Below are 72,089 nucleotides of genomic sequence, written 5' to 3' on the forward strand. Positions count from 1 at the left end.
TGAGCTGCCGACAAAATTCCCTAAAAAAGGGTTTCATACTCAACCTACTTGCCACGTGCTCACCTTTTACATTAACAAAACTCGACGCAGTAGTCGCGCGTGGCCTTCCTTTGGGACCATCCATTATGCATTTATGCCTCTGCCAAATACTTGTAATTTTTTTTTATACTGTGGTACTCGTAAAAATACGTATTTTACCATGAAATACGATCCTCTTCTCTTTTCTCATCTTTATATATATATTGGGGAGGGATCCGGTGAGAATAAATTCATATGTGAGAATTCATACTTATATGAGAACTGATGTTAAATTTAAAACATGTGAGTAAAGTTTAGAACATATAAGTAAAAATTTAGAACATGTGTCTGAAATTAAAATTTAGAACATCTGAGTAATAATTTAGAACATCTATGTGAGTAATATGTTTAGAACATTTTATTTAAGAATTAGAACAAGTGATTAAAAATTTATAAAATCTACTTTATGAAATTAAACATATGAGTAAAATTAGAACATCTGATTTAAGATTATGAACATGTGAATAAAAATTTAGAACAAACAGATATAGAATATAGAAAGTGTGAGTAAAAAATTTAGAACATACGCTTTAAAATTTAGAACATATAATTAAAAATCTTAGAACACATTTTAAAATTTAGAACATATAAGTTAAAATTTTGGAACAAGTTATTTAAAATAAAATTTATGATATTAGACTTAATTAGTTTATGGTTTAGAACATTTGATTTATTTTAGAACACTTAAGAAAAAGTTTAGAACATATGAGTAAAAATTTAGAACATAAAGAGTGTTTTCACATAATAAAAATTCTCACGAGAGCCTCCCCTATGTAGTAATTTTATTTCTTTTACAAACACATTCAAGTAATTTTATTCCTTCGGTATCATCTGCATAGTTGCATGTTCAAAGAATTTTAGGAAAATAATTCGCTCTAATATTATATCGTGCATGTGGGATAAGTGGATGATTAATGTATTATGAATTTGTGACAAAAATACATTGTGGACCATGAAAGAGGTACTCTGTGAGGGAAAATATATACAAGTAGTATATAATTTCTCTTTCTTTTCTTTGATTCCACTATCATTTTATAATGTTTCTCTCTCTCACATTATAAATATTATTGTAAGTGAGGTAAATCAATAAGTTTAAAGAAAAAATAAAATATGAAATCAATAAAAATAATTTCAATCTACCAAAATAAATTTAAAAGCAAACTGAAAAGTGAATGAACAAGGACTTAGGGTCTGTTCTCTTACGTTGAAATTCAGTTCAGTTCAGTTCAGTTCAATTCAGTTGAATTCGGTCAATGAGAACATGCCCTTAGTATTCATTTATTTTAGTTTTAATAATGCCATATCCACTCTAGTGTAAGAAATTCAATATCAAATTACCACTAACCGAAGAAATTTATGAATAAATAAAGACATTCCACGATTTATTTTATTTTATTTTATTTTATAAAAAACGAAGTAAAGAAATGACGGAGGTGGGGAGCTGGCGGGTAGGGGATGTAAAAGTCATGTAACACACTACGTATTGAAATAAAGGTTGGGTTGGCCATCAAAATTCAAAAGAGAGAATCGTCAGCGTATCACTTGATTTTATGGAGGTGGGGTTGGGGGATGTACCATTTTCAAAGTGGAGGACCATCCTTATCCTTTACTCAGTAGTATTTCTCTAATTTTAAACATTGGAGTATCTTTCATCACCATATCTAATTGTTTATGGCAAACAAATCAAATAATACCTCTTTTAATTTGGAGAAAACAAATAATACCTCCGGTTCTTATTATTCGCAACAAAGGAATATTTTATGTCTCACAAATAATACCCCTTTGTTGCGAGTAATAAGAACCGAAGGTAGAATTACTCCTTTCTTTCTTATGTATTTCGTACATTTTTTAAGCTAAGCATTGGTCAAAATATGTTTAGTGAATAATACCAAAACAATTTCTAATAGAACACTTGAAAAAAAAAAAAAAAAAAAAGGGAGTTTGGAATTTGGATACACCCCCTTTGTGCTTGTACGTACTTCAAATAAAATATTGCGCCGGCTATATGTCACCATAAAGACATAAACCCCTAAATTTTACTCGTAGCAATTAGCAAAAAGTATCTATAATCTAGAAGACAAAGAAAAGCAAAATGAAGAGGACATTTGTTAATGGGTGAAAAAGTATAAATAAAGATGGAGGCACATGAAAGGTCCCAACAACCATACCATAAAAAGAGAAAACGAAAAATAAAAGGTCCCAAAATTTGACCAATAACTAAAGTCTTGCCACGTTAGTGGGTTACTAGTGACCCAATTTAGGGGTCAATCCATGGACAAATCAAATGCACTACTAGTACTTCTACTAATGTAAAGGAGGGGCCCCTCCATTAGAACTAAGGGTTATCAAATAAGGCTTGATCCGCTCATTAAGTTTCTAAACCTCTGATCTCAAAACTCACACGGATGAAATTCGAGTTTTGTCAAATGATAATGCTTGTGTGAGTGGATGTTGTCGGAGATAATTTTGACGTATTTCGACACTTTTTTTTTTTTTTTTTACGTGAGATCACAGTTTTCTATATTCTCTCACATAAGAATATATTAAAATTAATTAATGATATGTTAAAATCAATTTCCGAAATTATCTTATCAAAATCTCAAACTCTTAATAACTCAATTCATAAACAAAGACATTAAAACCATGAAAACTGATGTCTGATCAACGTCTTTCTCATTCTAAGTGTTAGATTTCGGGAAAACTCCTCAATCTGGAGTGTGTACCATTGATCAAATATATAGAGTTTACAACGCTAGGATAAGGACTCCTAGATACGATAAACATACAAAATATACATTAAATATATCCTATACCTGTGACAAATATTATCCTAAATATAATATCTATCACACCCCCGCAGTCGTAGCGAGAGGAGGACGTACGCTAAGACTGGATCGAAATTCCAGAAATAATTCCCGCGGTAGGCCTTTAGTGAAAATGTCTGCGAACTGATATCTAGTAGGAACATGGAGAACCCGAACTTGTCCCAACGCAACCTTTTCTCGAACAAATTAAAATGAATATCCATCTCCACATGTTTGGTGCGTTGGTGCTGTACGGGGTTGCCTGAAAGGTAGATAGCATTGACATTATCACAATAAACAATAGTAGCCTGCCGTAGAGGACAATGTAACTCTAGGAGAAGATTACGGAGCCAACACGCCTCAGAGACAACATTTGCGACGCCTCGATATTATGCCTCTGCACTCGACTTGGATAATGTATGTTGACGCTTAGATGACCAGGATACGAGGTTGTCCCCAAGGTAACAACAGTAGCCCGATGTGGAACGTCGGGTGTCGGGACAACCTCCCCAGTCAGCGTCAGTGTAAGTAATCAGTCGATGTGAAACAGTAGGATATAAATGTAGACCGTGATCAATGGTACCCTGAACATAACGCAGAATGCGTTTCAATGCCTCATAATGAGGATCCCGAGGATCATGCATAAAAAGACACACCTGTTGCACCGCATAGGAAATATCTGGCCTGGTAAAAGTGAGGTACTGAAGAGCACCTGCTAAACTGCGATACAAAGTAGGATCCCGAAAGGGTGGCCTTGCATCTGCACTAAGTTTGGACTTAGTGTCAACTGGAGTAGCGGCAGGCTTACAAGAGGCCATCCCTGCACGCTCTAAAATCTCCTGTGCATACTTTTCCTGCGAAAGCAGCATGTAAGAAGGTTTTCGGGTTACTGCTATACCCAAAAAATAACTCAGAGACCCCAAATCAGACATGGGAAACTCATTTTGCAACTGAGAAATGATCCATGTGCATAACCTGTCAGAAGAGGTGGCTAAAATAATATCATCAACATATAAGAGCAAATATGCCATATCATCTCCCTGCCGGAAAGTAAAGAGGGAAGTGTCACTTTTAGTAATGACAAATCCCAATTTAATAAGAAAATTTGCAAAGCGTTGGTACCAAGCTCTTGGAGCTTGTTTCAAACCATATAGAGCCTTGCGGAGCCGACAAACATGAGAGGGAGCCCTCCGATCAACAAAACCCGGAGGTTGATGCATGTAAACTGTTTCCTGCAAATCACCATGTAAGAAAGAATTTTTGACATCTAGTTGATGTATCGACCACTTCTTAGCCATAGCTAAGCTCAAAACAGTTCTTATAGTGGCCGGTTTAACTACCGGACTGAATGTCTCATCACAATCTACACCCACCTCCTGCGACCTGCCATCACAAACAAGACGAGCTTTGTGTCTTTCAAGGTCACCATTAGACTTGAATTTATGTTTAAAGAGCCACATACAATTAACCACATTCACCCCCGTAGGCTTAGGCACCAACTCCCATGTCCCCGTTTTAATTAAAGCACTGTACTCATCAAACATCGCCGCATTCCAATTAGGGTCATGTAAGGCCTTTTTATAGCTTTTTGGAAGTGGTGATTTGTGAAGAGAAGGATCCGAAGTGATCAAAGAGGTTTGAGTGTACTTTGGGTTGGGCTTAAATATGCCTCGTTGACTACGAGTAACACGTGGGGATGGCGGTGGTGGGCGTGTGGGTTGAATTGGTGGGACACCACGCTGAGATGGTGGAGTGTATGGAGCAGGGGTAGGCTGCGGGGTTGCCGCGGGTGCAGGAGGTGAGCCGCAGCCTGCCTGTGAAGTTCTCTGATTTGAAGGTGAACTTGGAGAAGGTGGGTTGCGTGAGTTTGGTGGGCTGATGGGTGTAATCCCCCATATTTTAATTTAATTATAATTTATTTATATATTATTCTTACAATTATATTTATGGCAATTTCATTAAATAAATTATTTTTATGAAAGGATTTAAAATAAACTAGTGTATTTTTATTAATTTACAAGTAATTCTAACATAGCCCAAAACCCAAATACTACTCCTAATCTAATTAAGAAACCCAAAGCCCAAATAAAACCCTCAAAAACCCTCACTTTCCTCCTCCTTCTCACGTAAAAAAAAAAAAGAAAAGCTTTCATATTTTTTTTTTCTCCTCCTTTCCTACTGTTTTCACGAAGAGAAGAAAAAAAAAAAAACAAACCTGCTAACTGCTGCCGCCCCTGCCGCCCAGCAGCCACCGCCCCTGCCGCCCAGTAGCCACCGCGCGCCGCCAGCAGCCCAGCAGTTCGACTCCTCCCTTTCTCCTTCCCCTTATTTCTCCTTCTCTTATTCTTGTTATTTTTAATTAAAGCTTCAATTTTTATTCGTTTTCAATTATGAAATTGTTGATATTAGGCTTTGATATTATGTGTAAATTACAAAAGATTATAAATTTATGGGTTTTAACATGTTTAAAGTATTATATTAATTTTCAGATTTGAGTATGTATAAATTTAGGGTTTAAAGTGTTGATTTTTCATGTTTTAAGGCTTAATAACGTACTAAACAAATTACTTAATTATTCTATGTTCAAAGTATGTCAAAATATGATTATTTTGGTGGTATAAATTTTCAGATTTAATAAAGTTTCAATTTTTATGGATTAGTAGTGTTAATTTCATGTTTTTATGCTTCTAAGCCTATAAAATATTTATTGTGGGTATTTTGTGATTGAAAAAGCTTTGAACTTTATATTCTAACCTTAATAAAAATTTTCAGATTTTATACCTTTTATTTTGAAGCCTCTAATTGCATTGAATTGATATATTCTTGGGTTTTTAACACACTAACTTGCTATATAATGACTATTTCAAGTAATTATGCTTATGGGGTTATTTTATATATTTAAAACAAAATTTCAGATTTAATTACCTACTTTAAAGTTGCTGTAATTTGATATAAAACACTATGTTTTCATAATTCTAACATGTAAACTTAAAGTTGGGATGTTATATTACTAACCTTGATTTTTGGGGACAATCTAAAGACTTTGTTTTGGTAATTTAAGAGGTTTTAAAGTAGTTTAGTATTGCTGTAATTTTAATTGCTTTGGTATTGATTTATTCCTAATTGTTTGGTTTAGGAGAGGACTTTGTAGAAGGCGACTTCTAGTTTTAAAGTGGCCAACCGGATTGTTTACACAAGGTACGTACAAGATACGAAACCTTGCTTGTAGGTGCATGTTTAAGGACGGATCGAGAACTTAGTATCATGTATAGGATTGACTGGGTTAAATTGTCTGGTTATACATTGTGAATTTCAAATGATGTGCACTAGTTTATAATGCAAGTATTATGTGTGCTTTATTAATGCAAGGTGCGCTTAAAGGCAAAGGTATGTGATTGGTGTAAAGATCAAATAATTACTCGTTCAGGATTATGTAAACAGGATGAGTAAAGGAGAAATGCAAGTCTTGTAAGACGAGATTAAGGTTTTGGGGTGCCTTATGCACTCAAGGTGTTTATACACCGAGGTAGTAATGGAATAAATAATAAATGTTGCTTACCACTAATAAATCAAGAATTGAAATTGGAAAGTTGTTTTTCTTGATTGAATTGATATTGGATTAATTGTATTGTTATGCATATGAGTCATCACCAAGTTTAAACCTGTAAATCACGTAAAGTGCAAGATGGATGAGCAATAAAACTCTAGATTGGTGCACTTCTGGAGTAATGACAATCAGGGGTTGGGGTACATGGGGTATTAGCCGTGTACTTTTCTCGAGGCCGTCTGATCTACGAGTCTCTTCTTTCAAATATTATTTTTCTAAAACTAGGAGTTAGGTGAGATCTCATACTAACTACGGTCACGGAGTCGCGCCCGTGGTCGTTGGATGTTTATTGATGTTTCCGAAAGGAGGCATGGGGATTTTCTTTATTGATGTTCCAAATGGGACATGGGTTGGACAACCTTGTCTATTGCTAAATCCAATGAAATAAATAAACGAGTCAGTTAATATTAAATAGTGAGGTCTTAATAAATTTGTGAATCGAGTCGTGAATTGAGTCTATATTTAATGATGCTTGTGCTTGAATATTGGTAGCATGTTAGGTATTTTCTCAATTCGTTTTCGCAGCTTGTATGTACTCAGCTTTGCTGACTGCGTGCTTTTGTGTGTGTCTTTCTTTGGTCATGGCCTTCGCCTTTCAATGACCCTGTGACGATCTAATTTTTACACTTGTAATATTGGGGAGCAGAATAACCACAGGTTCTCACACATGCAGCATTCATCAGGGTTGTGGGATCTTGAGTAGAGAGTTGGTGGTTTCCATATTATTTATTTTGCAAAGTTTGAATTTAATTTAATTTGTTTTTAGTTGACGCTAATTCTTTTGAGTTTGAAGTTATTAGGACTCTGAATTTAAACACTTACTACTTTTATTGGGTTTTGAATAAAGGCCTTAATGGTTCCATCTTGTAATACTTATTTTGATTTAATTCCTTTGTTTTGAGGTTTATTTAAAACTGTTTTGGTTTTCCGCTGCTAATTTCTGAGATAGCCTTAACGTTTGAACACGTGGCGGTAGCACACCAGTAATTCTCTTGAAAATTGTTCAGGTTATATACAGGTTTCTCACAGGTTTTTAAGAGAGAATTATTGGGGTGTTACAATGGGAGTTTGTGGGCTATGTTGGTGTGTTGGAGTTTGTGGGCCAGCATATGGTAGTGGACTTTGAGGGGTTGGTTGATGGGCCTGATATGTGGGCTTGGGAAAGTGGCGCATCAAGTAGTGGGTAAGAAGAGGTGAGGCTTCATCATAACCCAGAAAATCATAGTCCGTAATTCGGAATTTACCCAAATTTGAGTACGGGAATGTATGTTCATCAAAGGTCACATGCCTAGACAAAATAATTTTATTTGTTGAAATATCTAGACATCTATAGCCGCGGTGATTCGAAGGGTATCCTAAGAAGACACATGAAGTAGAGCGAGGAGCTAATTTATTTGGAGCGGTGGAGGATAAATTAGGAAAACAAAGGCACCCAAACACCCGTAAGTGATCATATGAAGGTTGTTTTTAAAACAACGCTTGAGTTGGAATTATGTTTTTGAGAGCTTTGGTTGGTAGAATATTTATGAGATAGGTAGCGGTCTCAAGAGAATAAACCCAAAAATTAGGTGGAAGGGAGGCATGAAAGAGAAGTGTGCGTTTGACATTGTTAATGGTTCTAATCATACGTTCAGCTTTTCCATTTTGTGAAGAAGTATGGGGGCAAGAGAACCTAAAAACCATTCCAATATCTAAGCATTGCTTTTTGAAAGGATCATTATCGAATTCTCGGCCATGATCACTTTGAAAAGATTTAATGGGCCGTTCAAATTGAGTTTGCACATAAGTACGGAAATTCACAAAAGTGGGAAAAACTTGAGATTTATAAGCAATAGGAATAGTCCAAACAAAGTGAGTGAAATCATCAATAAGAACTAAATAATATTTATGACCATTAACAGTGCGAATTGGGGAAGTCCACAAATCGGCATGAATAATATCAAAGGCACAAGTAGTATGACTTGTAGAATCATAAAAGGGTTGTCTAACATGTTTTCCTAATTGACAAGAATTGCAAAAATTGGAGGTTAACTCCTTATTACAATTAATTAAATTATTGCTCCTTAAAAAATTAAAAGAACTAGCTTCAGTGTGACCCAAGCGACTATGCCAAGTGGTTGGGGTAGTGACCATAAGAATAGAGGCTAGGCATGAAGTAGGTGGTGTGGTGGTGACTGGATAGAGGTCTCCCAAGCTATTGCATCTCGTTACTATCCTCCCCGTTCGAAGGTCCTTCACAAAAAAGTCATAAGGGTCAAATTCAATAGAAACATTATTATCAAATGTGAATTTTCGGACTGAAATTAAGTTTTTAATGATTTGAGGGGCTAAGAGAACATCACGAAGGATTAATTTGTTATTAGGGAGGGCAGTATGACCATAACCTGTAATAGGAATGCGGTGTCCGTTTCCAACTAAAATATTATTATTAGTGCTTAAATTAAATAGGGGCATGAGAGTACCTGAGTTATGAGTCATATGGAATGTGGCACCCGAATCCATATACCATCCGTTGTCTGGATTAGGCAAAGTCATAGACGAATAGGCCGAACCTAGCTCCGTGGGAGTGTAAAGTTGGCCGTGGGGAGACGGATTTGCCAAATAGGCTTGCTGAGTTGGGCCTGACTGGTGTGAAAACCCATTAGGAGCCCGCTGTCTAGGTTGTCCAATTTGGCCTGGAGTTGTTGGATATGGACACGGTGGGGTGGCCCAAGATCCGTGCCATTGCTGAGCCTGCCACGGGTGGGCCTATGATCCGGGCCAGAATTGTGGCGTGGGCCACTGTTGTGCTTGAGGTTGGCTTTGTAGCTGTTGGGAATTGTTGGGCACTTTGTTGGAATTATTTCCTCTTCCTTTTTCCACGACCCTTTCCCCCACCACCTTTGGCACCTGTGCGGCCCCCACGTCTGCGTCCACCGGAGCCGCGACCGCCATGAGTGGCTGATTGTTGCTGCTGTCCGAAATTGGAGCTGGGTGCAGCGTCTTGCTGGGCCACGAAGGTTGATTGAGCTGATTGGCCATGGTCATTAGCACGACGGGATTCTTCAAGGAGAAGTCGAGACCTGGCCGAATTAAACGACGGTAAAGGGTCAGTTTGCTGAATCAACGTCGCTGACAGGGTAAAGTCGTATCCCCTAATAAAAAATAATTACCTAATTCACTAACTAAAGTAGATAGGGAAGTAGGGTCGATCTCCACAGGGAAACAAGTCTTTTTACTCCTAATTAAATATTATAATCTAAATTATTTAAGTGATCAATATTAAAAGTTGAATATGAAACTAAACTAAAAAGAGTAAGAAAAGGGAGAAAATAATATATAAAAGGATCTAGGGCATAGGTTCACCAATAAATAATATTCCGGGGTAAAATAGGGTAATCAATCATTGACATGGCATAAATAACATGATTAACAGGCTCTCGCAATTTATTAATCAACATAGATCTAACAGGCTCTCGCAATTTACTAGATCTAAGTTCTTATCGAAAATGGCCTTTAATATCAAATTAACATCTGCTCGATTCATCAATTTAATATTGCTATACTTTTACAAGCCGCAATTGTAAAACATTAAAACAATCCAATAAGAAATCATCATGCAATACCAACAATCAATAATAGTCAATCATCAATGCATCAATTAATCAGATTGTAAAGGGCTCTCGCTACTTATTACAATCACACAATTAAATTACCGGTATTAAATCTCATCTCTCGAATCTTGATTTAACCATTTATAAATTAACTTGCCTATTGAAACTAGACCTAAACATTAATTCTCATCTCTCGATTCTTGAATCAATATTGTCAAACTCATGCATAAAAGATAGGCCTAATCTAGTCACAGAGCATTAAATCAATCAATAGGAAATTAATCTAGCATTGATAATCAACAACAATAATTTACCCCTTCATATTATTTATTAGATCCCCATAAACCCTAGAAATTAAACTACTCACACATAATTAGATATAAACTAAGCAAAGCAATAAAATAAATCATGATCAAAGGAATAAAATAAATAACTAAGATTAAGGGAAGAGAAATCGTCACCAAAGTAAATCTGGAATTAATCAAAGAAATAAGAACAAAAGTTTAGAGAGAGAAAACTAAGTAGAGAGAGAAAGTCTAAAAGAGAGGAGATAAGGGAAGAAGAAGAGGAGAAGAAGAGAAAAGAAGATCTCCCCAAAAGAAGAGACGACCTAAAAACGTATTACGGAGGAGTATTTATACTCCGTACAAAAATCCTAAACTAAAACAAATTAATACGACTCTAATTGTTTCCTAAATAAACACGCGCCCGATCGGGCGAGGCACCGCCCGATCGGGCGCGCCTTTTTTCACCTCTAATAACAATCTCGCGCCCGGCCGGGCGCGTCACCGGGCGCCCCTCCCGCCCGGCCGGGCGCGCCTCCGGGCGCCAGCCTTTTTGGCCGGGCGGATCATTTGGGCCAATATTTGGACTTCGATTGGGCTCCAATTCTTCGGGCCAATCTGGGTTTCCTCTTTGGGTCTTGAATACTCGGTCCAAACGCCCCGGTATCACCTCTACCGAGCCCTTAATCACCGGTTCGATGTCTCTAACCGGCCCTGGGCTATAAACTCTGGTCGTGCTTCTCCAATGTTCGTGATTGCTCCAAAATATCTCGGGAAAATACTCCAAAAGCATAAATCCCTGCAAAAGTCAACCAAATCTACGAAAACACTAGAAAACACCAATTAGTAATAAAAGTGGCTCTAAAGAGCCAAAAACACTACTAATTATGACCAAGGGACGGGGGTAAAATACTATATAAAACGGACACATCAAACTCCCCCAAGCCAAACGTTTGCTTGTCCCTAAGCAAAGATCTCATCAATGAATCAATAAATATGCTTCACCCCGAAAGTAAAATCAAGCACAAACGATTCAGGGTAAATCAAATAAACATGCTTCAGAGTCGATCAATCAAGTCCATCCAATTACCTTTCTTCCCTAACAATTGTCAAACAGAGCAAACCACAAGAGCATATAGAATTCAAGACTAGTGCTCACACACTCGACTCTCATTTATGTGGCGAGTAAAAGATGTACTCGATCGCTCTCCAACCACCCCTCTAATGTGAACAATGCCCTCCCAACTCACACTCTCGTGTGTATAAAAACAATGAACGCTCAATCCTACTAGTCGACTCGAAATATGCCAAATCATAACTTGCATTGATAAGCAACACTTTCACATTCATACAATTCTATGCACAAAGGTCGGAAGGTCTTTAAAGCTTGTAATGTAAGGCTAAGGTAAAGGGTAGGATAAATTTGGAAATACGTGAGAGAAAAGCTATGCTTAAGGGAGCAATATCCTAATAAAACTCATGATCAAAAATAAATAATGATCAACATCTCCTACATAACCAACTCTAACATCAACCAAATATACTCCAATCATAATAAATAAACCCAACTCTTACAATTTCACTCATAAGATATAATAATGGAGTAATAGAATGAATAAACAAACTTTATTTTCCAAACTTGAAATTTTTCCATTGAGGCTCAAAATTATTCTTTACAAACCTCCAACTAGAACATTTGAACATTTTTTTCCTTTTGAAGTTCGCTTATTTTTTCACATTTTTTTTTCTTTGAACTTCTCTTTTTTTTTTTTCATAATATCATGCTTTATTTTTTCAAGAAAATATAACTCTCAAATTCATCAAAAATAAACATGAACAATCAACAAAACTACTTCTCAAAATCCCACCCAAATTGTGCAAATAAATAGCACACTACAAACTCCCTCACCTCACTCACTAATAGCTCCCCCAAGCCAAGCTTGGGACTAGTAACCAATGGGGCAAAATAGGCTTGTAATGTGGCTAATAAACAATAAAAAGTCAAGGCAACAACATGGGTAGCAAGAAGGGAACAAATGTATCTACAATATCTGGAGGCTACCTAAAAGAACAAATGCCTTCGTCCTCCACAATGTGCATAATAATGAATCATATAAATATTACTTATAGTTGCAAACCAATACTCAAATTCATTGACATACCAGGAAAAATGGAACTATCACACATTTCCTAACCAAATCAACTAGTCAAGCACTATATTCACAAGTAGTTGGACAAAATTGACGCATGTAAAGGTTTCAAGACAATCAAACATCAAATCATGATCAACTAATCCACAATGCCTATCATCAATTACCAAGGATCAAAACAAATTTCTCAATTAAGGGGAAAAGGGAAGCATAATTTATAATTCATTGGAACAAAACTAACCTAAGAAAGTAATAAAATCTATACTAAGAAAAATAAAAATAAAAAAAAAAAGAGAAAAGAGAGAGTGAAAGATGTACCATACGAACACGAGAACCTCCCCCCAAGCTAAATCAGACAATGTCCTCATTGTCTTAAAGGAAAGCTAGTAGTCAAGGTGACTACTCTTCATCATCACCACATCAATGTCACCAAAGCCTCGAGGATTGCAATGCATCTCTTTGGAACAAAATTGGGCAATAAAGAAACAAAGTGTTAGTGGGAAAAAGTTCAAATTTGAGTCAGGTGCACTATTCTGATCATAAATTTTGATGTATAAATTATAATACAATGATTTTAATTGCATTGGAAACTAGACTTGAAGAGCTTTCCAACGACAGGTCACACGCAAAAATCGGATAAGAAACGCAAAAGTTATGGCCTGTCAAAGTTGACGTAGTTTGCTGACGCGTACGCGCGCCCGATCGGGCGAGCTCTGCCCGATCGGGCCCGTGCTACTGATTTGACGGGGCAGCTTGCTGCTGCTAATTGCCCTGGGATTCCTTTAGCCCTTCGATCTTTTCTCAACTTTTCTAGTATCTGTGCACAAAATCACACTCCCACAAATATAAGATATACTCTCCTCTACCTCTCTAAAACAAAACAAAAAGAAAACACACAAACAAATAAATAAATAAAAAAAAAACTAAATAAAAATCAACAAAATACGGGTTGCCTCCCGCAAAGCGCTAGTTTATCAAGGTCCCGCTCGACCATACTCCTTCTCTCAATCGGAAGAATTCAATGCCTTGAGTAACTTATCAAACGCTCCTGCAAACATTTCATTAAGCACTATATAGGGCTTAATAGCAAGCACATTTATCCCTATAAAGAAAAATTTAGGAGTACATAAAGAGAACTCAAGGTAGAAAGAAAAATGAAAAGAGGGAGATGAAAATATACCACAACCTTCTACTTCCTCCGCTAAAAATTTAGAATTAATAGAACGAACATGGAGGTAGTCATTGTCTTTATCATCCAATAATGACTTTAAAATTTTACCCTCACAAATAACCTCATCATCAACAAAGGAATTATCAACCACCGTTTCTACAACTAATGATTTTTCAATCACTGATTCGTCAACCAATGATTTTTCAACCACAAATTCTATAACCGATGGTTCTTCATCCTCAATAACATTCATATTATTATAGTGTCCATAGACTTTTTCATCAAGATCTTTCCAATAACTTTCATTAGCAACTAATCGTTTCCGAATATGATCATATGTATATGGAAAGACTCTAAAATCATCCGGAGCACGCACAAAAAACTCACTATAAGGGCATTCAGGATTTTCATGACAAAGACGTTGACAACTACAGTAGTTAGGTGCTGCATAAAAATTATATAATTCTTGTAGTGACATAAGCATGGATATTTTCAACTCATAAAAAAAAAATTAAAAATTAAATAATAATAATAATAATAATAAATTAAAAATAATCTAGACTCTAATAATAACTAGAAATAAAAATAAAACCGTTTCCCCGGCAACGGCGCCAAATTTTGACAGGGTAAAGTCGTATCCCCTAATAAAAAATAATTACCTAATTCACTAACTAAAGTAGATAGGGAAGTAGGGTCGATCTCCACAGGGAAACAAGTCTTTTTACTCCTAATTAAATATTATAATCTAAATTATTTAAGTGATCAATATTAAAAGTTGAATATGAAACTAAACTAAAAAGAGTAAGAAAAGGGAGAAAATAATATATAAAAGGATCTAGGGCATAGGTTCACCAATAAATAATATTCCGGGGTAAAATAGGGTAATCAATCATTGACATGGCATAAATAACATGATTAACAGGCTCTCGCAATTTATTAATCAACATAGATCTAACAGGCTCTCGCAATTTACTAGATCTAAGTTCTTATCGAAAATGGCCTTTAATATCAAATTAACATCTGCTCGATTCATCAATTTAATATTGCTATACTTTTACAAGCCGCAATTGTAAAACATTAAAACAATCCAATAAGAAATCATCATGCAATACCAACAATCAATAATAGTCAATCATCAATGCATCAATTAATCAGATTGTAAAGGGCTCTCGCTACTTATTACAATCACACAATTAAATTACCGGTATTAAATCTCATCTCTCGAATCTTGATTTAACCATTTATAAATTAACTTGCCTATTGAAACTAGACCTAAACATTAATTCTCATCTCTCGATTCTTGAATCAATATTGTCAAACTCATGCATAAAAGATAGGCCTAATCTAGTCACAGAGCATTAAATCAATCAATAGGAAATTAATCTAGCATTGATAATCAACAACAATAATTTACCCCTTCATATTATTTATTAGATCCCCATAAACCCTAGAAATTAAACTACTCACACATAATTAGATATAAACTAAGCAAAGCAATAAAATAAATCATGATCAAAGGAATAAAATAAATAACTAAGATTAAGGGAAGAGAAATCGTCACCAAAGTAAATCTGGAATTAATCAAAGAAATAAGAACAAAAGTTTAGAGAGAGAAAACTAAGTAGAGAGAGAAAGTCTAAAAGAGAGGAGATAAGGGAAGAAGAAGAGGAGAAGAAGAGAAAAGAAGATCTCCCCAAAAGAAGAGACGACCTAAAAACGTATTACGGAGGAGTATTTATACTCCGTACAAAAATCCTAAACTAAAACAAATTAATACGACTCTAATTGTTTCCTAAATAAACACGCGCCCGATCGGGCGAGGCACCGCCCGATCGGGCGCGCCTTTTTTCACCTCTAATAACAATCTCGCGCCCGGCCGGGCGCGTCACCGGGCGCCCCTCCCGCCCGGCCGGGCGCGCCTCCGGGCGCCAGCCTTTTTGGCCGGGCGGATCATTTGGGCCAATATTTGGACTTCGATTGGGCTCCAATTCTTCGGGCCAATCTGGGTTTCCTCTTTGGGTCTTGAATACTCGGTCCAAACGCCCCGGTATCACCTCTACCGAGCCCTTAATCACCGGTTCGATGTCTCTAACCGGCCCTGGGCTATAAACTCTGGTCGTGCTTCTCCAATGTTCGTGATTGCTCCAAAATATCTCGGGAAAATACTCCAAAAGCATAAATCCCTGCAAAAGTCAACCAAATCTACGAAAACACTAGAAAACACCAATTAGTAATAAAAGTGGCTCTAAAGAGCCAAAAACACTACTAATTATGACCAAGGGACGGGGGTAAAATACTATATAAAACGGACACATCAAACTCCCCCAAGCCAAACGTTTGCTTGTCCCTAAGCAAAGATCTCATCAATGAATCAATAAATATGCTTCACCCCGAAAGTAAAATCAAGCACAAACGATTCAGGGTAAATCAAATAAACATGCTTCAGAGTCGATCAATCAAGTCCATCCAATTACCTTTCTTCCCTAACAATTGTCAAACAGAGCAAACCACAAGAGCATATAGAATTCAAGACTAGTGCTCACACACTCGACTCTCATTTATGTGGCGAGTAAAAGATGTACTCGATCGCTCTCCAACCACCCCTCTAATGTGAACAATGCCCTCCCAACTCACACTCTCGTGTGTATAAAAACAATGAACGCTCAATCCTACTAGTCGACTCGAAATATGCCAAATCATAACTTGCATTGATAAGCAACACTTTCACATTCATACAATTCTATGCACAAAGGTCGGAAGGTCTTTAAAGCTTGTAATGTAAGGCTAAGGTAAAGGGTAGGATAAATTTGGAAATACGTGAGAGAAAAGCTATGCTTAAGGGAGCAATATCCTAATAAAACTCATGATCAAAAATAAATAATGATCAACATCTCCTACATAACCAACTCTAACATCAACCAAATATACTCCAATCATAATAAATAAACCCAACTCTTACAATTTCACTCATAAGATATAATAATGGAGTAATAGAATGAATAAACAAACTTTATTTTCCAAACTTGAAATTTTTCCATTGAGGCTCAAAATTATTCTTTACAAACCTCCAACTAGAACATTTGAACATTTTTTTCCTTTTGAAGTTCGCTTATTTTTTCACATTTTTTTTTCTTTGAACTTCTCTTTTTTTTTTTTCATAATATCATGCTTTATTTTTTCAAGAAAATATAACTCTCAAATTCATCAAAAATAAACATGAACAATCAACAAAACTACTTCTCAAAATCCCACCCAAATTGTGCAAATAAATAGCACACTACAAACTCCCTCACCTCACTCACTAATAGCTCCCCCAAGCCAAGCTTGGGACTAGTAACCAATGGGGCAAAATAGGCTTGTAATGTGGCTAATAAACAATAAAAAGTCAAGGCAACAACATGGGTAGCAAGAAGGGAACAAATGTATCTACAATATCTGGAGGCTACCTAAAAGAACAAATGCCTTCGTCCTCCACAATGTGCATAATAATGAATCATATAAATATTACTTATAGTTGCAAACCAATACTCAAATTCATTGACATACCAGGAAAAATGGAACTATCACACATTTCCTAACCAAATCAACTAGTCAAGCACTATATTCACAAGTAGTTGGACAAAATTGACGCATGTAAAGGTTTCAAGACAATCAAACATCAAATCATGATCAACTAATCCACAATGCCTATCATCAATTACCAAGGATCAAAACAAATTTCTCAATTAAGGGGAAAAGGGAAGCATAATTTATAATTCATTGGAACAAAACTAACCTAAGAAAGTAATAAAATCTATACTAAGAAAAATAAAAATAAAAAAAAAAAGAGAAAAGAGAGAGTGAAAGATGTACCATACGAACACGAGAACCTCCCCCCAAGCTAAATCAGACAATGTCCTCATTGTCTTAAAGGAAAGCTAGTAGTCAAGGTGACTACTCTTCATCATCACCACATCAATGTCACCAAAGCCTCGAGGATTGCAATGCATCTCTTTGGAACAAAATTGGGCAATAAAGAAACAAAGTGTTAGTGGGAAAAAGTTCAAATTTGAGTCAGGTGCACTATTCTGATCATAAATTTTGATGTATAAATTATAATACAATGATTTTAATTGCATTGGAAACTAGACTTGAAGAGCTTTCCAACGACAGGTCACACGCAAAAATCGGATAAGAAACGCAAAAGTTATGGCCTGTCAAAGTTGACGTAGTTTGCTGACGCGTACGCGCGCCCGATCGGGCGAGCTCTGCCCGATCGGGCCCGTGCTACTGATTTGACGGGGCAGCTTGCTGCTGCTAATTGCCCTGGGATTCCTTTAGCCCTTCGATCTTTTCTCAACTTTTCTAGTATCTGTGCACAAAATCACACTCCCACAAATATAAGATATACTCTCCTCTACCTCTCTAAAACAAAACAAAAAGAAAACACACAAACAAATAAATAAATAAAAAAAAAACTAAATAAAAATCAACAAAATACGGGTTGCCTCCCGCAAAGCGCTAGTTTATCAAGGTCCCGCTCGACCATACTCCTTCTCTCAATCGGAAGAATTCAATGCCTTGAGTAACTTATCAAACGCTCCTGCAAACATTTCATTAAGCACTATATAGGGCTTAATAGCAAGCACATTTATCCCTATAAAGAAAAATTTAGGAGTACATAAAGAGAACTCAAGGTAGAAAGAAAAATGAAAAGAGGGAGATGAAAATATACCACAACCTTCTACTTCCTCCGCTAAAAATTTAGAATTAATAGAACGAACATGGAGGTAGTCATTGTCTTTATCATCCAATAATGACTTTAAAATTTTACCCTCACAAATAACCTCATCATCAACAAAGGAATTATCAACCACCGTTTCTACAACTAATGATTTTTCAATCACTGATTCGTCAACCAATGATTTTTCAACCACAAATTCTATAACCGATGGTTCTTCATCCTCAATAACATTCATATTATTATAGTGTCCATAGACTTTTTCATCAAGATCTTTCCAATAACTTTCATTAGCAACTAATCGTTTCCGAATATGATCATATGTATATGGAAAGACTCTAAAATCATCCGGAGCACGCACAAAAAACTCACTATAAGGGCATTCAGGATTTTCATGACAAAGACGTTGACAACTACAGTAGTTAGGTGCTGCATAAAAATTATATAATTCTTGTAGTGACATAAGCATGGATATTTTCAACTCATAAAAAAAAAATTAAAAATTAAATAATAATAATAATAATAATAAATTAAAAATAATCTAGACTCTAATAATAACTAGAAATAAAAATAAAACCGTTTCCCCGGCAACGGCGCCAAATTTTGACAGGGTAAAGTCGTATCCCCTAATAAAAAATAATTACCTAATTCACTAACTAAAGTAGATAGGGAAGTAGGGTCGATCTCCACAGGGAAACAAGTCTTTTTACTCCTAATTAAATATTATAATCTAAATTATTTAAGTGATCAATATTAAAAGTTGAATATGAAACTAAACTAAAAAGAGTAAGAAAAGGGAGAAAATAATATATAAAAGGATCTAGGGCATAGGTTCACCAATAAATAATATTCCGGGGTAAAATAGGGTAATCAATCATTGACATGGCATAAATAACATGATTAACAGGCTCTCGCAATTTATTAATCAACATAGATCTAACAGGCTCTCGCAATTTACTAGATCTAAGTTCTTATCGAAAATGGCCTTTAATATCAAATTAACATCTGCTCGATTCATCAATTTAATATTGCTATACTTTTACAAGCCGCAATTGTAAAACATTAAAACAATCCAATAAGAAATCATCATGCAATACCAACAATCAATAATAGTCAATCATCAATGCATCAATTAATCAGATTGTAAAGGGCTCTCGCTACTTATTACAATCACACAATTAAATTACCGGTATTAAATCTCATCTCTCGAATCTTGATTTAACCATTTATAAATTAACTTGCCTATTGAAACTAGACCTAAACATTAATTCTCATCTCTCGATTCTTGAATCAATATTGTCAAACTCATGCATAAAAGATAGGCCTAATCTAGTCACAGAGCATTAAATCAATCAATAGGAAATTAATCTAGCATTGATAATCAACAACAATAATTTACCCCTTCATATTATTTATTAGATCCCCATAAACCCTAGAAATTAAACTACTCACACATAATTAGATATAAACTAAGCAAAGCAATAAAATAAATCATGATCAAAGGAATAAAATAAATAACTAAGATTAAGGGAAGAGAAATCGTCACCAAAGTAAATCTGGAATTAATCAAAGAAATAAGAACAAAAGTTTAGAGAGAGAAAACTAAGTAGAGAGAGAAAGTCTAAAAGAGAGGAGATAAGGGAAGAAGAAGAGGAGAAGAAGAGAAAAGAAGATCTCCCCAAAAGAAGAGACGACCTAAAAACGTATTACGGAGGAGTATTTATACTCCGTACAAAAATCCTAAACTAAAACAAATTAATACGACTCTAATTGTTTCCTAAATAAACACGCGCCCGATCGGGCGAGGCACCGCCCGATCGGGCGCGCCTTTTTTCACCTCTAATAACAATCTCGCGCCCGGCCGGGCGCGTCACCGGGCGCCCCTCCCGCCCGGCCGGGCGCGCCTCCGGGCGCCAGCCTTTTTGGCCGGGCGGATCATTTGGGCCAATATTTGGACTTCGATTGGGCTCCAATTCTTCGGGCCAATCTGGGTTTCCTCTTTGGGTCTTGAATACTCGGTCCAAACGCCCCGGTATCACCTCTACCGAGCCCTTAATCACCGGTTCGATGTCTCTAACCGGCCCTGGGCTATAAACTCTGGTCGTGCTTCTCCAATGTTCGTGATTGCTCCAAAATATCTCGGGAAAATACTCCAAAAGCATAAATCCCTGCAAAAGTCAACCAAATCTACGAAAACACTAGAAAACACCAATTAGTAATAAAAGTGGCTCTAAAGAGCCAAAAACACTACTAATTATGACCAAGGGACGGGGGTAAAATACTATATAAAACGGACACATCAAACTCCCCCAAGCCAAACGTTTGCTTGTCCCTAAGCAAAGATCTCATCAATGAATCAATAAATATGCTTCACCCCGAAAGTAAAATCAAGCACAAACGATTCAGGGTAAATCAAATAAACATGCTTCAGAGTCGATCAATCAAGTCCATCCAATTACCTTTCTTCCCTAACAATTGTCAAACAGAGCAAACCACAAGAGCATATAGAATTCAAGACTAGTGCTCACACACTCGACTCTCATTTATGTGGCGAGTAAAAGATGTACTCGATCGCTCTCCAACCACCCCTCTAATGTGAACAATGCCCTCCCAACTCACACTCTCGTGTGTATAAAAACAATGAACGCTCAATCCTACTAGTCGACTCGAAATATGCCAAATCATAACTTGCATTGATAAGCAACACTTTCACATTCATACAATTCTATGCACAAAGGTCGGAAGGTCTTTAAAGCTTGTAATGTAAGGCTAAGGTAAAGGGTAGGATAAATTTGGAAATACGTGAGAGAAAAGCTATGCTTAAGGGAGCAATATCCTAATAAAACTCATGATCAAAAATAAATAATGATCAACATCTCCTACATAACCAACTCTAACATCAACCAAATATACTCCAATCATAATAAATAAACCCAACTCTTACAATTTCACTCATAAGATATAATAATGGAGTAATAGAATGAATAAACAAACTTTATTTTCCAAACTTGAAATTTTTCCATTGAGGCTCAAAATTATTCTTTACAAACCTCCAACTAGAACATTTGAACATTTTTTTCCTTTTGAAGTTCGCTTATTTTTTCACATTTTTTTTTTCTTTGAACTTCTCTTTTTTTTTTTCATAATATCATGCTTTATTTTTTCAAGAAAATATAACTCTCAAATTCATCAAAAATAAACATGAACAATCAACAAAACTACTTCTCAAAATCCCACCCAAATTGTGCAAATAAATAGCACACTACAAACTCCCTCACCTCACTCACTAATAGCTCCCCCAAGCCAAGCTTGGGACTAGTAACCAATGGGGCAAAATAGGCTTGTAATGTGGCTAATAAACAATAAAAAGTCAAGGCAACAACATGGGTAGCAAGAAGGGAACAAATGTATCTACAATATCTGGAGGCTACCTAAAAGAACAAATGCCTTCGTCCTCCACAATGTGCATAATAATGAATCATATAAATATTACTTATAGTTGCAAACCAATACTCAAATTCATTGACATACCAGGAAAAATGGAACTATCACACATTTCCTAACCAAATCAACTAGTCAAGCACTATATTCACAAGTAGTTGGACAAAATTGACGCATGTAAAGGTTTCAAGACAATCAAACATCAAATCATGATCAACTAATCCACAATGCCTATCATCAATTACCAAGGATCAAAACAAATTTCTCAATTAAGGGGAAAAGGGAAGCATAATTTATAATTCATTGGAACAAAACTAACCTAAGAAAGTAATAAAATCTATACTAAGAAAAATAAAAATAAAAAAAAAAAGAGAAAAGAGAGAGTGAAAGATGTACCATACGAACACGAGAACCTCCCCCCAAGCTAAATCAGACAATGTCCTCATTGTCTTAAAGGAAAGCTAGTAGTCAAGGTGACTACTCTTCATCATCACCACATCAATGTCACCAAAGCCTCGAGGATTGCAATGCATCTCTTTGGAACAAAATTGGGCAATAAAGAAACAAAGTGTTAGTGGGAAAAAGTTCAAATTTGAGTCAGGTGCACTATTCTGATCATAAATTTTGATGTATAAATTATAATACAATGATTTTAATTGCATTGGAAACTAGACTTGAAGAGCTTTCCAACGACAGGTCACACGCAAAAATCGGATAAGAAACGCAAAAGTTATGGCCTGTCAAAGTTGACGTAGTTTGCTGACGCGTACGCGCGCCCGATCGGGCGAGCTCTGCCCGATCGGGCCCGTGCTACTGATTTGACGGGGCAGCTTGCTGCTGCTAATTGCCCTGGGATTCCTTTAGCCCTTCGATCTTTTCTCAACTTTTCTAGTATCTGTGCACAAAATCACACTCCCACAAATATAAGATATACTCTCCTCTACCTCTCTAAAACAAAACAAAAAGAAAACACACAAACAAATAAATAAATAAAAAAAAAACTAAATAAAAATCAACAAAATACGGGTTGCCTCCCGCAAAGCGCTAGTTTATCAAGGTCCCGCTCGACCATACTCCTTCTCTCAATCGGAAGAATTCAATGCCTTGAGTAACTTATCAAACGCTCCTGCAAACATTTCATTAAGCACTATATAGGGCTTAATAGCAAGCACATTTATCCCTATAAAGAAAAATTTAGGAGTACATAAAGAGAACTCAAGGTAGAAAGAAAAATGAAAAGAGGGAGATGAAAATATACCACAACCTTCTACTTCCTCCGCTAAAAATTTAGAATTAATAGAACGAACATGGAGGTAGTCATTGTCTTTATCATCCAATAATGACTTTAAAATTTTACCCTCACAAATAACCTCATCATCAACAAAGGAATTATCAACCACCGTTTCTACAACTAATGATTTTTCAATCACTGATTCGTCAACCAATGATTTTTCAACCACAAATTCTATAACCGATGGTTCTTCATCCTCAATAACATTCATATTATTATAGTGTCCATAGACTTTTTCATCAAGATCTTTCCAATAACTTTCATTAGCAACTAATCGTTTCCGAATATGATCATATGTATATGGAAAGACTCTAAAATCATCCGGAGCACGCACAAAAAACTCACTATAAGGGCATTCAGGATTTTCATGACAAAGACGTTGACAACTACAGTAGTTAGGTGCTGCATAAAAATTATATAATTCTTGTAGTGACATAAGCATGGATATTTTCAACTCATAAAAAAAAAATTAAAAATTAAATAATAATAATAATAATAATAAATTAAAAATAATCTAGACTCTAATAATAACTAGAAATAAAAATAAAACCGTTTCCCCGGCAACGGCGCCAAATTTTGACAGGGTAAAGTCGTATCCCCTAATAAAAAATAATTACCTAATTCACTAACTAAAGTAGATAGGGAAGTAGGGTCGATCTCCACAGGGAAACAAGTCTTTTTACTCCTAATTAAATATTATAATCTAAATTATTTAAGTGATCAATATTAAAAGTTGAATATGAAACTAAACTAAAAAGAGTAAGAAAAGGGAGAAAATAATATATAAAAGGATCTAGGGCATAGGTTCACCAATAAATAATATTCCGGGGTAAAATAGGGTAATCAATCATTGACATGGCATAAATAACATGATTAACAGGCTCTCGCAATTTATTAATCAACATAGATCTAACAGGCTCTCGCAATTTACTAGATCTAAGTTCTTATCGAAAATGGCCTTTAATATCAAATTAACATCTGCTCGATTCATCAATTTAATATTGCTATACTTTTACAAGCCGCAATTGTAAAACATTAAAACAATCCAATAAGAAATCATCATGCAATACCAACAATCAATAATAGTCAATCATCAATGCATCAATTAATCAGATTGTAAAGGGCTCTCGCTACTTATTACAATCACACAATTAAATTACCGGTATTAAATCTCATCTCTCGAATCTTGATTTAACCATTTATAAATTAACTTGCCTATTGAAACTAGACCTAAACATTAATTCTCATCTCTCGATTCTTGAATCAATATTGTCAAACTCATGCATAAAAGATAGGCCTAATCTAGTCACAGAGCATTAAATCAATCAATAGGAAATTAATCTAGCATTGATAATCAACAACAATAATTTACCCCTTCATATTATTTATTAGATCCCCATAAACCCTAGAAATTAAACTACTCACACATAATTAGATATAAACTAAGCAAAGCAATAAAATAAATCATGATCAAAGGAATAAAATAAATAACTAAGATTAAGGGAAGAGAAATCGTCACCAAAGTAAATCTGGAATTAATCAAAGAAATAAGAACAAAAGTTTAGAGAGAGAAAACTAAGTAGAGAGAGAAAGTCTAAAAGAGAGGAGATAAGGGAAGAAGAAGAGGAGAAGAAGAGAAAAGAAGATCTCCCCAAAAGAAGAGACGACCTAAAAACGTATTACGGAGGAGTATTTATACTCCGTACAAAAATCCTAAACTAAAACAAATTAATACGACTCTAATTGTTTCCTAAATAAACACGCGCCCGATCGGGCGAGGCACCGCCCGATCGGGCGCGCCTTTTTTCACCTCTAATAACAATCTCGCGCCCGGCCGGGCGCGTCACCGGGCGCCCCTCCCGCCCGGCCGGGCGCGCCTCCGGGCGCCAGCCTTTTTGGCCGGGCGGATCATTTGGGCCAATATTTGGACTTCGATTGGGCTCCAATTCTTCGGGCCAATCTGGGTTTCCTCTTTGGGTCTTGAATACTCGGTCCAAACGCCCCGGTATCACCTCTACCGAGCCCTTAATCACCGGTTCGATGTCTCTAACCGGCCCTGGGCTATAAACTCTGGTCGTGCTTCTCCAATGTTCGTGATTGCTCCAAAATATCTCGGGAAAATACTCCAAAAGCATAAATCCCTGCAAAAGTCAACCAAATCTACGAAAACACTAGAAAACACCAATTAGTAATAAAAGTGGCTCTAAAGAGCCAAAAACACTACTAATTATGACCAAGGGACGGGGGTAAAATACTATATAAAACGGACACATCAGTCGCCACTGTGTCAAAATCAGAGTAAAGGGATATACAAAGTTTTTTATGCTTCCGCAAACACACATATAGATTTTTTTTTTCTTTTCTCAAAGTTTTTTTTTTAGAATCTTTATGTAACCTTGCGCCTCCCACCAACAGTAGCAATCGCGAAAGCCTCCTCCATCATTGTTGGCAATCACATACACTACCGCCTCCCACTTCTGGCAGTAACCACATCTGCCAACCTACTCCATGTGCCGCACTCTATTTCCACCTCCCCATGACCAACAATGATTCTTACATTGCCTTATTGGTTTTTTTAATACATAATCACATAGATTTTGTTTGGGTGGTGGTATATCACAATAAGGTCAACGTTTGCACATCTCTTTTGTTATCAAGTTAGCTCCTTTTATTGTTGCAGCACTTGGAATCTTTGTGGAGTATTACTTCTTGCTACCCGGTTTCTCTTCTGAGAATTGATTAATTTCAAGCGGTGGGATTTAATCTTTTCTTGCGCAATTTTATTTATTTTTCTTCAACTGTGATTTCATGTAGTAGTGTAGTGTCTTCTTCCCGATGATGGTTTGATCCCTTAGCTTCTTCTTCTCTGGATCTGCAACTTAGCCCAAGCCTGTGTGCGGCTTTTCTCCTTCTCCTCCGGCCTAGCAGTGCTTATCTCTACTCTATGTAGGTCGTGGCTGTTGCTTCTCTCGTCATCACCGACACATTTCTACTACTTTCTCTTTTGATCATGGGTTACTGAACTATCCTTACTGTTCGATGCGTGATTCAGATCCAGTCTGAGCATTCGATTTTCTCCCGCTCTGACTGCGAGGGTGTGATAGAGAATATCCATAGAATATTCTCATCCTAGGTTTAGGATATATTTTGTATAAGATTATCTTTGATATCTGTACATATCTTATAGTTACCTAATATGATTAGGTTTCTCATTGTAACCCTATAAATATTGATCAATGGAAATCACTCTAATCAAGGAGTTTATATTATCTGACATGGTATCACAGCTTAGGTTAGATCTTGGGATTATATACAAAATATACATTAAATATATCCTATACTTGTGACAAATATTATCCTAAATATAATATCTATCACTAAGAATAAAAATAAGACTTCTTGAAAAAAAAAAAAAAAAAAAAAAAAAAAAAAAAAAAAGTGATTGATGATAATACTTGTATGAAAAGTGGCAAGCATCTGGATAAAGAGTATAGACAGATGCAGTGAAGTAATGAAGAAAACACGCAAGGTCAGAATAATATGATTCTCCAAAAAAAAAAAAAGAAAAGAACAAAGTGAGCATCAAATAACGTCATCATCAGATTTAGTCATTGCGCTGCTACTGCGAGACTGCCCCCCTGACCTCCGCCTACGCACTCTGCACTCTGCACCGCACTTTGACGTTTCACCCAATTATCGCCTTTTTAGTTTTTTTTTTTGACACAAGCCTTATTATACATTTGAGAAAAGCAGAGAAACTTTATTTTTTTAGTGAAACTTTCAAACTTTCGTCTATCTATGTACACCCTACTCTTCGTTCTTAAATAACATTCTTATTTCTAGTATTTATACCTCATATAATAAAGAGGAGTAGGGATGTAATTTAGGGACAACATACTCCGTATTTACCTACTATTCAAAATAAAAACAGAAACAACATACTCCGTATTATTCAAATTAGTATTTATATACTATCCTAAATATAAACAAAAACAGCATTTTAAGTATATATATATATTGTGAGATGAAGGAAATAATATTACATGTTACGGAGTAAAAAATTATTACAAGTATTAAAAGAAGGAAAAACTTTGTTATTAAATGCGAAGTATGTAAGTTGATCACAATATATAGTTTACTCAATTTAAATTCATTGTAGATCAGTGGAAAACAAAAAGACTATAAAATCGTTCTTTCATTATAGGATCTGAACTGTTGTCAACAAATTGAATTTTTTTTTTTTGAAAAAAAAAAAAAAATTCTCATCTTGTGGTCAGCCCTAATGCTTAGCCTATGCTATGTTTTGTTGGTAGATTGCCACATGTCATAACAAAATGTAAATCATAAGTCTCCTTGCATCAATATGTTAATGGGTCATGATCGACATAGTGGGAATCACTAGGTTCAAAACCCTTTTTTTATTTATTTATTTTTTTTTTTTTATTTTTTTTTTTATAGACCATCATGCATCAATAGAGAAGCCGTAATATTCTAATCCTAAACAATGTAAATACAACTGTCCTCTTGATACATCACTTCCACTTACATTAAGCATTCCGTAGTTATGAGGAAAGGTTCTTCAACGAACCCCAAGAGCCATGTCTATATTTTTTTTTCTCGTCGGTGAATTAAGGCTTGTTCCTATCAGCTTAATTTTATTTTAGTTCAGTTCAGCTCAACTCCAATTAGTTCATACAGTTTTTAATTTCCTTCTCTCATAAACAATTGTATTAAGCTCTATTTAGCTTTGTTCAGCTTAATTCTACCCCACCCAATTCAGTTTAGCTGTTTTCAGTAAATCGAACAAACCCTTATTGCTATGGAGTATTATGTTTGAAAACTTTTTTGTGTAAAAAAAAAAATTGTTAAATTGTAACCTATAAAAGGAATAGATGATCGAGTATCGTTACTCCGATTTATTGATTGGCACTAACCTTAAACTGTACAAAGCGAATTGACTCATAATCCGTTCATCCTTATTAGGCTAACAAATCATCTGTTCTATTAAGGTTGTGCTCTCTTCAACTTATTATTAACTTGTTGACTCGCTTTATTATATTTTCTATATTATTATTGTCATCATAATTATTTAACATCTATACATAGCATAAGGTTTAACCTAATAGTCATCTATTATGCAACGCAAACTATACACTGATTTTTGAGACTAAAGAAGTATTTATATTATGTATCCTAGTTTACACTTATCATAATATGGAGTAATACTGTAGTACAATAATGAAGTGAATGTAATTGGATGATCGGATCAGAACTAACTGATGAAGATCCAACTACAAGCTAAGCTACTCCTAGTTTTGACCATATCACATCTTCATTAGTCATTACATCTTTCAATTCACATAACCCTTAAAACCAACAGTACATACATACATTCATTATTCACACAATAACTAAAATGATTTAATTTGGTAGCTCAAACATTAGTCAAAGTTTGAAACAACATACGAGTAATAAATTGGGTCCCACACAAGCCCACAAAAGGACAGAAGATAACTCATCAGAACTCGGAGCGAGTCACGAAACTGAAACTCGGAGCTGTCTCCTGCAACTGGACATCCACGTAATTGTACCCCGAAACATCACCCACGTGACCCACCCCCCACCCATCTGTCAACTCTTCTTACTTTTTCTTTTTTTTAAAAAAATAAATAAATAAAGGTGAAGTGATTCTAGCCTGAGGTTTCACTGACACCAACCTCTATACTGTACTATATTTTGTCTCTCTCTTCTGATCCAATTGTTAAGTGACACGTCTTGATTATTTTGCTGCAAACAGATTTATTTTCTGAAGATAATCCAAGATTTTTTTTTTATCCTATCTACTCTAAGCTACTAGGCTCGTATACTCTTTTTACTACACTATACTTTGTAGTACAAGTATATGCGAGTATGAGATGATTGAAAATATGTATATTTTGATTTTATTGTAGGAGGACTTCTAATGTTATTTTTTTTTTTTTTTCTTTAAATGTAGTTAAGTAACTCAAGTACTGATCAAAGAAATAATTATAAAAACAGTACTTCATTCGAAAATTTATAAGAGGAATAGTATTGTGGAGTATTGTCTACGGAGTAATTAGAAATTTATCCAGACAATGTAAATGGAATTGAACAGGCTACATTCGTCTTTTAATATGGACTAGGTGGTTCTACTCCTTTTAAATTAGTTAATTTCTTCGTATAAGCTAGTTTGCCTAGCTAGTTAATTACTTCGTATATGCTAGTTCGCCTAGTTGTAATGTTGATATAAAAAATTTACCCCAAAAGAAAACGTGTGAACTAAATTTTTTTTTCCTAAAAAGGAATACATATCAACTAAAAAAAAACAGAGGTAGTATATTTTTGTAATTTTAAGCTTTTATATTACTTTTTTTTTTTTTTTTTTTTTTTTTTGGAACAAAGTGGTATTATTGTAAGATAAAAAAATTCTTTTGTTGTAAATAATAATAATAATTCGGTGTGCAAATACATTTATACTCTAAAATACGAAGTAAAATATAGAAATTGAAACTTCAATGTTAAAAATTCATGATATAAACCAACATAAAGTAAACTAACTTCACCATTTTTTAGCTTTCAACACTATTCAGTTGTTATAATAATCCAGATGTAGCTATTTATTGTGGATGCTCTTAGGGCAATAACCATCCATAATACTGAGTAATTGTTGTTTTACTGAAACTGCATAGATCTACATTTCCCTCAAAAAACTACATAGATCTACATAGCTATGCATAGCTTTACAATGACCGATGTCTAAATGAAAGTTGAGGGACTAAAAGTGAACAAATACAAAAATTTAGGGATTGTATTTGTGTTTTACTCCTGCATAGATCTACACAACTACGAGTATATGTAGTGTTACAAGGATCAATGCATGTGATCTACGTACACAACTACTATGTGTTGTTCAATAATTTTAAGTTTGCTTAAAATAATGGCTAAGTTTATTACGGAGTAGTCTAAAAAAGAAAGCAATAATTGTAGAGAGATAAAGAAGTTTAGAAAGAGAGGAAGAAGTGAAGTACAAGTGAGTGGTGACCAAAGATAGGAGTTAAGGAAATGGTAGGGCTTGCGTCATTAAAGTCACATGAATGGGGGTTTGAATTTTGAAGTTGAGTAGCAGAAATGCACAACTTCATTTGGTTTTATTAGGGGGTTTTATTTGCGTTTGTGTTTGGGTTCCGCCACACATCAATTCATGCGGCGGCTCTATCAGTCCACCTCTTTTTATTTTTCAATTCCCACCTGTGTTGTCCTTTTTCTTTTTTAAATAATGCCGACCCCACCTCAGGTAATTACCGTTGTACTATTATTGCCCTCACTATTTTACTCATATTTTACGCTTTATTTTACACTATAGTGTTAGAAAATCTAATACTACTTCCGATTTTTTTTAGTTGTAAGTTTAGAATATTTTATACTCCGTATCTATTAAATAATATTCTAAAGTTGCAAAAAAAAAAAAAAAAAAAAAAAAAAAATAGTATATCAGAAATAAGGAAAATTTGCAAATTGCAGCAATTTAAAGTTCGTATTTTGCAAATTGCAGCCATTTAAAGTTTTTTTTGCAAATTGCATCCCAAAAGTTCGTATAAATTATAAATTGCAGCCCACTTCAATTTTTTCATTGGTTTACATGTCGATAAATTTTTGTTTAAGGTTTTAGGGGTCATTTGAGTTTTTAAAGGTCCGAATTGAGCTCGGAATTAGCAAAAAAATAACGTAAGTGTCTCATTTTTACAGTTTCCCACAAATCATATTTTTGTTACGCAAAACGAGACACTTATGTTATTTTTTTTGCTAATTTCGAGCTCAATTCGGAACCTTAAGGACTAAAATGGCCCATAAAACCTTAACCGAAGATTTTTTGACATGAAAATCGTTGTAAAAGTTGAATTGGGCTGCAATTTACAATTTATACGAACTTTTAGGCTGCAATTTGCAAAAAAAAATTTAAATGGCTACAATTTGTAAAATACGAATTTTAAATGGATGCAATTTGCAAATTTTCCCAGAAATAATACGCAGAAAATGAATGTGAAACCAAATGACCGACGACGACGACTCTCACTTTCTCATTAATGTAGCCATGTAGGCATGTAGCAAATAATACTAGTTTGTTATAATTATGTACTCCTAATTAATTGGTCAAAGTATACCGTATTGAAGAAGGAGGCAATTTGTTATATTTATGTAATTAATTTGTTTTGATGTTATACTCATGAATCACAATCCTTGCATCAGAATGTTGACCATAAGATCATCATAAAATACTTTGTACTACGTAATATTTTATTCAATAATATCCTCGTATACATGTACCAAATTTACAACCACCTTATTATAAACTCGCACGTATCTAAAGCCATGTTACAATTAATAGTTACTCCGTATATATTTAAATAATAACTATAAAAAAAATACTCGTAATTTAAAGTATTAAGAATATTGGCTTAAGATAAATTTTGTTGTAAATTAGGGCCTGTTCTCATTGACAATTAATTAAATTAACTGAACTGAACTGAATTAAATACTCCGTATTTTATAAGAGAGGAAAATTGGAGACTGAACTAAACTGAAAATGAGGCCTTGTTCTAAAAAAATAATATTAAGTAAAAATAATTTCAGTTCAGTAAAATTAATTTCAGTTCAGTAAAAATAAGTTCAATTTAGCAAAATTCAGTTTTATTAAAAATTAATTTCAGTTCAGTAAAATTAATTTAAGTTCAGCAAAACTAATTTCAGTTCAGTTAAAATAATTTCAGTTCAGTTAAAGAAGCAACAACTTTAAGGATATGATAAAAAAAATAAAAAAAAAAAAAAAAAAAAAAAAAAAAAAAAAAAAAATTCACAAACAACCCATTTCCCAATATGGAGCCGTTAATTGACACATAAAGCGGTTAAGGCAGAATGCACATTAATTCAAGATCCTTTCATGCTTACCACGTGAGACCAATTAAATTCCTTAATCTGATTTAACATTTTTAATAAAAGTTTGATTAGATGCTAATGGCAGTGACATTTGACGTACAGACACCAATGGATAAACCGTATTTAGAATAATTAATTAGCTTTAATCTTAACTTTAGTTTTGTGGAATGTGCAGTCTAGCCGACTATTACGGCAGCATGAAAGACACCAAATTAAAGTCTCACCTCTTTTTACTTTACTAGGAAGTTGTGATCATTGACCATCTCCAAAGTGGATATAATCATAAAACGATGCTAACTCTCTTCGTAATATTCACAAATAGTATTTTAACCATTTGCGAGTAATGTATGAGTTGCAAAATAAAAATCCTGTTAAATTTGTATAGATGATTAAATTTTTTAAATTGATAGCTAGGGCATGTTCTAATATATTTATTTTCAGTTCACTTCAACTCTTAATTTCCTTCTCTTACAAAATATTCAATTTTGTTCAGTTCACTTCTATTTAGTTCAGCTCCTAATTTCCTTCTCTCATAGAATATGCATTTCAGTTCAGTTCACTTCAGCTGAGTTCAGTCTATGAGAACAGGCCCTTAGTAATAAATTAGGTCTTGTCAACCGTTTATTTCAAAAAAAAAAATTAAAATAAATAAAATCAAATTATTTTTATTGAATTAGCTAGAATTATTTTTGTTGAACTTTATTTTTAGTAAACTAAAAATAATTATATTTCTTTTTTAAAGCTAATGTATTGATTTTTATTGAATTGGAATTATTTTAATTGAATGTTATTTTTCATAAGTAAAGTGAACCAATTTTAAAAGTCTGTTCTCTTCAGATTATTTTCAGTTCCGTTCTTAATTTCCTTCTCTCATAAAATATTCATTTTAGTTCATTTCAACTTATTTTAGTCAATCAGAACACTCCCGAAGTGTTAAGTTTTTTTATACGGAGTACTCTATAAAAAGTAGAGAGAGAATAAAAAGCACGTAAAAAACAAAATTACATGAAAACCCTAACTTTATACAAATATTATTGTAAATTAAAGAGTATTTTAATACACACAAATAAATTAATCAATTTAAGACTAGATTTTGACCGTAAAGGACTATGATTCTTTCAAAGATAAAAGGGAGTAATAAAAGTTTAAAAAAGACAAAGGATGAAGTAAATCCTAAATGTAGCAATAGCAACTTTATAGGACAATTCTTTAGCAACTTTATACATACCACCTTATTCTCCCCCCTTTTTTTCCCTGTCAATCTATTTCCCCATTACCTCGTCTTCTGTCTCCTCCTTTCCCCTCACTCACTCTCCCTCTCTCTCTCTCTCTCTAAAACCCAATGACTTCGACCCCAAACACCCGAACCGAAACCCACTACCGCGGCGTCCGCAAGCGGCCCTGGGGCCGCTACGCGGCCGAAATACGCGACCCATGGAAAAAAACCCGGGTTTGGTTAGGCACATTCGACACACCCGAAGAAGCCGCCCTCGCTTACGACGGCGCTGCCCGCGCTCTCCGTGGCATCAAAGCTAAAACCAACTTCCCTCTTCTCTCTCCGCCGCTACCACCGCCGCCTCCGCCTCCGCCACCGCCGCCTTCTTCTTCCGTCTCTCTCGACCTCAATCTCCGGCCCAATACCACCTCTTGGGCCGGTGTTAATGTTTCGGCCCATCAAGGGGGGTTCGTTGAGTATTTGAGAACTGGGTCCGGTCCAGCTGTGAGAGGGTCCGGTAATGTTGGGCCTAGAGTTGATGGGCTGGGGTTGGATTTGGGTTTGAGAAGTGGGCCTGGGCCTGGGCGTGGGCTTGGTGTTGACTTGAACGAGCCTCCTCCTCTTTGGCTATGAATAATATTGGGTTTAATTAATAATCTAACTATGTAGTATTAGTATTATTAGTGGTAATTATGCGATTAAGGTAGTTGATTGAGATGTTTAGGCCTCTCCATTTTTGTACTACTACTAGTCAATCTGATATTCTAGAGTAGTATTAGTATAAATTTTTGTATAACCTATGCTATTTTGGGAAAGAGTTTTAGAGCTTAGAGAGAATGAGAGTGGAAGTAATATTATGATTGTAGTATTAATTAGTTGTAATATACTCCGTAATTAATAATTCAGTTTCCAAACAGTACTATGTTTAATTTGTACATTAATTAATTGTTTTGAATCATGTTATATTTTGTCAAAAGCCAAAAAGCATTTGTCTATATTGATCCGCATAATTACTTTTATTCAACTATTGTCTCTTTCAGTTTCGATATCAGCTAGATTAATGCTCCCTCCGTTTTGTTTTTTTTTATAAGTTAGAGTTGGGAATTACTTGCAAGTTGTAACACTATTTATAATTCCTACTCACGTAGAAAGGGCTCATTAATTACACCCAACTAATTGCTGACCTCAATCAATTTAAAATGTTCCCATACCCACTTGCCAAATGCTATTTATCAAGTAGCAAGACTAGCAACTGCCAACTTTATATTATTATTATTATTATTATTCATACATTTATTTTTGAGTAAAACAACTGCCAACTTCTTTACTCCAACAAAATTCTTGTGTTTCTATAAATACCCTTTCCTCTCTATTCTTTGTTTCGAACCATATGAATTAATATCCTTTCCAACAAACTCTCCTCTTCTTCCAACTAACCCAAAAACAAATTTAAGTGAAGGTTGAAAAGCACAAAACACGCCTCTAAATACATTACTTGTAGTACTTATAAACACTGAATACGAGCGATAATCAATCAAAAGTTACCCCGATATAAATAAAATGGTGTGTTTTTGCTTCCTAGTTGATCAACAACGTCAAGTTAGGAAGAGCAAACCGGCTGCCGGTACGTGTTCGCGGTGTGGTGGTGGTGCTAGTGTTGCTGATATGAAGACTGCTACAAGGTTCTGTCATATACCATTTTATTGGAAGTCTTGGCGAGCTATTATGTGTACCTTTTGCGGATCAATTCTCAAGTCTTACCATTGAAATTAAATTAGTTTTTTATATACAATTTTTTATGGGGTTCTTTTTCTCTTTTGTGTAAGAAGGATACTAAATATTATATACAAGTATACATGATAATACGGAGTATGTTCTTTTGATGGCATATATATGTTCTCCCATTTTTATTTTTTTAAAATTAAATAGACTATAAAAACAAAAATAAGGGAGAAAAGTCATAGCAAATTTCAATCATTAAGATTTGCTTTTCGTTGGTAATGAATTTCTTTTATGACCAGTGTTGTTGTGTTGATAAATTAGTGTTTTTATTTTTGTGTTACATTTTAGAATTTTATAATTTTTTTGTGGCATTTTTGGTAAAATCTTGAGTAGTTATGGGATTGTGTAGTTTTTTGTTGCCCGTTTTCTTGCTACTCTAGAGTCAATACAACGGCTTTGATGTGGATGATGATGCAAATGTAGAAATTAGAGGTGGAAACGACTTAAACTAGTGAGAATTGTATTCTTTCTCCATGTCTCTGTTTTTTTTAAGAAAATTTCTCTCTTTCTAATTTTTCACTTTCTGTTGTAGAAAATATATAAATAGTACTACTTTCGTCCCCAAAACTTCTACCCTAGTTGATTTTGCGGTTAATAAAGAGAAATAAAAACATATTGGAAAAATAAATGAAAAAACAAAATTTTATATGGAAAAGCAAATTTTCACAAAAATTATTGTAAATTGGTGGGTATTTTAATGCAATGGGTCGATCACACTACTATAAAAATGACCTAAGGAACCACTCTAAAGGCACCGTGTAATTCAAAAATCCGGTTTCTTAGATAAAGAAACCTTATTTTAGAGATATCTGGTTTCTTAGGTAAAAATAAGATACGTATGTCTTTAGAATATGGTTTCTTAGATTTTATATAATATTATAATATTTTATTCTTTATTAAAAATTTAAATTTTTTTACAAAAATTAAAAAATTGAAAACCTAATTAATCTTATAAACTACTCGTATAAACTATCCACCCCCACTCCCCTACAGCCGTTTTATATTTCGCTTCTCAACCTCCTCCAATATCTCTAGATCTCTCTATCATCTATAGGCAACAATTTATTATAGATAACAATTGAAAAGCAATTAAGATGATTAACACGAGAATTTTTTGTGGTTCGGTCAATGTTACCGATTCCACAAGGAAATAATATTAGTGCAGCCACATATGTATGTACGGTCAGCACTTAAAGATGCTAACAAAATACAGGGAAGATACCCGAACACATATACTCCATCCGTCCCTAAATTACATTCCTGTTTGTAAAATTACACGGGAATTAAGAAGAAAAGAATAAGACAAATAACAATAATAAAGTATTTCAATAGGAAATACAAAACATTAAATGATGTCTTTGACTAAAACAAATATAGATTAATGATGTCATGTCATCAATTCTATGTAAAAAAAAAAGGACCAATAACATGCTTCTAATTGAAAAAAACGATGGAGAGAGAAAATAAGAGTGAGAAAGCATTAAATATACAACAGAAAAAGAGAGTTGATTTGGGATATTTGGAAAAAAAACTTACTAAAAATGAAAAGGAGGAATGTAATTTTGAAATACCCAAAATAGAAACCAGGAATGTAATTTAGGGACGGAGGGAGTATTAAATACTTCGTGAATTTTACAAAATAGAAGAAAAAAATTCAAAATGTGTCAGCTATCACTAACCAAAAAATCCAAATAAAAATCTAATAGCCAAAGAGGTAATTGATTCAAACCTATGTATATGTTGAGCAAGGCTTATGACATATGACAAAGTTTAGTGGACAAAGTTTAGTGGAATTTCCTACTTTAGGCCCTTAGTGTGTATAGTGAATGGTATAATGTATCTAAACAACGTCTTTTAAAATTTTCTTAAGAGATAAACCTCGATCAATATAAGCTCAAATGTATGATCTTTGATAAGGGTGTAGACACAGAAATTTTATGAGTGTCATACATTAAATTAAATAAAATTAATTTGGGTAAAATCATGTTAATGATCCATTTTAATTATTTTTGGCCCACCCAAATAAATAATCCAAATTAATCAGATACAATTCGGATTATAAAATAAATTAAATGGACCAGGTTAAAAGACTTCTAAGTCATAAAATGGGCCAGGCCCAAACCTACTAAGTCCACTCAAGGGGTTCTCATCTCCTATAAATACACCATTCCTCCGTCAGTTGGAGGGATCCAGAAATCATTATTCCAAGAGCTCATAAAACTCAAACGGAATTCCCTCTGAAGTAAGTCATCAAGCATATCAAACTCGTGCCGACTTGTTCAGACACACTCAAACATATCTGAACGGGAATAAGCTCCAAAGCCCTCGTTCAGGTGTATTCAAACAAAACCCTTGAATACAGGTTGACATCATCAAACGTCACCCTGCATTCAAACTCAAGTCGACGTTATCAAACGTCAACCTACAGGTGTCACACACGTGTCATCGTCAAGCTGCGGAACAGAATCAGAGGACTTAGTTTATTATAAACTTTTATACAGAGATTTTACCCAAAAATCACATATTAATATAAATTCATTTGTTACTTTATTTTCCCGTCTTTATTTATTTAGACTCGAAATTTGTGTAAACAAAGGGGATTCTCTTTCTTCCTATATTATTTATTTGTGTTCAAATGTAAGGACATTTGTGTTAGAAATGTTATACTCCGTACTATTTATTTGGCTATATTTGACAAAGGGATCCTCTTTCTTCCTATACTGTTTATTTGTTTATTTGTGTTCAAATATTTGGCTATGTTCAAATTAAATGTAGAAACATTTGAATTATATGACCTTCAAACATTTGAATATTTTTCTACTAGAATTTCACTAATGGTTATGTTTGTGGTGAAGTATCCCTTTGAGGGGTCTCCAACAAGGTGATTCCTTTCTCCTTACATTTTGGTTATGATTATTGCTAATACTCTCTAAAGTTTGATATTAAATTAAAAAAATAAAAAAAAAATTGAAATTGAAAGTTAATTTGCACAATGAACATGCACACTTGAGTGCTAAAATCCTGTAAAGTGGAATGCTCAAACACTGATGTTATACTCAAATTATACGAACTTCCTATCCTGTTATACTCAAATTACAAGGCATGTGTTAGTCTAACTAGAAGAAGTCCAAAGATTTCAAAATGTTCTTTGTTGATTATGAGCTCCTCGATCATCTTCTTCAAAGCAGCCCTTGAAAATGCCTTCGTCTAATATATATCATTTCCCAAATTTACAAAATTAAATGCCATGTAGTTTTATACTAAACCTTTATGGTCTCATTATCAAGTTTTAGAAAATGCCTTGAATCGGTGACCAATTAGGTACACGACCAAATACTTCATTGTACTTGATCGTGTACCATACTGCTATTCCACGATGCATAGTACATGACCCTGTAGTTGGGCGCACGACTATATTGGTTTGGGCCGTAGTTTTCTATTTAGTGCAATTTTGTTTTTGTTCCAGGGAGTACTATATAAATAAGGGGCTTAAGTACGAAGGTAAAGATGGTGTAGCATATGTTTATAGGGTTCAGAAATATTTTTAAAATGTTTAAAACAAGAGATTTTGTATGTGTTATACAAATATCCGATGTTTGGATCTATTGTAGTTACATTTCCAATTTGTAGTAGTGTTGAGAAACAGGTTGAGCAGCAAGTACTCTAGATGAGAATGAAGCGACCACGACTGCTTATCCAACAATCTCGAGAATCCAAATACAAATAGCTAGGATGCAAGTAGCCAAAATCAAGTAAGATCACACAAAGATTGTCCAAGTCAAAATCATGGAGGGAATGAAATCTCTACACTACAATTATTCAACTTGTACAAAGATACGAGTGAAATTATATTTGTACAATAGGTTCACTACGCCTTCGCCACGTTGCAACACAATTAAATTCAACAATCCTATTTATCAATTTTCAGATAAAATATTTTATATTTTATGATTTGTAACACTGATTACATACATACTCACTAAGGGCCTGTTCACATTTACTGAAATGAGCTAAACTGAACTGAATTGAACTGATTGGAGCTAAACTGAACTGATTGGAGCTGAACTGAACTAAACTGAATTGAACTGAACTGAATTGAGCTGAAATGAATATTTTATGAGAGAGGAAAATTAAGAGCTGAACTGAACTGAACTGAACTGAACTGATTGGAGCTGAACTGATTAGAGCTGAACTGAACTGAAATTAAGTAAATGTGAACAGGCCCCAAGTCACCAATAACATAGTCGCCCTCCCTTTGACTTTATACACGAAATTGATGAATTATATTGGATTTCTTACTCATCTCTTATCTGTTATCTCCTTCCCATTCTTTGCACATTAAATGTTCTACATTCATATGAATATGATATGGTACAATTTCATTAACATTAAAGAAAATAAACCAATAAGAGAAGCCATCTAGATTGAGCATTGAATGAAAAAGGAAAGCTAAGTGTATTTGACTTTTATTGTTGGCAAAAGTCAATACGGTGGTCTTGTGCCAAATGATGTGTGGGAGTTGCAAATTCAGACATGCCAACTACCATGAGCAATGTTTTCAGCATGGGCATGTTAACTACAATAAATACTTGTATTCGAAAATTAGAAAAATAAAAAGGGAAAATTTTAAAAAATACCACCATATAAAATGAGGTCATTTGACTAAAATCATTTGCAGTGGGAGTACTCCACCCCCATTTTTCTTCAAATTGGGAGGATACTCCTATTGTGGGTAATATGCCCAAATTACTCCAGAAATGTAGTAGTACTCCTATCATACTCCTCTAATGTGGACCCCTCACCTTCTTTCTAAAATTTGACACTTGTCATCTCTTTTAGTTGCCCTTCCCTCTCATTTTCTTCTTACATTACTTACGTAAAAAAAAAAAAAAAAAAAAAAAAAAAAAAAAGCAATTTAGATATTTATTAGTAGAAAGTATATGCAAACAAAATCATATTAATGCAGAAAGACTTACGTGGACCTTATTGTGAACCCGAGGTTTATACACACGCAACTGACATTATATTGAGCATACTCTTAATTTTGACATAGTAACCTTATTTTTTACCAACCTTTACTCCCTCCATCCCTTTATTAGATGTCTATTTCTAGCATTTATTACTCACATAATAAAGAGAAGTAGGCATCTAATTAAGGGACATAGGGAGTATTAAAACTAGTATAATTTTTAATATTATCGTGAACTTAAAGTACAACGTTATGACCTTAATTTTAACATAGAGACCTTATTATTCATATTAACCAGTATATAAAATATTTCATTAAAAAAATTAATCTCTTATAACCTATATATTACCAAAATGACTTTTATTTCAACAGAGACCTTTTTTTTTTTTTTTTTTCTAGTGACCCTTTTTTTTTACTAATAAAACAACCATATTTTCCCTAATGATAGTGGTCCACAATAAATTAATGTGAACCAGATCCATTTAAGAATTAGTAATATTAATGAAGTTAAAAAAAATAAAAATAATTGGATTGATTATGAGATTTTTTTAAATGAATTCCTAATTGTATAAAATTAGGAATTCATAAAATAAAAAAAAAAAAAAAAAAACACGCGTAAATCAGTGTAATTAGTGTTTATATTTTCATGATTTCTTAACTTTTTACGATTTTCAGGGGTAAATTTAATGCTTATATGTAGCCCTAAGGGCGATGTATAGCATTTTCCTTTTTTTTTTAATAACTTTGTTGTTATGAAATATTGTGTGGATGACCATTATACTCCTTTATCATTCCGGAATATTCATGATGTAGGGTTTATTCTTATCTAAACATATTTGTGGATGTCCATCTTGTATCGTTCTAAAACTTTCTAGATTTTAGGGTTTATTATTCTCACAGCAAACCCTATTGATTAACTATATATATATATATATATATATATATATATATATAATATAATATACAGATCAATTCCAGTTGGAAAACAAATTAATTCATATGAACTCTGCTTCAACGTTGCTTTTTTTTTTTTTTTTTTTTTTTTTTTTTTTTTTTTTTTTTTTTGTTGTTGTTGTTGTTGTTGTTGTTGAAAAAGGTTACTTCTATATTCCTTTTTCTTTTCTTGAATTATGATATGATATTAAAGCTTTAATACTCCCTCCGTCCCTAAATTACATTCCTCTTTGGAAATTTACACGGGAATTAAGGAGGAAAGAATAAGACAAATAACAATAATTAGATAATACAATGGGAAGTACAAATATAGATTAATTATTACTCATGACATGTCATCAATCATTTGCAAAAAAAAAAAAGGACCAATCACATGCTTCTAATTGAAAATTTTTAACCAATCATATTCATTGTAATTTGGCACAAGGATTATGAGTGAGATTAGGTAAGGATGAGTGAGAAAGCATTAAATATAAAACAGAAAAAGAGAGTTGATTTACAACAAAAAAACTTACCAAAAATAGAAAGGAGGAATGTAATTTTGGAATACCAAAAATAGAAAGGAGAAATATAATTTAGGGACAGAGGGAGTATATTTTACATATGATTGCCCCAAGTTATCGTTGAATTCGATCAGGTTATCCGTTATCATTGTGTACTTTTTCCGATGATATATAAGATTAAGATTTGATAAGAACAATAAATTAATTAGATCCTTCATGAATTAATACTCACATTTTAAAATTAATTTTGCTGGAAATTGTACTCTTAACATTTTAAAATTAATTTTGCTGGAAATTGTACTCTTAAGTAGCATATATGTAGTTTTACCATTTTGATCAATAGTTTGTTATAACTTGATTGATATGTAATCTTTGAATTACTATCTACCATAGATTTATAGATAGTATTATTTTGATAATCTGATCTAGTATATACTTTTTAAATATTAACCATCTGTCTTTTACTAATACATTAAATTAATTAATTGAAGTATTATGCTATTGTAATACCTTGTTTGTTTGTTCTAGTTAGTATAAATTTTAAGAATTTAATTACGGTTTGGTATATATAAATTGCAAAATAGGACTGAAGATATACTTTAATTTACAAAGAGCACCATATCTATAGACCTTACAAAACATGCAAAAGAAAATACTGTTTGAGTCATGTTATATTTTGTCTGCTGTTGTATTCTTCTCCTGTAGTCAAAACATAATTTGAACAATTTTTCTTTTTTAGTACAATATTTAGTAAAATTGTATTCCGTTTATGGCTTACTAGCCCTAAGCATTTGTCTATATTTTTTTGGTGTTTAGAGAGCCACAAGGGCGGGGTGAGAATCGATGATCCGCATAATTACTTTTATTCAACTATTGTCTCTTTCAGTTTCGATAGCCTTAGCTAGGTTAATACTCCCTCCCTTTTTTTTTTTTTATATAAGTTAGAGTTGGAAATTACTTGTAACACTATTTATATGTCATTATTGACCAAAAAAAAAGTGTGTTACAAGAATAAAAAAAAAATAGAGGAATTAGTACTTCAAATAATTTTTTTAAAAGAAAATGTCACAATTTGATTTTTTTTGTCAGAGTTGTACAATTATTTTTATTTAATGTTTATGTTCCATTTTAACACTATTCTAACAAGCTCCCAACTCTATTTTTATTTCATGTTCATATTCCATGTTCCATGTCACAATACTTAGAGCATTGCCATCAATGAGGAAAATTTTTCTCATGAGCAAAAATGTTGAGCAAAAATGATGAAAAAAAAATATGCTTATGAGGAAGTCCAAAAATGCTCATAGGATGAGGAAATCTGATGATGAATAGTGTGTAGTGGGCCCCACAAAAATTTATAATCGCAGCTTTTTTTTTTGCTGAGCCCACCCCCAAAACGACGCGTTTTGGGAAGCCGAAAGAACAAGCTTCCATCAAAACGCGTCGTTTTGATGGTTGCTCAGAAAAAAAAATTATAAATGCAGCTGCTGACAGGGCGCGTCAGCAGCGCCAATGAAACGCTGACACGCGTCCTGTCAGCCCGAACCAGCCAATCAGAAAATTCCTACCGTTTTAAAACGGTCACATATCTAAACGGCTATTTTCGTTTAAATATAAATAATAAAAAAAAAAAATTTCACCAACGGTAATAAAATTTTTTTTCCCTACAAATAGACATCCATTTTGACATATTTTGACAAACTTTTAAAAAGCACAAATTTTTTCTTTTGCTAATTTTCTCCCAAATCTACTTACATCTAAATATTATTTTCTAATATAAATTTGAGAAAGGCTATAATTAAAAAAAAAAAAAAATCCCCCTCTAATATTTATAATTTTGTTTCGTTGTTTTAATTATAATTTCGGAGCAATTTTGTTGTCAAGTAATTATTATTGTTGTTTATTTAAAAACAAAATTTTAATTTCTATTGTTAAGTTAATAAAGGGTTATTTTTTTGTGTTCCTAAGTAATTTGTTTTTTTAATTAGTCTAATATTTAATTAATACGTTATCGTTTATTTAATTTTTTATTGTAATTCCGGAGGTTTTTTTTAAAAAAAACAAAGTAATTATTATTGTTGTTATTTTAACATACAATCTAATGGATCCCAACAACCCTAATTACTATCATCTTTCTCAACATTTTTCTGATTTAGGAGAAGATTTCATCACTAATCCCAATTTTCAACTATTCCTAGGAAGATTAGGCAACCCGTCTTTGCAAAATTCTGATCACCAACAAACACCTCCACAAATTCCTAATCAAAACAGTTATTATGAACAACAAACTCCTCCCGTTACTGTAGGGAGCAACTCTGAGTATGATGAGAGCCAAGAAGAAGTTGTTCCGGAGACACCTCAATACCCTCCACCACCTCCTAGAATACCAACCAACCAACCACTAGCTAAAGCAAGTCGCATTTGGTCAGTTGCTGAAGATGAAGCTCTAATTGGGTTATACCTGAAAATAAGTGGAGACGCGCTTGTTGGTACGAACCAAAAAGCATCTCACCTTTGGCGAAAAGTATGTGACGGTTATAATGCAGCTCAAGCAGAGAAGCCGCATATACTACCGCCAAGACCTTTGAAGAGTTTAGAGACACATTGGCGAAGAATGGCAGCTGATTTGCTTCAGTGGACTAGTTGCTATGAGGAAGCGGGTAAACTTCCAGAAAGTGGAAGTGGTTACAACGAAGCTGATCGAATTAAAAATGCATCAAAGTTGTTTTATATCTCCACTAATCCACAACATAATTTTGCTTTTCCCCACGCAGTGGAAATGGTTAATCAAGACCCGAAGTGGAGGACAAAGCTTAGATGGGGTCTGTCGAAAGAGGAAAGAAAGGCTTGTGGTGCTGATGACGAAGAAAATAGTAGTGGAAGTGGGAAGAGGTCTAGGGCTGAGGGTGAGAGTGACGTTCGAACTGATGGATTTTCGTCGGGAGGTCTACGACGACCTGATGGTGTTAAAAAAACGAAATCTAAGCGTAAGGGCAAAGCAGTGGCTTCCGAGAGTGCATTTCTGAGTATCGGTGAACAGATGAGGGCGTGTACTGAGGTTAGAGAACGAGAAGCAAATCTACGACAACAAAGGTTGGAACTTGATAGGGAAAAGGAAAAGAGGAAGCAAAAACAAGTTGAATTAGCAGAGAAGAAGATGAATTTTGATATGCTGCAATTGTATTTGAGTAAGACAACACCACTCACTGCTGCTGAAGAGGCGCACAAGGAAGAGTTAATTGAACTAGTTTACGGGCGAAGACTCGTGTAGGTTTTTAAGTATTGTGATTATATATTTGTAATGAGCTAAGTATGTACTGAAGTTTATTTGTTTTAAGCAATGACTAGTCGTAATCAGTTGTTTGTTTTGGGTTGCATTGAAAAGTCACTTGTCTCATTTATGTCAATCCCCTTTTAATGTATTTTCAGTAGTCATTGAAAAGTAGACAAGTCTCATTGAATTGTCACTCGTGTCTTTTTGGATTGATAGTAGTCATGTGAACTTTGTGTCATTGAATTGTCACTCGTGTCAGTAATTGAATTGTCGCTCTAGTTTATGACCACACATTGAGTCCATGGTTTATAAATACCACTGAAACAATCACCCACAAACACACCAAAATATAATAAACCCTCCAAAAATTCTTTCTTATCCCACATACAAAATGTTTTCCATTAGCTCAACATCAAGCTCATCTGATTCTGATCAATATGCGGAATTTGATCAATTAGTTGATGACTTTTTCACTACTCAGCTACCAACTATGTTGCTTAACCAAACACAACCCCAACCCATAACCGAAATTGATCGTGTTCCAGAGCTTAGAGGCGATACAGATAAGAGAGATAGGGAAAAGGGGCATGTACAGTTGTTTAATGATTATTTTGCAAGTAACTCAGTATACAACGAAAAACAGTTTCGCCGTAGATTTCGAATGCAACGACCTTTGTTTTGTAGGATTATGAACAAGGTCGTTGAAGGAGATCAATTCTTCCAACAACGTAGGAATGCAGCTGGCAGACTTGGGTTATCTCCGTTACAGAAATGCACCGCAGCAATTAGGATGTTGGCATATGGGACCGCCCCGGATGCCGTGGATGAATACTTACGCATTGGTAACACTACCGCTCGGAATGCATTGCAACACTTTTGCCAAGGGGTTATCACCCATTTTGAAGCTGATTACCTTAGAAGTCCCACGGACGAAGATTTAAGGAGAGTCTTGTATCAAAATGAAATGCGTGGCTTTCCCGGTATGATAGGTAGCATTGATTGCATGCATTGGGAGTGGAAGAATTGTCCTATGGCATGGAAAGCGCAATACGCAGGCCGAAGTAAAAATGCTACCCTTATTCTGGAAGCCGTGGCAGATCAAGATTTATGGATTTGGCATGCCTTCTTTGGAATCCCTGGAGCTTGTAATGATCTTAATGTCCTCTATCGGTCTCCGGTGTTTGATGATGTTTTGCATGGCCGGGCACCTCCAATTAATTTTTCTGTGAACGGCCATGAATACAACTTGGGCTATTATTTAGCAGACGACATTTACCCTAAATGGCCTACTTTCATTCAAGGTATAACTCTACCTCAACTTCAGAAGGATAAATTATTTGCTGATAAACAAGCCGCTGCTCGGAAGGACGTTGAACGAGCGTTTGGGGTACTACAGGCCAGGTTCGCCATACTACGACAACCGGCACTTGCCTTTAACGAAGACATTTTGTGCGATATTATGAAAGCTTGTATCATTATGCACAACATGATTGTCGAAGATGAACGACACAACTATACTCGGGCCGAAGTTTTGAGAAAGTACTACGAACAAGATCGGCCACAACACAACAGTGCAACAACAAGTGTCACGGTGAACAACAACGAGCCTTTTGAATTCAATGTTGGCCGACCGCCTAACGTTGATTTTGACACGTATGTTCAGAGAAGAATGACCTTACGTGATAGAGACACTCATGTTTCTTTAAAGGCGGATTTAGTGGAACACATTTGGCAAAAATATGGTTCTACTAATGAGTAAAAAAATCAAATATCGTACAATGTTCGAATTCAGTAAGCGTAATTTTAATAATGTAAGGTTATTAAATATTAAAGTTTGTAGAATAGTTTATAATAATTGTACGACAATATATTATTTTAGTATGTAGAATAGTTAACGATTGTACGTTATTTTTCGTTCTATTATTATTATCCAAAAAAATTCGGTTTTATTACTACGAAATTTTTTTTTCAGGTTTTATTTTATGCACGTTAAATTAGAAATTTATATTTTAAATTCATTAAAATAATTTGATTACTAAACCTAAATCGTAATATTTACACTTAATTATACAAAAATCAACAAATATATGGTGATGTGTAAGAGAGAGAAATGTAAGTGGAGTATTGGAATAAGTAGGAGAGAGAAAGGTGAGGAAATTTTTTTTTATCATTGATGGGGTAAAATTTCCTCACCAATTTTCCTCATGAAATAAAGGAGAGAGAAAGTGGGTAGAGAGAGAATGAGGAAAATATTTTTTCCTCATTGTTGTGCATGCTCTTATAACATTCTTCTAACAAGCCCTCAACTCTATCTTTATTTAATGCTCATGTTCTATATTCCATGTCACAATACTTATAACACTTTTCTAAGAAGTTCTTAAATACGGAGTATGTAGAATCATATGAGGTCCAATTTTCTTAAAAATTGTGGAAAAAAAGTGTTTAAAATATTAAAAACGGAGAAATTATATATAATTGATCTTGCTTATAAGCATTTGTCAATTGCTTTAAAATTTGACTTCATTCAAACATAATGAAACTGAAAAGGCCAACTAAAAACGTACATTCATTGTACTAGCTAGATTTTGGCCAGCACCTCTCTAGAGCTTAAAGTAGTCAAGCTAGCATCTATACTAATATATTAAAAGGCGTTTATAAAAACGTCAATGTGCCACGTAGTTCAGTTCAGCTCCAATTAGTTCAGCTCAGTTCAGTAAATATGAATAGGCCCTAACTCGATATTTAAAACTATTTATATTAGCACACCTCGTTTCCATATTATGCTTCATTATACAAATACTAGTAATTAACTCGTTTAATCATGTAATGGATAATTTTGAGGACGTAACCATAAGTCTTAACATTAGTCACGACATGATTTCAACAATAATTAGTGGTTAGCATATGTTAAACTTTATTCACTCTTGATAGAGTATATCAATTCTAAGCTGATGGTTGGTTGAAGCTCTTTAGGCTTGAGGTGTGGATACAACATGGATCCCCTCATACCCAACACAAAATATTTCACTTGAAAGTGGAGTGGATGAGATTTAAACTCGTGATCTTTGCATGACACTAGTTCTTACACCATGTTAAATTTTGAAATAAAACTCCTCAACTTTGAGCGAAGACCATTGATCAAAATAATTTGAGAGAGCTAGTTATGTCCAGCGTGTGGAATTGTGGATATAAGGCGATGTGCTTATGTAATGGCTTGAAAGAGACATTCGAAGCAAATAAGAATATCTCCGACATCCAATTCTATTCTCTCTTCCTTTGAAACTTACTGCATTCGTGTGAGTAATTAACTCGTTAATTATCCTCAATCATTCTATTCTTGGAAGCTTTGATTGAAATTAAGAATAATGACTGAAGTTTTTCCTACATATTGACAAATTCCTACTGAATAATGATCAAAATCTGTTTAGAGGCATCAATTATACTGTGTTTATGAGAGTACAATTTTCTGCTATGTCACTCCAACAAAGGAGGCCTAATTCTTACAGGGTGAGACAGCTATTACGAGACTCTTAATCGAAAATTTATGAACTATAACATGAGAGTAATGTATTTTACGGTCTCCTTCTAATATCTTCCTGCAGATTGCTATACCAATCAGTTTCTATAGTGTTACACTTAACCTGCCAAAACCATGGGAAAAATGAGATGGAAAAAAAATAGAAAAAAATATACAAGATGCTCCAAATTTACAATGTTCACAGATCAGATTTTCTTGGAAAACCCTCCGAAATCAAATGTTCACGAGTAGTCTCAGAGGAGCGCTGCTCAAAAGTCCAAAGAATATGGCTGCCGGTGTTAATCGAACAACAAAACTGTGGCTTCATATCTCTGAATCTTTTTGCAAAAGAATGGACAAATGACATGTCTAAGGTCCATGAACGCTGCTACCCTGCCATTCAAGATAATAATATAGGACCGTCTTCAGAAGCAGTCCTTGAATTCTGATTATGTATTGTCATCTGCACATCCCGTGAAAATTGGGTTCGCTTCTTTGCATAGGGTGCTTCTCTAGCTGTGCACATAGAATATGACCCAAAGAAATCAATATAATTACATAACAGCATATGCTAATACTGAATTCAAAATGAAATTATGTCCCCATATATAAATACTGAATAACTTAAAAGAGAGAGAGACATGTCGGTTATTATTGCTACACTTTGCTGCTTCATTTAGAGCTTTACCATAAAATGTTCCCTCAATTGCTTCTTATTAAACTGTGATATACACTTCAAATCTCCTGAGTACTTAAAGACGAGGCATATCATATAGCATGCAGCTAACAGTCTTAACATCAAATATTCCTACATCGTATAAGTTTTCTTACCAGCCAGTCTCTGAGCCCTAAGAATGTTTTGCCGTCTTTTCCACCAAATGATTGAGCAGCCAACAATTAAAAGCAATGCTAAGAACACGGCAATGGCAATGCCAACTTTAGCGCCCAGAGAAAGATGAGGCCCACATGTACGCAGGCCTGGTATGCCACAAAGTCCTGCATTATCAGTAAAACTGCAGAAACCAATTTAGTTAATCTTGCAGCATACAAGGGGTAACAAAGAATGATTCATGTTAATCAGTAAAATGACTAAACAAACTTACTTGAAGCTAGCTCTGTGTAACAATCTTCCACTAAGTGCAGCTGGAACTCTTCCGTACAGCTTGTTTCCATTGAGATTTCTGCATTATGACAACTTTCTATTATTAGACTCAACGGCAATTAAATTCCTATGGTGCAACCACAGAGTTTTGCCTTACAGTATTTGTAGCGAATGTAATTGTCCTAGAGTCTCTGGAATCGAGCCATTCAGAAAGTTATAAGAAAGATCCCTGCCAAAAGTATTACAAGCATCAATACAGATATCCACTTTACAATTGTGAAGTATAAACGATTAACAAGATGACCAATTCATGATTTATACGATTCAAAACATTATATATCCAGAGAAGGGATTCAACTAGATAATACAGCAGTGTCTTGTCCTTTTTCTATATGTTTGTCACTCTACTGCTAATTGCTTAAATTTGCTGGGAAAATTATCTGGTTTAATCTCCTATTTCCTTAATTTTTCTAAGCCAAAATAAAGATCAATGTCTATGGACATTCTGCCTAATAGTCCAATGGTCTCAATCCCACAATGAAAGAGCTTTGTTTCGTAATTTCTGTCATAGCCAAGAGCAAGCATACAAGCAAAAGCCCATAGACTTAGTATATATGTGTTGTAACTTTCACAAGATAAGAGGGAAGGTGTGAGGTTGATAGAAAATAAGTTAATCCTAGTCCTTTATCTTGATCCTTAAAGAAGCTATGTGTCTATGTGTGCATGTTTCAGAATTAGTCCATAAGTGCATCTGTTGTGGCTAAGAAATGTAGCTTATAGTTTAGTAATAGCAATAACTACTGCTAATACAGAAATTGTGTTTTAAATTCACATGAGATTCAAACATTTAGAAAAGATTTGACACCCAATTAAAAATATGCATGTTAGATACATGGAGAGGCAGATGGATATGAGCAGTACTTCATGCAATAGCAAGTGTTGGATGTAAAGGTCGGTTGCATCAGTAAACTGCTCATCCACCATTTCGCACAATACAAAAATCAGTGACGGAAAGTGTTAAGGGTGAGGATAGTGGAAAGAGTACAACAGAACAGACCATAATCTGATATAAAGAGAAGGCATTTTTTTATTGGCAAAATTGAGTTGAAGTACTAATAGCACACTTACAAAATCTCCAAGGTTGTAATGGTCCCCAAGGATGGAGGGATAGTCCCACGAACACTGTTTCCACTAAGGTTACTGCCAACACAATAAAGAACAAATTATAAAAAAGGGATTAGTGTGCTTTTTGACGAATTTGTTATGGATGAACTATGTAAAAAATGCACAACGTAAGAGGGAAAAAGTTACAAAAGACATAACATATTGAATACAACTCATAGTCTCATATTTGCATTAAAATGAGGTGATCCATCAGTTGTCAGCCAGAAGAACACCGATATATTGTAGTTACCAGCAACTTACATGCTCTGCAAATGACTCAACTTTGATATATCTCGAGGGAGGAAACCATGTAAACCCTGATTGTCAAGACCACTGAGGATGCAAAAAGAGAAACTTCATCACCAAAAGGAAAAAGTAATATCATCAATATGTTTATATGATCATGCGGTCATGCCTACTGCAGATTAATTAATTTACAAAATTAAATAAAATTCTAAGGCTTCTTAAAACCACATGCACACGAGCACCCAATTACCCATATGTCAAGCACAGACCTACAAATAAGGGCACATGCACATGCAATTGCACATAAACATACATACAGAGTTGATAAGAATAACCCTAAGGGTGAATTGGCAAGATTATAAGTAGTTGGATGGATCTTGAATAGCCAACCAATTAAACTAATGACATATTGTTACTTGCAAAAAAGGAAAGAAATTATTTCAACAACCACAGGCTACCTCCTTGCAACCATTCTGAACACCTTGCTACTGTAAGATAAAATCTTAAATCCACCTCCAGAATATACCAGGAGGGAAATGTACGAACAAGGATAGTTGGCTAAATGGGTTTTCACCATTGATGTAGTTCTGATATGAACCTTAATCTCACCCTTTACGTGCTTCTCATATGACCCAAAGCCTATTAAGGAATCCTAAAATCAACCAAAAATCAATTTTGGAACTAGGTCATGCCATTTATATTTTTTTGTTCTAACAAACATTAACATAACATCCAATAGGCAAACTAAAATTATTGGGACGTATAGCAGCTGAATATGGTGAGGGACAAAATGTTGAGCTCAAAAAGTCAAGATAGAAACTCAGGTTATTTAATTGATGATTTTAGAAATTTTCTTTTGATACTAACAGTCAATCTTGTTGACTATTTTACACAACTAAGAAGATGCCAAGAAATTGATGTGCATGGAGAGTTATGAACCATGATTTAAGATTGCTAATCCCTTTCTGGTAAGTAGGCTTAATGAGTCGATAGACAATGATGTCATGAAACTTTAAGCAATACACGCTGTTGTGTACAGAAAGACACTTTGAGATACAAAATCATATCAATTAAAGGTACCTGCATCTCCACTCTTTGTAGTTAAATTATTCGTTGTCATATGATTTCTTTCATATATCATTCACGCGAATCTTATTTCTTAAGGGACACATTAGAATATCATGAATTTGTTTGATGGTTGTAATAATGATGACATCCAAATTCTTGTAGATTCATAAAGAACAATGCTGTTTGGTTTTATGAATAATGGGATTAACTGGAATAATAATTGCTATAACTTTTTGGGCAAATGAATTTGCTATGTTCGAGATCTATATTGAGAAATGGCATAATGACCTAAACAAAACCTACTAGTTTGTTTAGTACAAAAGAGTTCCTACATTGCGACCTTCATATTCTTATAGGAATACAAATTTAGGTTTTTTGCAAGCTGTATAAGGGTTCCTGCAATATGATACCAGCATAACATTTTGAAAACTAAAATACACAAGTACTAGCTCTTTGACTCAGAGACAAATACTTGTGAAGAAAACAAACATATTGAGGCTTGGAGAGGTTGATTCAATCGATTGGTAAATTATGATCAACCTAGAAATTAAAAAAAAAAAGTACTTAACCGGAAGCAGAGCCCTGGTACACTGCCAAAGCCAGTTCATGGAGATAAGAACACAAAGAATAGTACCCTCTATGTTGAGTTATTGGGTAACACAAGTGGAGTTATACATTGTTATGCTTAGTTCTAGAGGTAAAATTAGGTTGCAACTTGCAACTATTTCATATGGTGGGAGAGCTAACCACTACAGTTGCGGAAGAGGATGAACCTCAAAAATGGTTGTGTATAAATTCAGCTATTGCAACTATTACTAATCTCCCAACTGAAATCATTACATAGCAGTTCTTTGCAGCATAGCAAAATCAATTCAGCTAAAATGTGAGGCTTGAAAAAAAACAGTTTTGCAGAATATAAATCCTAAATTCCTAAGCAGGATTGAAACTTACAGTCCGTCAATGTACCATCTTTTATTAGCACCATCGTAACGACAGTCTGCTCCATTCCACGGATGTTGCCGGGGGACACATGGATCACCATTCCACCCAAGGCGATGAGGAAGCTGAAGCGCCTTTTTTAGCGATTGCAAACCACTGACTAAAGGAAAGAGAAAGGAACAGTTAGATGTCTACATGATTACATTTGTCTTAACCAAAAAACGATAATAGCAGATATATGGAAAGAAAAAAAAAATATTATGTCAATGCTTTCAGTAAATGCTGAAAAGGATACATATTAGTTATTTAGTTTAGCTCCTATGCACATAAATGCATTAGTGCAGAAGGAAGGCCACATTAACTTTTTGTCTGTTCTCTTTCCCTCTTAGTAATACTCATATTAAATTTCCAGTGACAGTGAAGGCTATGGACCTTGCAATCTTGCATGTAAAATATTTTGAAATAATCAATCAAAGCCTTAATCCCATAAGTGGGGTTGGCTAAACAGAATTTTGCCACAACATGTTTAGGGTACAACCAAATAATTAATCACTACCCAAGTTCTATTTCATAGTGTGCTTCTTGCCTTCTTGCACCAACCTTAAGTCATGTATCTGATAAACATAGAAGAGTTATTAAAAGGCCATTTCAATCATTGTTTTGTTGAGTTAAAACCATAAGTAACAAGAGCTATAAGAGAACATCACCTACTGTAATGCCAGGAAGAATAAAATAAAACATACTAGTAATTAGGGCAAGGTCAAAATCTTGAGAAGAGAAGCCAAATGACACAGTTAGGTATGTACCTTCAGTAGATGAAGTTTTTGCTTCCGCTGTTAGAACTAGAAAGACTTCAAAGGCACTGATTATTGCATGGCTTCCACTGATGGGCTTCAAATTGATTGTCAAAGTCCGACCATCGATTGCAACAGTTGTATTTAACACTAAAGCAGTTTTAACATCCCCGCTCATGTTAACAACATCTACGGCTTTAAATACAACATCACCATTTATCAGAATATCAAAGACCCTTTGTCCTGCCTTGGTGATGGAAGGATCAATCTCGGCAAAATGTAACCAAATGGAATAGTTACTGTTAGGTTCCACATCCATTGAATAAGTTAACTCAGGCTCAACATCAGTGCTAACTAAAGCTGATTGATAAAGACCTTGTGGATAAAAGTTTGGAGCAATTGAACTTTTCTTGATAGGACTTTCAACAGAAATAGCCTTGTCAGAACTTTGGCCAAAAGTCATCAGTGAATTAAAAAACCTATCTCCGCCCCAAGGGTCACCCCCATAGTCTTCACCAAACTTTGGCCTCCCCTGCCCACTGCTAAACCTCTTTACAGTTTTTAGAATTGTTCCTTTGCCAAATAGTGGGCCAAAATTGTACGCTTTATCATTTACCTGCTGAATTTCAATAGAAAGAATTGCTGGATTACCGTGACCTGTGCTGTGGAAGCAAAGAGATACAGTACCATCAGTTAAAAAGACAATGGTTTCTGTAAACACATGCTCATCATCTTCATTACTCCATCCAGCGGCCAAAGAATCCACCAGAGTTCCCTCTACAGATATATCAAATAGAGGTTCATTGTCAAAGTTTGGATCATCTACCAGACCATAAAATATCCTCACAAGATAATGCCCAGAGGGCACGCGATTAATGTTGTAACAATTTTCTGGACCCTCGGATAAAGGGAAATAGCGAAGGGTGGATAGTGGAGGGGTAATATAACTAGGCCGTGTAGCATTGGCAGGTATTCCTCCTGTATATGCAAAATCTTTGTACCATAATGTATTTGTTGGTGGAGAGCGGATGTCCTTCCTCGATCCACAACTTATCCTAAGAGCATATGGCCCTGATATCCAAAATAACATTAAATAGCAAGTAAGGAAATGTCCTAACTTATTCTTCAAGACACATGCAACTTTTCGATTACAATTCGAGGTTAATCAAAGCACACCCCCACTTAATTCCATCTTATCTAGTATTTCTTCTTACCTAAAAACATGCTATTAGTTTAATCATGATAAATGAAGTTGGAAATCCACATTTAAAATGTCACAAACTCAATCACTAACACAACACTTCAAAAACATATCAATAAGTTCGTCTAATTACATCAATAAGTTGGCCCGAAAAGAAATGCTTAATAATTGGCCAAGGCAGTTTACTTCACCAAGAGTAAGTGATCGATAACAACAATGATCAATCAAAGTACCGAATACGAGGCAAATTGCTTTGCACCTTGCTCATAGTTGCAGTAGGCGATTAAATGGGAGGAACACAGAACAAAAGCAACTAAATGAGCTACTATAATTCATAATTTTGCCAAGAAAACTTAAATTATTCGAAAAAGTCCACACTCTCAAGTCTCAATTAAGAAAAAACAGAGCAAATATACAAACAACCAAATTGAAAGCATCCACAAAAATGCACAAATCAAGCACCAGAAAAATTCTTAATGAAAACCAATGTGCCCTTTACTAACTACACCAAAATTTGGTCAATTCAGCTAAAACCAATGAAATTAGTCAATTTTTTAGATCTACACTACTCTTAAACTGAAGTCAAACTAAACCCATCAAGCAAATTAAGTGAATTTTACTCAATCAAACCCAAAATTCAAAAAACACCCATAAAAAATAGACAAAAAATTAGAATCTTGCATGCAATAAATCAACAAAAAAACTGCAAAAAAAATTCAAACTTTAACTTACTAAACTCATACCAATTTAAAAAAAAGGTAAAGTATGAAGAAAAAGTTTTTACCTTTTGCTTTAGCTTGAGAAATAGAACAAGTAGAAAGGAATATGAGCAGCAGAAGCAGCAGAATAAGGCGGCTAATAAGCATCGTGAAGAAGCATCAAATGCCCAACAAGTCTTTCTTTGTCAACTATTTCTTGTAAATCTTCATAACCCACATTTCCAAATCTCGAAATCTGTGCAAAATTTTCTGGGTTTTATCTTTCTGAAATGAATGATTGAAGATTAGAATGAGGAAAGTGTTGGGTTTAAACGTGGATGCCGGTATAAAGGGAAGGAGAGAGTAGAATATAGAGAGTTATTAACTTATTTTAATCTTTAGTTTGAGTGGAGGAAGTCAAGGATTTATGACACATTTGGTTTTTATGTCCGAATTTCTTTTGACCCGTGAATGAAAGTGACTGGCAATGTGCTAAGTTTTCATTTAATTACGGCGGTTCTTCGTTGGAGTTGGAGGTCCCTTTTCCCATTTATGGGGTTATTCATTGGATGGATGTTGGGGTGGGAATGGAAGTTGAGTTCGGATGTGGACTTAAAGAGCACTAATGTCCCAAGCCGCTCCGCTTGATCTTTATGATTGACGAAATTTGTCAATCTAATAACAAAGGTGTACTAGATCAATAGTTAACATGAATAAGGGTTTGTTCTCATTGGCTGAACTGAACTGAACTTATTAATTAGTGATTTTTAACTACGGATTAGTGATTTTTGATTATTTATTATTATACATATGTGTATATACAAATATACATATTAAAATATTTAAGAAAAATATACTATTATTATTATTATTATTATTATTATTATTATTTATTGATTATTATTATTATTATTATTGTTATTTTATTATTATTATTATTTATTGATTATTATTTATTGATTATTATTATTATTTAATTATCATTATTATTATTATTATTATTATTATTATTATTATTATTATTATTATTATTATTTATTGATTATTATTATTTATTGATTATTATTTATTGATTATTATTATTATTTAATTATCATTATTATTATTATTATTATTATTATTATTATTATTATTATTATCGTCGTTGTAATAAGAGCTTAAAAGAATGAAATTTGGTTTATATCATTACACATGAGCTGAACTGAACTGAACTGAAATGAATTGAGCTGAACTAAACTGAACTGAATTTCAACGTATGAGAACAGGTCATAAATGATAGCTTTGTAAATATTGGGTTTTAGTTCCTCTTTCCCCCTCCATCGAAGTACTTTTATTGAAAACGATCATTTTCAAATTAAAAGAAAACTCTATCGAAAATGGAAAAATAAAGTAGGGTATATGGTTAATCCCAAGGGAAAGGATTAGTCGTCCTCCTCTATTAAAAGTGCTCGAGAGCTTAAGTTTCTCCATTGAAACTCTTTGAATTACGATTTTGAAGGATATAGAATGGAAGATGACAATAAAGAAGGACACTACTTAGTTAGTGTTACAATTTTACCCCCTAACTTATAGCATGAAAAGACAAATATAACCAGTTGATTGACAGATTTGGTCAATAGAATAGTTCAACTTGTATTTTCTCCTAAGACCGTGCCAAAAGTTTGAAGAAACGAAAAGAATTTGAAATTTTCAATTCATCAACTTTATATAATTATTTCGTAATCATAATTAAAGATAGAGTATTAATGGTTGAAATCTTGCATCAACATTATTTTGTTTTTGTCACATTTGACAATGTTATTTTAGGTATTGGTTTTGTCACTTCAGCCATTAATAAGTTCTTTGACTACTCGAATATTTGATTATTTGTAGTACTTTGTTATAGAGCAATTTTATTTTTTACATTTAATACAGTATATAAACCAATCATGGGCTTCAACCATCCGCTTAAACTTTTAGTTGATTTAGTCTTTTAACATGGTATCAAAGTCAGGCCCACGATACAGAACCCTAAAAGTAAAAAAATATGTCTAAAAATTAACTAAGCCAAATTGAGGTAGATTAATGTGAAGGGGAGTGATCCCCTAAAAAAAATGTGAAGGGGAGTGAAAAAACACTCTAACTAGAAAAATTACACGAGACAAAGTTAAAATGAACCTTACATGTGAGGGGGAGTGTTGAAGAATAGACCTCTCAAATATCACCACATATAAGTGTCCCACATTGGTTAAAGAAGAGAGAGAGTTAATCACTTAATAAGACTAAGGGACTACTCCTTCTATCGCCATACATTTTTAGAATGGAACCTCCTTTGGACTTGTGAAGTAGACTTTCTTTCTTAATTTGCGGGTGTGACCTAGACCTGTATTTAACTACAAATTTTTTCCTACACCCCTGTGTAAGTAGCACTACCTGTACCCCCTCTTCATCATAATGACGTCATATAATAATTTTTTGATTTCGAATCATATGTAAAATGTTCATTTTGGTATATATAAATGTTCATTTTTGTAGATATAAATGTTCAGTTTTGTATCATTAAATGTTCAATATTGTTAATACAGCGATACTATATATTTATTGTTTCTTAAGCATAACTTTTTTATCTTTTCAAATGTATAAATGTACACAAGCTCAATTTATTGATTAAACGTAGAAACTTTTATAAAAAAAACAAAAGTGAAAATCTTAAACTTCAAAAATGTACATATCATATACTATGTATATATGTGTCTTACAAAATAAATTGAACATCGCCTCTAATTTAACATTTGGTATACATAAAAAGTTTGTAGAGTCATCGTGCTTGTGTAATAGATAGCGTTCTACGTACTCTTATGATGTGTGTGTGTTTTCCTTGGTACATATCTTTTCATCAATACATACATTATCGTATTCAAAATTTTAAAAAGTATTTCATTGATTGGCCTGTGTGATAAGAGATCAAAATTTTATAAAGTAAAATGTTAGTAACAATCAAAACACACGTCCTATAAACAAGATAGAAACATTTTAAAATACAAAATTTTAACATATTGCCAGAAAATAATGAACATACTTCAATATGAAGATGAACAAGTAATATCATAATCTAAATAAACATTTTTCAATACGAGAATGAACAAATATTAAAATTTAATTGAACATTTTTCAATATGATAACAAAAAAGTATTCAAATTGAAACAAATGTCTTTTAACGTGAGAATGAATGAATAAGTATAAATCTAAATGAACATATTTATATATGAAAATAAATATTGAATTAGATTGCGATGCAAATGAACATCTTTTAATATAAGAATGAACATATAATGTAAAGAGAATGAACATGTATCAAAATTAATTGAATATAAATGAACATGAAATCCATCTAAAATGATCAATGTTCCACCTAAAATGAATATATACAATAGACTGATATTCCTTATTAGATCAATAGAAAATACAGGAAGAAAATGGAGATAAGGACATTTATCGTAATTCTAATGAGCGTATATTAATATGTGCATGAACATATATTAGTACACATATGAACATTTATCAAAATGAAAATAAACATTCATATACGAGCTAAATTTATATTTCTATAATCATACGAAATAGATCAAATCCAGAAAATTAGGGCAATTAAACTCTATTCTATTTTATTTTATTTTGTGCAGTAATAAATTTATAAGCTAATAATACACCACAAATTAATTCAACTTAAAGTGGATTAATAAACCAGACATCATTCTACTATAATTATAAGAAATATTTGTTGTGACAAAAATAAAAAAAAACCATTGTTATGATAAAACTTATAAGAAATCATGAAGTAATACTGGAATTTCATATACCTAGAGAAAGTAATTGAAGAATAAGGCAAATAAAAAGTAGTCAAGAATAAACAAAAATCAACTTACAATTTGATTGTTGGTCGTTCTTTTGTAGAAATTTTCTACAATTTTATCTCTTACATACTATATTTTGGTAGAGATCTAAGAGTGTTTGAATTTATTTATTTATTTATTTATTTATTTTTTGTAAGAGAAATTTGGGAGATTTTGATAGCTTAGGAGTGAGGAAATGGAGAGAGAAAGGGATAAAATTATGAGAAGAGAAAATTTTAAATATTGGTAAAATTACAGGGAAATTGATTTATAAGAGGAGAGAGAAAAGGTGAAAATACCTACACTAGGATGTTGGTATATGTTGTATAGTGTATGTGGGGATGGGGTGTAGGTGCTAATAGCTACACTAGGATGTAGGTAATAATAACTAGTATTTAACATGGTATTAAGAGTCAGCGTGACACAAAGGTCACGGGTTTGAATCTCATCCACCTCTCCTTTCAAAAATGAATATTAAACGTTGGGTATGGTGGGGCCCATGCTATATTTACACTTCAACCCCAATGACTTCTTTCATGTGAGGGGGCATGATAAAGTATATAAACCGATCCTGACCTTTAACCATCAGTTTAAACTTTTGATTGAGTTAGTCCTTTTACAACATTGTTTTATTTTTTTCTTTTTCAAAACGTTTAAACAAACATGTAAATTAATATTAACCATTGCCCAACTAGATCAAATTAAAAAAATTGATGTCCGACTAAGCATGTATCAAGAGTTTTAGATTTGGGTCAACAAAAGTGCGACATAAAAGTAATTGTTATTCGGAATCCCTAAAAGATTATCGAACTATCTTTATAGCGACTTAGGGCGTGTTCCTTTTAGCTTAATTTCAGTTCAACTCAGTTCAGTTCCTAATTTCCTTATCTCATAAATACGGAGTAGTTTAGTTCAGCTCAGATCAATTCAGTTCAGTTTAGTTCAATAAATAAGAACATACCCTTAAATTATATTAAGGAATATATATTTAATTTGGTTGATTAATTGCTAGCTTTAATTTGATTTTAGTTTGTAAGTTAGGTGCAAATTCATACGAAGTGATTTCTCAGTATATTAGTAGGTATGAGAGTTAGCATATAATAATAATAATAATAATAATAATAATAATAATAATAATAATAATAATAATTTTTTTCAAAAATAATAATAATAATAATAATAATAATAATAATAATAATAATAATAATAATAATAATTTTTTTCAAAAATAATAATAATAATAAATAATAATAATAATAATAATAATAATAATAATAATAATAATAATAATAATAATAATAATAATAATAATAATAATAATAATAATGACTCACAAATGCCACAATTATAAGACAACTTTAAACTCTATGCAAGCATTAATTATGAAATGGATCGATACCTCTCAATTTCATGGTACATGTCCTTTAAACTCTATGCAAGCATTAACTAATGAGCGCCCCCGGGGCGTTAGATAAGAGAATTAAAGTGCAAATATTAGAGTAAAATTAACATTAATTACACCGAACGACGCGTGATTTTGTCATGAATTCCTAACTTAATACCATTTCAACCAATATAATTTATCCTTATCTAACGCCCCGAGACGCTCGTTAGCAAGATCGTATATTATTAAAACACATATGGATAATATGATAATGTCATGTGTCTGCCCTTTTTAATATAATTTGATGTCATATATGCGCTATGTGTCACCCTATTTTATCATCATCTTTTTCTCACTACATTGAATTGTAGTAAATAAACTAATATGGTTAGTAGCCTTTATAAAAAAAAAAAAAAAAAACCCTCTTTATTGGTGTAATAATCTTAGTTATCTACGGAGTATAATAAATTAATAATGTTTAATTTACTTGAAAAACTAATCATACTTATAACCTCCCTATTTAGATTTGATACATCTTATTCTTATTATATGAATTATATACTCCATCCGTTTCTTATTTGTTGCAATAAAGGGAGAAAACACGGTTTTCAAGTCAAAACTTTTTAAGCATAATTGTTTAAAAACAAGGGCAAGTAAATAATATAATTAAGCAGGATTTTTTATTTTTTTTAAAGCAATAATTAAGCAGGATTAAGGGTGAATAACTAATCTAAAAAAATAAAAATAAACTACCAAACGTCCAGCACCACCATCGACGAACGGGCCACCACCTTCTGGAACTCTCGCCACCCAGAAGGCCAGAACCACCACTTAGATTCCATATCCACGCCACCCAAACCCACCACCTACCACTAGTAGAAAAAAGCAATTAGCCACCGGTTCAAAACCCCCCTATGCCACCGGTTTTTTTTTTGGATATTAAACATTTTTGCCACCGGTTAACCGGTGGCAATAACAGCTACATAATTTTTTTTTTCCTTTTTCATTTCTGCTGCAATTATAATACTAATACTATAATATAAAAACAATCAATGTAAGGCAAACAACATCACATGAGCGCAAAAGAATTGTTATTGTAAATTGTTATTGTACAATACTAAAAAAAATTAAAAAATTACATTGAATTATAATCAAACAATGAAATTCAGCTTTAAATTATTATACAATAAAAAATAATAAATAAAAAAAATACGTCTAAAACAATTTTTCAAAATCAAAGTCTTGAATCTTGTTGCATGTCTTGAATCTTGATGCATCAATTAAGACCTGCATAAATTAAACCCAGAATTAATAAAACTTACCAAAAAAATGCGAAAAAAAAGTACCCAAAAAATTCACGAACTCTAAATTATAAAAAAAAAATTCGCGAACCCAAATATTTCACAAACCCAGAATAGTTCACGAACTCATGCATGTACCTAGACAAAAAACGATCCAAATATTTTGAAAATCAATTAACCCCAAAAATTTAGAAAATCAATTAAACCCAGAAAAATTTCGAAATCACTTAAACTCAGAAAAATTTCGAAAATCTATTAACTACAAAAAAATTTCGAAATAAATTAAATTTTAAAACCCAGAAAATCAATTTCGAACTCCACCATAAATAACAAAACCCACCCACCTTAAACCACCGTAACCACAACCACCACCACAACCCACGAATTCCACCAAAAAAAAACAAAAAACAAAATAAAAGTAAGAAAAAAGAGAAATTACCTCGAATTTCACCAAAAATCCCGCGAAATTATCTAGAATTTGGGTTATAAAGGTCAAATTCGACCATGAAAACTCTAGATCTAGAGTTTTCATGGTCGAATTTGACCAAAAAACCTTAGGCGGCGAAAGTTAGTGGCGGCGGCGGCGGTTTTCAAAAGAGGTGAAGAGGAGGGAGGAGGCGAGGGAGATAAGAGAAGAAGAGCAGAGGGGATGAGGGGACGAGAGAAAAGAGAATGAAGGTGGACTGAGCTGAGAACGAAGATGAGAAAATGGGCATGGAGGAGCTGTGAGGAGTGAGGAGAGATAAGTTCAGAAAGAAAAAGGGCGGAGAGAGAAGATGAGGGGGCTAGGGTTTGGTAAAAGGGGTTAATATATAGGAAGGAACAAAAGGGGTGGGTTTTAGAAAAGGCCGGGTTTTTTTTTTTTTTTTTTTTTTTTTTTAACAAAGCCACCGGTTTGAACCGGTGGGATTAATATTTTTCCCGCCGGTTCGAACCGAACCGGTGGCAATACTAATCCCTCAAAATCTCGCCCATTTTTTCCCCTATTTTTGCCGGTGGCCATTGAGCGGTGCCTTTTTGCTTTCTTCTACTAGTGTACGAAGCAAGATTTAGACCTACGAAACCCAAAACCACTACCTACGAAGCCAGATCTACGTCGACAAAGACCCTAGCCCACGCAATACCTACAAAACCACCACCGAAACCCAAACAATCGATTCTAAGTCAATGACAATCCACAAAATCACCAAAAACCACCATACCAACAACCCCCCCCCCCCAAACCACCAAATCCACCCAGCGAAACCACCACCTTTTGGAACTCTCACCACCCAGAATCACCACCCACGTACGAAACCACTAAAGAGGCAAAAGCTACCATACCAGATCTGGAACGACAAACAAAACCACCACTAGATCTAGAACAACAAGTGAAATCACCACCAATGAAACCAACCAAAACCACTAAAAGGGTGGTCTAGAATTTGATTATGCGAGATGAAGAAGATAAAATGAGAAGATGAATGAAGGAACTAGAAAGATAGCGAGGAGATAATTTGAGAAATAATCTGATTATTTAGGTGGGAAGGATTAATTGATGATAAGATATTAGGAAGTTGATTAATTTTAGGTTAGTGTGAATCCAACCATTAATTAATCAGATTATAATAAGGGTAATTGGTAAATTTGACTTTAAAAACTTACTATAAAAGGAAAAAAAATTATTGCAAGTAATATAAAGCAACAAAAAAATGACAAATGTTACAACAAATAAGAAACGGAGGTAGTACTAATGAAAGATATATAAATGATTTTATTTTCATTCACTTATTAATATTATTCAACATTAACCCTTCTTAATCAATTTGATCAAACATATAAATTTATGATGTGTTAGGTATAATTAACTTGAGTCAATAACTAATGTTTCTACAAACACAATTAATTGTTGTGCAGTGTCCCTCTTTAAAATAACTGTAGGGAATATTTCAAGCGTTATCCCTAGCTTGAACCCCACTGTGATCATACACTAAAGTACGGTGGCGTCCAAAGGGAAAGAAGCTAGGGCAAAAGAGTCGCCAACAAGTTTTTTAGGAACTTGTAAACCGTTCACGAGGTGAAGGTTACACCCCTTAACGATCTAAGAGATCGTCAACTCCATAAGGTCTTGAACCAAATAGGGTTCGGGGATGAAGGAACAAATCCAACCTAAAAGAGATTGAACCTGCCTTAATAATAGGCCTCTACTTTATTCTGATCGTATTCATGTGCGCTTTCTGACTAACATGCAATCAATAGGTTTAACCCTAAACTTGTTTATCTATGTTGATTGAATATTAATGCACAAATAAATCTATTATTGGCGATCACTTGAATTATAATCAAATTAACCCTAAACAAGATTATTAATTATCTTATTAAGCGTGATTACAAGTACAAATTCCCTTTAAACATGCATAAAAGGTGTGATCAAGCAATAACAATAAATAAATATCAAGCAACATTATATATATAATCATAAAAATAATTACAACAATTATAAAGATCATAATCATCATAATCAATCATAAAAATTATAATAATAATCATGTTAAAGCATAATAGCAAGATCCTAGGCATGATACTAACAAGATTAATAACAAACTCTAGCATGTCACTAAACAATAAAAATCATATATTTAACCCTAACATGATACTAACATGAATATTAGGAAAGACAATAAAAGGCATCATAAAGATCATAATTGACATTATATTCTTTACCCTAAACATGATACTAGGAATTTATTGTTGTCACCCTAAACATCAAATTAAGGAAAACACCCTAACATGATACTAGGAATCAAAATAACAATCTAAGCATGATTTCTATATAACAACATCAATAAAAACTATCAAAGTACTTACTTGGATGCCTCGTACCTTTTTCTAATAACAAAATACACACGTTAGTAACTTCAAGGAAAATAATAAACAAAACAATTAAATTAAATAATTGAAAGAGAGATTTGGGACCAAACCCTCAGAAATTAAACCTTTCACGTCTAGGGCGAAGACAACTTCGAATATGGCTAGGTGTCTAGTTCTAATGTATGTGGAATTTTTATATTTGAGAGAAGCTAGTTTAGAAAAGAGAGAGAGAAAGTAATCAAGAAAATCTTGATGAGAGTTGGTGAGAATTAGAAAGAATAAGAGTTGATGAGAATTGATGATTTAAAACGGAGTTTTTAGAAGGCTATTTATAGAGAAAATCAGTCAAAAAGATAAAAAATCAAAACTGAGTTCTGACGTGGATAAAACTTGATTAGCGCCGACGCTGGCAATTAGCGCCAGACGCTAACATTAGTGCCATGCGCTGAAGGTTAGTGCCAGGCGCCAAGTTTTAGCGCCACGCGCTAATAATCAGTTTCACGCGTTTTGTTTTTATTATATCTTTTGATCCGGAAGTCCAAATAAGGCATATAATATGTCGTTGGAGAGATATTGAAGTCTACTTTCCAACCCAATTAGAATCAAATTAAAATATTTTGTAAATAAAAAGATATGGGCGAAATAGTGCAAGGGTGTCAGTTTTGGATAGAGTTTCATGTCTTATTCATATCTTTTTCGTTATAACTCGGATTTAATATTATAATATATCATTGGAAAGATAATTTCAAGATCTATCCAACCATATAAAATTTGGGTAAAGATTATGAGGCACGAAAATAATATCTGACTATATTCCACTTCGTACAAAACAAGGATTCTAAAAAGAAGTAGTTTGATTCAATTTCAAACTCTTTGATACATAATTATCAATCCTAACTCCATTAGGATTTAAAAGAACCTTCTAGAGTATTATAGAATACTATAATCAATCCTAATAGATTTAGGAATGATAATTAATAATAGGCCCTCCTCGAGATCATTGAACCGTATATAAAAACCAAATCGGGCCCAGTTTAGTTTTTTGGTCATAACTTCCTCATTATTCATCGTAATTGGGCTTATAATATATCGTTGGAAAGGTATTTTCAAGCCCCATCCAAATACACTATTATTAGACCCATATCATGGACCAAACTAAACTGGAATGCATATTTTTCAAAAATAGGGTAAGAAAAGAAATATTTTCAAAAACAGAAAGAAGAGATATTTTAATAAAAACATCCTCATCACTAGACTTTTCACACTTTCGCTTTATTCGATAATCAAATGACGTGAAAGGTATTCATCACTGGGTTTGGTTTTGGGGAGACACAAATGGGTGTCTACAATAACATACAATAATCACAAGTGTGAGGAATGTATAAATTTCAAGGAGGGGCAATAATAAAAATGAGTCATGTGATTTTGTCATGAGAAGAGATATTGAGGAAAACTAGCCAAATGTATGAAAGTAATATAGCAACTATTTATGCAAATTTTTTATGGATGTGAGTTATTTGAGTTAATTGGTTCAAATTTTTGATGTAATATTTAACATAAACATGAGAATATCAATCTCATTTATGACTCTCTCACAGCACATACATCAGAATAATGAATGAATTACTTTAACACTATTTTGTGATAGATTGGGATATATAAAATTAAAGGACACGTTGAAAAATTAAAGAAGAGATAAAAGTGTAACATGTAACACTAAATAAAAAATAAAATAAAAATATCAAATTAAATTACCTCAAACTATACTTACAAGTTACCACCTCAGTTTGGGATTGTTTTTAAGTTAAAATAAACTTTTAACCATTTAAAGATATCAGCATTAAATTTTCCTAAACTAGTCCAACAACCTTGCCATTAATCAAATAAAGATAGAGCTAGCTTTCAGTATTCTTCCACATACTCCAATAATCTAACATGTTTTCACTATATCATGACTACAAGGACGTCATTGCTAATATGCATATGCCATGCCATGCCATAACAAAGTGTTGGCAAATAGACTAAAAAGAACTTAAGCATTGACCTAAAGAGTGTAGGAAGATCTTTGAACTTGGAGAGACTTAGCCATATCATTGTGTACTAGCATTGACAATAATATGAAAGACTTGCTTGGCTTTGAAGTTAGTTCAAGTGCATAGATTAGTGCGCAATCAACGCAACAAACTTTCCACCCTAGATATATACTACAAAGGTGAGTGCCAATATAGGCCAAAGTCATGAAAATGAGATGGGTGATAAAATAGAGAGATTATGAACATTAGTACAATATTATACACTTTGGGCCAAGTCCGCATGGTTTTATTTTTGGGCTTCTTCCCAAAAGGTCTTATACTAAATTACTAATGTATTGAACATCACTATTATAAATAGCTTCTTTCCTTGTTATTTCTTCCATGTGGGAGTTGAGAGGAAATTCCCAACAATCCTTCCCTCAGATCAAAGATCACATCACCATCATGGCCTTCCCTCGAACGATTAACCCGATCTGTTACTCGCCCCTTTTTTTAGTAAGGCCGATACACCATTGGAACCTGCTGCCTGATTACCTCAACTACCATGGTTTGCAAATCACCAGACCATATCCACCTACTCCAACCACGAGTTATAGGGCAACCCCTGGTCCCACCAGCTTAAACACCATCAAGAGGACTTTCGAAACAAAGAGAACATATCACCAAACTTCGAGGACACACATGAACACCTCACATACTCTACGGTAGTCACCCACCCTAGTCTGAACCGCCCGACTCTAATACAATTTGTTAGGTCGCCGATGCTTACTCATATACAAACTAGTATAAAATTGTTCGCTTTGGGTCAAGCCCGCACAGTTTTGTTTTTGTGCTTCTTTTCAAAAGTTCTTGTACAGATGTATTGAGCATCACTATTATAAATAGCTCCTTCCCTTGCAATCTCTTCCATGTAGAACTTTGGATTATATTCCCAACAAAGAAGTTAGAGAAATGTAAGACGGTGTAACTCGTATATAAGAGCTGAGTGAGGAGAAAGGGTAAGGAAATCCTCTTATTTTTAAAGTGTCCCTAATAGGGTAGAGATTAAATAATCTGTACTCAAGGTTGGAAGGCTTCTTTATGGGGCTGCCCAGGTTTATCAATTTGATAAACAATTGAAGTTTATCAAGGGGTAAAAGCGTCATTTTTAATAGTTGATAATGAAGGGTGTTTATGTAATTTAATAATCACAGTTAACTAGCTGCTGTTATTGTTCCATCTTCATCTTCTTCGTATATTTCCAGCCATTACACAACAATGGAGACTTTGTCTCTTCCCCACCCACCTTCATCTTCTTTGCCTCCTTCTTCAAGTTGCTAATATGGAGATTTCGCCAACCTCAAGTACCTCCATTTTCGACCACCATGTTCGGCGGCTTCGCCGCCGAATTAACAAAAACCCTAAGATAAAAGGGAGAAATTAAGGGTATGGTTAACCCTTAAGGGTAGGTGTTTATCGATTGCTTGTGAGCTTTTCATCCCCCATTGAAATCTCCATTGAAGTTGGTCTAACCTTCTTCCTGAACAAGTGGATGTTTGTGAGTAGGAATGGCAACAGGTCGGATCTGGACCGGGTCTGGATGGACCCAGATCCAGATTCGTTTTCCAACCTTGGATCCAGATCCGCCCCGGATCCGTCGGGTCTGGAAAATGAAGACCCAGATCCAGATTCGACGGATCCGGGTCTGGATTCGGGTCCAAAACAGGTCCTGCACGTTTTGCCCACTTTTTTAAAACAAATGTAAAGAAATACGCATTTCAACCAAGTTCAATACGTAAATTAGAGTTATACAGCTAAAAATACCAAGTAAAACACATTTTGTCTTTGTAAAAATAAAATTCCAAACATTAAAAAAAAAGTACGATGTTAACCCACAAAATCAACCCAAACAAAGATAAGAAAGAGAACATCACAAATTAACCCACAAAATAACTTGTACAGAAACATCAAAAACAAATGAACTACTACTATCTTACTTTAAAAACAAAAAAAAAAAAAAACAAAAGATGAAAACTAGACAAAGGACCATAAGACTTATTGATGATCTGAACGAAGTCATGAACTCACGAGCCTGCTTCTTTGCTTTCTACTCCGTATGTTTCGTAGATCTGCTTCAGGAGAACGTTTGCCGCCGCCATTGGAGGTCACGCGCTGATTTGACAGGGAGTACGGGGTGAAGAGGTGGAGGATGGAAACTAGAGAGAGAAAGTTAGGGTTTGTAAAATTGTAAATTGTATGAATCTCTTTGGTTGGGCCGAAAGTTGTGAGTTTGTGAGTATTGTGACCATTACTAATTTCAGTTTTTTTTTTTTCCAATATATATATATATATACGGATCCGGGTCCGAGGGTTAGACCCAGACCCAGATTCGTTTTTTTTCAGCAGGACCCAGATCCGACCCGGATCCGTCGGGTCTAAAATTTGAGGACCCAGATCCGTAAAAAAGGATCTGGATCCACGGATCCGGGTCGGGTCCAGATCCACTGCCATCCCTATTTGTGAGTTTCACTTCCGTCAAATAACGCCGTGAATAGTGACAGTTGTACATAAGTATTACACTGAGTTTTTTTTATTATATAAGCTCAAATATCAAGACCAAATATTTACATAATTGTCATTTGATAAACATGTCTTGTTTATCAAATTGATAAACTTGTATTTCCTCCTTCTTTATTACAAATAAACCAACACGTTGACATACATACTTCCTCAATATATATATATATATATATATATATATATATATAGAATTGAGATCATGTGAGAACCAAGGTGAATAATAGGAACTAGAAACTAATCTCAGCCATTGATCGCACTCCATCTAATGGCTCATATTGCACCCGCTCTCATTAATGGCATTCTCGTAATTTTGCTGTTTTCAAACTTTTTTTTTCCAGCTTTCTTAACTTTTAAGACAATTTCATTTACTTTAAGACTGATTTCATTTACTTTTACTAAATTCTCATTTACTTTTGAGAAATGAAACTGAAAACTACTTCACAAAGTTAAAATATTACCAAAATGTCATTAATGATACAAGAAGCATGTGAACCATCCGACTAACATGATCTAAGGGCCTAGATTAGTTCTTAGTTCTTATATATATGGTACATGCAATATACTTACAAATAAGTAGATGACATCACATGTTAGATGGCCTACGAGCTACTAATGTACGTGCAAGTTTTTTAATGGTACTAATGAATATGTAACCGCACTCACTTGGGTCTAGCATAACAAAGAGTAGAGGTATCCATGATTCGGATCAATCAAAATCGAAATCCAATACAATCTAAAACGAATTATTAATTTGAATCGGATCGAATTCAGATTTTTAAAAATTCGAATTTTCGGATTGACCCTATTAGATCCAATCCAAACCGAAAATCGAATTGTAAAATTAAGCTTGTATAAATGTGAATTTCTTTGTTTTTTTGAAGTTTAGCACAAATACTTATTACTACATAAAATAAATTAGGGAGACTTTGTATTACTTAACTAATGAATAAATGTTGAACTGTTTTATTTTAATCATGATTTTAAAGACTTTTATTTATATCGAAGCTTTATTTTTACAATCATATTAGGCGCTAAAAACTAATGTACTATAATTTGGATTTTTGGATCGGATCCAAATAATCGAATTTTTAATTCGGATTAGGTTAGGAGAGAGATTCGGATCGGATCGGAATGGAAAATTGAAAATCAAATTATATTTCGGGTTTGGACTAAGGGCCTGTTCACATTTACTGAACTAAATTGAACTGAGCTGAAATGAATATTTTATGAGATAGGGAAATCAGGTGCTGAACTGATTGGAAAAGTAAATGTGAACATGCCCTAAATGCAAACTGAAAACCGAACGAATACCCCTAACAAAGAGACAACGACATTATTAACAAGTATTGCAATGGTGTTAAGGTTATACAGGACGTCTCGGGAAATTTAGAGACCCTGTGCTAAGAACAAAATTTAGGCCAGCCGGGAAGTGGACCAATTTAAGCATCGTCAGCGGAGGGTGGGGGTCGTTGCTGGGCAAAGGGCGGCGGCGGCTAAGTTGGTGGTGTTTTTTTTTTTTTTTTTTTTTAATAATAATTTTTCTAAAGTTAATTAATTAAATAAATATTATAATAAGAACCAATTACAAGCCGCCACGTGACACTATTAACGTTAATGGCTAACTAAGTTAACAGAAAGAGCATGTTGTGACATTTTCATGAAACTGAAGGTTATATATGGCGAATTTGAAAAATTTTGGTGGTATATGGTGGATTAAGTTAAAAACTCAGGGGCATGTGGTAAAAAACCAATTAGTATAATATTGTTAACTATTTCAAATCTTTTTTTTTTTTTGACAAAGCTATTTCAAATCGGAAAATGGAACAAGTAATACAATATGGCCACAAAAGGAAAGTGGAGCAAAAAGTAATAAAATAGAGGGGGTTCTTTTTTCAAAAGTGAATTGCATGACTAAAAAAATATTTGATTAAGGGCTTGTTTGACATTGTTTTTTGTTTTCTGATTTTTTTTTAAAAAAAACAAAATACTAAAAAAGAAAACAATAAAAAGGTGTTTTACCTTTTCTGTTTTCAGCTTTCAAAATCATCATGATTTTAATAAGTTAAACTAATTTTTTATTTATTATGACATACGAAGTATATCATATGATTTTGAAAAACAAAAAACCAAAAAAGAAAACCACAACGATAATAAACGACCCTTAACTAAGTGTTAAGGGTATGATAATTTCTACATTAATTAGATATCTATTTTGTTCTTGTATTAGAATCAATACTGCAGAACAGATTGTTAGTCGTTTTGATGATGATAATTTTTTTTATTTATTTATTTTTTTTTGAAAATAAACTCATGAAGTCATTAGTCTTTGGTGAGTGATGGTTGTGACACTTACCATAATTGTCTCTCAAAATCTACTTCATATAGATTAACCTTTGAGGCATTAATATTTAGTTAATGACAAGCTAAGAGACATACGCAATATGTGCGTGTGCAATGTGCAATAATAACACGAGATTATATTTGAATAATAATAATTATAATTGTATTTATAGAAAAAATTGATTGTATATTTTTTTTATTAACAATTTAAAAAGAAAATTAGATTTA

At 33.7% G+C, this 72,089-nt stretch overlaps 2 protein-coding genes and 1 long non-coding RNA gene across 3 annotated transcripts; 1 reads left to right on the forward strand and 2 right to left on the reverse strand.

Moving 5' to 3' along the window:
- Nucleotides 1–33,278: 33,278 nt before the first annotated feature.
- On the forward strand, nt 33,279–34,342 carry LOC145635201 (uncharacterized). Its single transcript, XM_081686489.1, has one exon. It carries the CDS (start codon nt 33,437–33,439, stop codon nt 33,941–33,943), a length of 507 nt encoding a protein of 168 aa, XP_081542615.1. The 5' UTR covers nt 33,279–33,436; the 3' UTR covers nt 33,944–34,342.
- A 14,007-nt stretch (nt 34,343–48,349) lies between these two features.
- On the reverse strand, nt 48,350–55,916 carry LOC145635202 (receptor-like protein 4). The gene is made up of 9 exons (XM_081686490.1): nt 55,608–55,916; nt 53,635–54,693; nt 52,841–52,988; nt 50,837–50,908; nt 50,540–50,611; nt 49,569–49,640; nt 49,413–49,490; nt 49,141–49,322; nt 48,350–48,825 (listed from the first exon to the last, which is right to left on the reverse strand). Exons 1-9 carry the CDS (start codon nt 55,687–55,689, stop codon nt 48,710–48,712), a joined length of 1,881 nt encoding a protein of 626 aa, XP_081542616.1. The 5' UTR covers nt 55,690–55,916; the 3' UTR covers nt 48,350–48,709.
- Nucleotides 55,917–61,833: 5,917 nt separating this feature from the next.
- Nucleotides 61,834–63,283, reverse strand: LOC145635203 (uncharacterized). Its single transcript, XR_014113809.1, has 2 exons — nt 62,519–63,283; nt 61,834–62,065 (listed from the first exon to the last, which is right to left on the reverse strand). It is a non-coding gene; the product is annotated as an uncharacterized LOC145635203 (long non-coding RNA).
- Nucleotides 63,284–72,089: the final 8,806 nt, after the last annotated feature.

This window comes from Chenopodium album, chromosome 6, assembly GCF_948465745.1.
Source record: "Chenopodium album chromosome 6, dcCheAlbu1.1, whole genome shotgun sequence".
NCBI classification, from domain to species: Eukaryota; Viridiplantae; Streptophyta; class Magnoliopsida; order Caryophyllales; family Amaranthaceae; genus Chenopodium; species Chenopodium album.

Excerpts from the sequence above, each read along its gene's own strand:
- LOC145635201 (XM_081686489.1), top strand. The coding sequence starts at position 33,437 with ATGACTTCGACCCCAAACACCCGAACCGAAACCCACTACCGCGGCGTC.
- LOC145635202 (XM_081686490.1), bottom strand. The coding sequence starts at position 55,689 with ATGCTTATTAGCCGCCTTATTCTGCTGCTTCTGCTGCTCATATTCCTT. Across the intron at positions 50,612-50,836 it reads TTGAGTCATTTGCAGAGCAT|TAACCTTAGTGGAAACAGTG; the intron begins GTAAGTTGCTGG and ends TTGTGTTGGCAG. Across the intron at positions 49,491-49,568 it reads TTACATTCGCTACAAATACT|AAATCTCAATGGAAACAAGC; the intron begins GTAAGGCAAAAC and ends GTCATAATGCAG.